The sequence below is a fragment of the Triticum urartu genome, chromosome 6 (assembly GCF_003073215.2).
Source record: "Triticum urartu cultivar G1812 chromosome 6, Tu2.1, whole genome shotgun sequence".
Lineage (NCBI taxonomy): Eukaryota > Viridiplantae > Streptophyta > Magnoliopsida > Poales > Poaceae > Triticum > Triticum urartu.
In genome coordinates this window covers 419,564,035-419,636,123 of record NC_053027.1, presented here as the reverse complement: position 1 = coordinate 419,636,123, position 72,089 = coordinate 419,564,035, and the positions used below count along the sequence as shown (strand labels likewise).

At 42.2% G+C, this 72,089-nt stretch overlaps 1 long non-coding RNA gene across 1 annotated transcript; it reads right to left on the bottom strand.

The window, feature by feature from the left end:
• Positions 1-47,620: 47,620 nt before the first annotated feature.
• LOC125513905 lies at positions 47,621-50,742 on the bottom strand. Its single transcript, XR_007286220.1, has 2 exons — positions 48,466-50,742; positions 47,621-48,094 (listed from the first exon to the last, which is right to left on the bottom strand). It is a non-coding gene; the product is annotated as an uncharacterized LOC125513905 (long non-coding RNA).
• Between the last annotated feature and the right edge of the window lie 21,347 nt (positions 50,743-72,089).

Here is a 72,089-nt window from a genome sequence, read left to right as displayed (position 1 = left end):
TTTTAAAACACATCAAACCGGCAATTAGTTTCAAATATCTTTTTTCCTCATTTCAAGATTTTAAATTACATTAATTTTTATGCGTGGAGAATTTTTTGGATTTTATATTGATATACATTTATTTTTAAAATCAGTTTGAATGTGAGTCGAAAGTTCGGGATTAAAAACAGTTCGGACCGCACCGAAATATGCAAAATTTCGTATATTTTTTTAACCGTGGCCACAATATGGGCTGTAATGCTAACAAAAAGAATATGGGCTCCAAAAAACCTTAAGAATTAGAAAATGGGTTGTAAATTATTATAAATAATGGTAGATGGGCTGTATGCTGTTTTCCACTGATTTGAGGCTTTCCTAAAAAAAAGGTTGACGCACAAGCACTGACTGTTGGATGTCCATCCAACGGCCGTCGTGCTTCTTCAATCTCTGATCTTCCTGCTCCAGCCGCTCAAACAAGCACCGGCGGGACTGCCTGCTCCCTCCTCCCCGCGGCCGGCTGTGCTGCCGCGCAGGCCTCACCGCCCCACCGTACTCCCATCGCTGGCCTAGCCATCCCTCTACTCACCCACACCTACCGTTATTCTCCGACGACGGCAGACAAACCAGTAAACCCTCGTACAGTCATACTCCCCTCCACGTGGGAAACAACTGCCGAGTCTTCCCTGCCTCCGTGTCGTCCCCTTCCTAGGCCTCGCCGTCGTCCACCGCCATGGTGCTCTCGGCGCGGCATGGTTAATGTGGTCAACGACCGACTTCCATCGGAAGAGTATTGTGCATGGAGACGCTGACAGCTGGGTCCACGGCCGCAGCAAGGAAGTGCCTCCTTATTACGCGCAAAATAATTATTCCTCCACCTGACAGCGGGGACCCACCAGACGGGCCACCATATTTCGCGAAAAAACATTTCCCCCCTGACTGATGGGACCCACCAGCTACACCTTCGCACGCAAGGAAGTGCGTCCGGGTAAAAAAACAAAACGATTCGCCCCCCTGATTGCTGGGACCCACCAGCTACATCTTCGCATGCAAGGAAGTGCGTGACAGTCGGGTCCCACCTAGTCGAAGCATATGTAGCATTGTCATTCTGGTCGCGAACGTGTACATACATATATACGGGTGGATGTAGAGGCGCGCACGTGTCATAGTAGAGGCGCGCACGTAGCATGTACACGTACGTACAGCGGCCAGGGTGCAAGAAAGAAAATACGGCCACGTATGTGTACATACGGGCGGGGTCTCGAACGCCTACTCGCGCATACGTACGGTGAGGGCTCGTTGACATGGCTGGGTCGGAACGGAGAAACAGCGTCGTCGTCGTGTTCATGGGGAGGCAACGGAATGCGTCGTGTTCATGGGGAGGCAACGGAATGCGTCGTGTTCATCGGGAGGCAACAGAACGCGTGGGAGCCAACCGGCTGGGTCAGAACGGAATGCGTGGTCGTGTTCATCAGGAGGGCTTGGACGGAACATGCAATGGAAACGAGGCCTGGCATACCACAGAACGGAGGAAACAGCCTTGTGTTCGACCGGCCACGTTCGAAACGTGATCCTGTTCATCGGGAGGGGGTTGCGTACCACAAAACGGACGAAACGGACCTCCTGTGGTCGAAACGGGGGTCCTGTTGATCGGGAGGGGTGTGGCGTACCGCAAAACGGACGAAACAGACCTCCTACGGTCGAAACGGGGGTCATGTTCATCGGGAGGGGTGTGGCGTACCACAAAACGGGACTCCACGGGATATTGTTCATCTCCACCATCGACCTCCTCCAGCCTCCACGGGCTACCGTCGACCTCCTCCGGCCTCCACGGGCTACCGTCGACCTCCTCCAGCCTCCACGGGCTCCTGTTCATGCAGCCTCCACCACGCGCTACTCCACCGGCTACTGTTCAACCACCCCTCCACCGTCTACTGTTCATCCAGCCCTCCACACCACGGAGTCCTGTTCAACCACCCCTCCACCGCCTACTGTTCATCCAGCGCTCCACACCACAGGGTCATGTTCATCCAGAGGCAACGCCACCGCTCACTATTCATCCAACCTCCCCCCCCCCCGCAACGCTCACTGTTCATCCCAGAGGCAGCATCGATCGGCTTCAGTTAGCAGCAGTAGCGAAGGAATCGCTCGATCGGGTTCAGTTAACAGCCATCGATCGATCGCTCGGGTTCAGTAACGCTTAGCCTGCAGTGCAATCGCTCGGGTTCAGTTAGAGCCCAACGCCTCGCTCGGGTTCAGTTAGAGCCCAACGCCTCGCTCGGGTTCAGTTAGAGCCAACGCCTCGCACACACGCACGTACGTGTACGAGAGAAACGTGCATCGCTCGGTCCCCGACCTCCCACCGTAATCGGGAACTCCCCAAAATTTTCCTCGCCCTCGCTTCTACCACGGTTTTTTCCGTCATGGATGGCCCAAAGAATGTCATGCAGCTGCGTCTCCAGCCCACCCAGGACGAAAAGCCCATTTTCTGTCATGATTTTTTGTCATAGAAGTAGGAGCCCACCACATCTATGATGATACCGGGTTTTGTCACAATTATCTTCATAGAAGTGTCATATGTATGACAGAATTTTTTTTCGTTCAGCCCAAAATGTCACGGATGTGTCTTTTTTTTGTAGTGCCACCACCTCTCCACGAGGGTGGGGGGCGCCCCCCTACCTCGTGGGCCCCTGGTGCCTCTCCGACTCCAACTCCAACTCCATATATTGTGTTTCGGGGAGAAAAAAATCAGGGAGAAGAAATCATCGCGTTTTACGATACGGAGCCGCCGCCAAGCCCTAAAACCTCTCGGGAGGGCTGATCTGGAGTCCGTTCGGGGCTCCGGAGAGGGGAATCCGTCGCCATCGTCATCATCAACAATCCCCCATCACCAATTTCATGATGCTCACCGTCATGCGTGAGTAATTCCATCGTAGGCTTGCTGGATGGTGATGGGTTGGATGGGATCTATCATGTAATCGAGTTAGTTTTGTTACGGTTTGATCCCTAGTATCCATTATGTTCTGAGATTGATGTTGCTATGACTTTGCTATGCTTAATGCTTGTCACTAGGGCCCGGGTGCCATGATTTCAGATCTGAACCTATTATGTTTTCATCAATATATGAGTGTTCTTGATCCTATCTTGCAAGTCTATAGTCACCTATTATGTGTTATGACCCGTTAACCCCGAAGTGACAATAATCGGGATACTTACCGGTGATGACCGTAGTTTGAGGAGTTCATGTATTCACTATGTGTTAATGCTTTGTTTCGGTTCTCTATTAAAAGGAGGCCTTAATATCCCTTAGTTTCCGTAAGGACCCCGCTGCCACGGGAGGGTAGGACAAAAGATGTCATGCAAGTTCTTTTCCATAAGCATGTATGACTATGTTCGGAATACATGCCTACATTATATCAATGAACTGGAGCTAGTTCTGTGTCACCCTAGGTTATGACTCTTACATGATGAACCGCATCCGACATAATTCTCCATCACTGATCCATTGCCTACGAGCTTTCCATATATTGTTCTCCGCTTATTTACTTTTCCGTTGCTATTGCTATCATCACTACAAAATACCAAAAACATTACTTTTACTATTGTTACCTTTTGTTACCATTATCACTACTATCATATTGCTTTGCTACTAAACACTTTGCTGCAGATATTAAGTTTCCAGGTGTGGTTGAATTGACAACTCAGCTGCTAATACTTGAGAATATTCTTTGGCTCCCATTGTGTCGAATCAATAAATTTGCGTTGAACACTCTACCCTCGAAAACTGTTGCGATCCCCTATACTTGTGGGTTATCAAGACTATTTTCTGGCGACATTGCCGGGGAGCATAGCTCTATTCTTTTGAGTCACTTGGGATATATATCTGCTTATCATTATGAAGAACTTGAGAGATCTAAAAACCAAGATCTATCCCTCAACTACGAGGGGAGGTAAGGAACTGCCATCTAGCTCTGCACTTGATTCACCTTCTGTTATGAGTAAGTTTGCGACACCTACATCTGCTTCTGCTATTCGTTCTGATATGTCGCATGTTATTGATGATGCCACTTCTGCTATGCATGATACTTATGATGAAACTACCTCTATGACTGATACTACTATGCCACTTAGTGATTTCCTTGATGAACAACTTGCTAGGGCTAGAGAGATTGAAAATATTGAATCTGATGATACTGATGAAAGTGATGATGAAGAATCACTTGTTATTCCTAAAGGTTATGTTTTTGATCAAGAAGCTTCTTTCGCTATTTTAGCTTGCAAAAATAGAAATGAACTAAAAAGGTTATTAGCTAAATGGAGTAAGCAATCTCTAAGTGCTAGAATGAAACCTGACCCTGCTTTTGCTACTTCACCTATCTGTGTTACTGATGAGGATTATGAATTCTCTGTTGATCCTGATATAATTACTTTGGTTGAATCTGATCATTTTCATGGTTATGAATCTGAAACTGTTGTGGCACATCTTACTAAATTGAATGATAGAGCTACCCTATTTACTAAAGATGAGAGAACTCTCTACTTTTATATCCTTAAAATATTTCCATTCTCATTAAAGGGTGATGCTAAGATATGATTTAATTCTCTTGATCCTGGTTGTGTGCGTAGTCCCCAGGATATGATTTATTACTTCTCTGCTAAATATTTCCCTGCTCATAAGAAACAAGCTGCTTTAAGGGATATATATAATTTTGTGCAAATGGAAGAAGAGAGTCTCCCACAAGCTTGGGGGAGGCTTCTCCAATTACTTAATGCTTTGCCTGATCATCCTCTTAAGAAAAATGAAATACTTGATATCTTTTATAATGACTAACCGATGCCTCGAGAGATTACCTGGATAGTTGTGCTGGTTCTGTTTTCAGGGAAAGAACACCGGATGAAGCTGAAATTCTATTGAACAATATGTTCACAAATGAAAATAATTGGACACCTCCGGAGCCAATTCCTGAGCCTATTCCTAAACCAACTTCGAAGAATAGGGGTATTCTATTTCTCAGTCCTGAAGATATGAAAGAGGCAAAGAAATCTATGAAAGAAAAAGGTATTAAAGCTGAAGATGTTAAGTATTTACCTCCTATTAAAGAAATATATGGTCTTAATTTACCGCATGTTGAAGAAACATATAATCCAAATCCTTCTCCTATTGAAGAAACTCATGGTCTTGATAACCTGACACAGGTAGTAAAGGTAAATTCTCTCTATAGATATGATAAATTTGAAATCCCATTTACTAAATTTGCTAGCCCATGCTTAGATGAGTTTGATAAATTTATGGCTAAGCAAGAAGATTTTAATGCTTATTTTGGTAGACAATTGAAATACAATTCAAGTATGCTTGAACACTTGGGTGACTATATGGCTAATGTTAAAGGTGAACTTAAACTTATTAGTAAACATGCTTCTATGGTTACCACTCAAGTAGAACAAGTACTTAAAGCTCAAAATGATTTGCTCAATGAGTTGAATAGTAAAGATGATGATAATGTTGTTAGAGTGGCTACTAGAACTGGTAGAATGACTCAGGAACCTTTGTATCCTGAAGGCCATCCTAAGAGAATTGAGCAAGATTCTTAGAGAAATAATATAGATGCACCTAGTTCTTCTAAAAGGAAGAAAAAGAAAAATGATAGGACTTTGCATGCTTCTAGTGATCCTATTGTTGAACCACCTGAGAATCCAAATGATATTTCTATTTCTGATGCTGAAACACAATTTGGTAATGAACCTGAAACTAGTGGTAATGTTAATGATAATGTTCATAATGATGCTCAACCTAGTAATGATAATGATGTAGAAATTGAACCTGCTGTTGATCTTGATAACCCACAATCAAATAATCAACGTTATGATAAGAAAGACTTTGTTGCTAGGAAACTTGGTAAAGAAAGAGAGCCTTGGGTTCAGAAACCCATGCCTTTTCCTCCCAAGCCATTCAAGAAAAAGGATGATGAGGATTTTGAGCGCTTTGCTAAAATGATTAGACCTATCTTTTTGCGTATGCGATTAACTGATATGCTCAAAACCAATCCTTATGCTAAGTACATAAAAGATATCATTACAAATAAAAGAAAGATACCGGAATCTGAAATTTCCACCATGCTTGCTAATTATACTTTAAAGGGTGGAATACCAAAGAAACTTGGAGATCCCGGTGTACCAACTATACCATGCTCCATTAAAAGAAATTATGTTAAAACTGATTTATGTGATCTTGGAGCCGGTGTTAGTGTTATGCCTCTCTCTTTATATCGTAGACTTGATTTGAATAAGTTGACACCTACTGAAATATCTTTGCAAATGGCTGATAAATCAACCGCTATACCTGTCGGTATTTGTGACGATGTGCCTGTTGTAGTTGCAAACGTTACTATTTTAATGGACTTTGTTATTCTTGATATTCCCGAGGACGATAATATGTCTATTATTGTTGGAAGACCCTTTTTGAATACTGTAGGGGCTGTTATTGATTGCACTAAAGGCAATCTCACTTTTCATGTTAATGGTAATGAGCATGCTGTACACTTTTCGAGGAAACAACCTCAAGTTCATAGTATCAACTCTATTGGAAAAATTCCATCGATTATATTTTTAGGTTTTGAATTTCCTCTTCCTACTGTCAAGAAGAAATATGAAATTCTTATTATTGGGGATGTGCATATCCCCATTGAGGTAACATAGTGTTATTCAAAATTTCTCCGGTTCCATGTTATTCGGAATGAGTTCGTTAACAAGACTTGATCAACCTTGTTAGTGGATTCCTTTTGATGACCATGAGATGGATGAAACTAGAAGGCACAACCTTCTGTACCCCACTTTTACTTTCTGTTATTTATATTAAATAAAATAAAAATAAATATTTTTCTGTCTGTCATCTAATTATCCGTGCAATATAAAAATACCTCGAAAATAAAAGTTCTCCAAATGCCCTGAAATTTAAATATGATTTTTTCTAGAATATTTGAGAATATTTGGCACTGAGAACACAACAGGGGGGCCAACCACCTGCCCACGAGGGTGGAGGGTGCGCCCCCTACCTCGTGGGCCCATGGTGTCCCTCCTCCACTTATTCCTGCACCCACACACTTCTTCTTCCTCCCACAAACACGAATATCCAGCTCAAGCACGAGTTCTAGCTCGTTTTGCTGCCATTTTCGATCTCCTTGCTCAAAGCACCTCTCACAAAACTGCTTGGGGACATTGTTCCTTGGTATGTGACTCCTCCATTGGTCCAATTAGTTTTTGTTCTAGTGCTTTATTCGTTGCAATTTTTTGCTGCTTAGGAGACCCTGTTCTTGAGCTTGCATGTCAAATTTATATGGTCAAAAGTACTTTTGATGCACGATATAGGCCCTAGGCACTTGTAGGAGTAGTTGCTATCAATATTATTGAGTTTGGTTTACTTTTATTTTGAAGTTACTAAAAAAATTCAGAATTTTTTAGAGGAAGAAATATGCTTAGGAAGATGTTCCAAGGTTGTTCTTCAAGGAAGCAAGGACCTAGGATTGCAATGCGTGATGCTGATGATGAGCCACCAAGAAACGCTCCAGTGCATCCTTGTGAATGGCCTTCTGAGAACTTTGTGGATCGAGCAGGAATTAAGGAAGAATTCAACGCATATTTGCGTAACGCTGATCTCATGAGCTTCGAGGAAGAGAAGTGCAGCCAGTATCACAACCTCACCAGTACCTTTGTGAGGAGGTTTGAATTTTGAACTTCACGTAATTCTCCAACTGTCCTGTTTGATCTTTATGATAATTCTTACACTATGGACTTAGATGATTTTACCACTGCATGCAAACTTCCACAATGGGGTAGTATAAGGGATCCTCGCAAATCTGAATTTAGAGATTTTCTTGCTAGCATAACTGTGGGAGAATCTAGAGATATTACACAAGCTACCATAGGGAGCATTCACTTTCCTGCTATACATTACTTTGCTCTCTTCATAGGTAGATGCATCAATGGTAAAGATGAGGCATGTCACATGTGTGTCCCCGATCTCAGTATTCTTAGGAGTGCTGTGTTAGGAGACCAATCTTATAATTTGGGAGCCATTGTTGCACGTAGGTTGCACCTTAATAGATTTTAATGGAGATTTCTTTGGAGGAATTTATGCAACCCGCATAGCTAATTTTCTTGGCATAGCTATACGCGAACATGATATTGAATTACCACCTGCTTACCTAGACTTTAATGCTATGGTTCACCACTAGTTTGTTGAGAGGAATGAATCACCTCTCCAGTATCGACTAATCTTTGACAGACGTTGTGCTGTCCATATTACTCCCCCTGCTCCTGCCTTCTTTGATCATCAGGCAAAAGGAAGATATACTATTACCAGAGAGAAGGCATATGAGTACGAGAGGAGAGCGGAGGCCACTCGTCGCCACGCTGCAGCTCAGCAGGCGATAGCCGCTGCATCTCAGTACGACCCCAACTACTATTATGGATATCCGCCAGGCCAGCCGTGGCCATAGACCAACTTAGGCCAAAAGCCTAAGCTTTGGGGAGTACGTATTTCCCACCGACATTACATTTACGTTCACACACTCATTGCTAGATGTCGGTGCTCATACTTTTTCATTGTATCATCTATGCTAGTTTATTTTCCTTTTTATGCTTTCTTCTTGTGTGTTTAATAAACCTTAAGAAAAACCAAAAAATTAGTTGTAGCTTTTAGCTAGTTTTAATTTCCATGCTTGTAGTAGTAATTAAAAAGAAAACCCAAAAATATTTCCTGTTCTTCTTTTGCTTGTTGGGAGCTGAGGGAGTCCTGGATTAGGGGGTGTTCGGGTAGCCGGACTATACCTTCAGCCGGACTCCAGGACTATGAAGATACAAGACTGAAGACTTCGTCCCGTGTCCGGATGGGACTTTCCTTGGCGTGGAAGGCAAGCTTGGCGATGCGGATATTCAAGATCTCCTACCATTGTAACCGACTTTGTGTAACCCTAACCCTCTTCGGTGTCTATATAAACCGGAGGGTTTTAGTCCGTAGGACAACTTCATCATACAACAATCATACCATAGGCTAGCTTTTAGGGTTTAGCCTCCTTGATCTTGTGGTAGATCTACTCTTGTACTACCCATATCATCAATATTAATCAAGCAGGACGTAGGGTTTTACCTCCATCAAGAGGGCCTGAACCTGGGTAAAACATCGTGTTCCTTGCCTCCTGTTACCATCCGGCCTAGACGCACAGTTCGGGACCCCCTACCCGAGATCCGCCGGTTTTGACACCGACATTGGTGCTTTCATTGAGAGTTCCTTTGTGTCGTCGCCTTTAGGCCCGATGGCTCCTTCGATCATCAACAATGATGCAGTCCAGGGTGAGACTTTTCTCCCCGGACAGATCTTCATCTTCGGCGGCTTCGCACTGCGGGCCAAGTCGCTTGGCCACCTTGAGCAGATCGAAAGCTACGCCCCCGGCCATCAGGTCAGGTTTGGAAGCCTAAACTACATGGCTGACATCCGCGGGGACTTGATCTTCGATGGATTCGAGCCACAACCAAGCGTGCCGCACTGTCTCGATGGGCATGATATAGCTCTGCCGCCGAACAGCGCCTTAGAGGCCGCACACACATCGGTTCCGACCATTGATTCGGAGCCTACTGCGCCGATCGAGGATCGGCGGTTGAACGCTGCCTCAGGGGCTGCGATCTCAGAGGCGATCGAGCCGAACTCCAGCCCCGCACTCCGCATGGCCCGTGACTCCGAGGAGCCGGATTCCTTTCCGAACTCCGAGCCCCCTGCGCCCCTGCCGATCGAATCCGATTGGGCGCCGATAATGGAGTTCACCGCCGCAGACATCTTTCAGCACTCGCCCTTCGGCGACATCCTGAATTCGCTAAAGTCTCTCTCTTTATCAGGAGAGCCCTGGCCGGACTACGGTCAGCAAGGATGGGATTCGAATGATGAAGAAATTCAAAACCCAACCACCACCCACTTCATAGCCACTGTCGACGACTTAACCGACATGCTCGACTTCGACTCCGAAGACATCGACGGTATGGACGACGATGCAGGAGACAACCAAGAACCAACGCCTATAGGGCATTGGACAGCCACCTCATCTCACAATGTGTACGTGGTGGATACCCCTAAAGGAAGCAACAACGAGGAAAACGGGGATGGAAAGAGGGATCGATCTCTCGAAAAACAATCAAAGCGTTGGCGTAAACGCCGACCCAAGCCCCGCCTCGATAAAGACCTAGCCATAGACCAGGATGAGCCGGTAGACGATGAGCATGCCTTAGAGCAACCGTCCCAACAGGACAACCCGGATAGAGAAACCGAACGTCCCTCCCCGGTGAAAATGGCATTCCGGACGACCCTACGCCGGACAAGCCCACGAAGCAGAAGAACCTCCACAAAAGGCTCGTTGCAACCGCACGCAGCCTGAAAAGGCAGAAGCGGAAGCTAAAAACTGTGGAAGATGCACTCAGGATCAGATGGAGTAAAGTAATCAATACCGCAGACAAATACGGCGACAGTCGCCGCACTAAAAGCTATCCGAAGAGAAAGCTACTGCCTGAATTCGACGAGGAGGCCTTAGAGCCCTCGCATTCCAAAAGTGAGAAAGCCACACGGTCGGATAGACGACCCCATGGCCAGCATAAAGCGGCAAGCAGCGCCGCACTTAAGCCGGCATGCGACCCACTTAAGGATTCACATCATGGCCCAGCCAGGTCCATTTACGGGCCAAGAAAGCAAGCTCTCGTAAGCAATGCAATAAAGCCATTATCAGAATCCGGCACACCCAAATACAGGGGTGCCGCACACCCCCTATGTTTCACCGATGAGGTCTTGGATTATGAATTTCCAGCGGGATTCAAACCCGTAAACATAGAGGCATATGATGGAACAACAGACCCTGGAGTCTGGATCGAGGATTATATCCTCCACATACATATGGCTAGAGGAGATGACCTCCACGCCATAAAATACTTACCCCTCAAGCTTAAAGGGCCAGCCCGGCATTGGCTCAAAAGCCTTCCTGAAAACACAATCGGAAGTTGGGAAGAGCTCGAGGACACTTTCCGAGCAAATTTTCAAGGGACCTATGTCCGCCCTCCGGACGCAGACGATCTTAGTCACATAACTAAACAGCCCGGAGAGTCAGCTCGGCAATTCTGGAATAGATTTCTTACTAAAAAGAATCAGATAGTCGACTGTCCGGACGCTGAAGCCTTAGCGGCTTTCAGGCATAATGTCCGAGACGAATGGCTCGCTAGACACCTCGGCCAAGAAAAGCCAAGAACAATGGCCGCACTAACAAGCCTCATGACCCGCTTTTGCGTAGGAGAGGACAGCTGGTTGGCAAGATGCAGCACCAGTGACCCAAGTACATCCGAAACTAGGGATGGAAACGGAAAACCGCGACGCAATAAGGACCGTCGCCGGACTAAGGAAAAAGTACGAAGAGCACGACAGTCAACGCCGGATTCAAAAGCTCACGACAGAATCAGAAAAAGCCGCCCCTCCAAGATAACAGGGACGACCTATCCAACCTAAACAAAATCTTGGATAGGATATGTCAAATACACAGCACTCCCGGAAAGCCTGCTAACCATACCCACAGAGATTGTTGGGTTTTCAAACAATCCGACAGACTCAACGCCGAACACAAGGGGCTCGACACACCAAGCGAAGACGGGGACGAACCCCAAAAGCAGAGTACCAGGAAACAAAAGAATTTCCCACAAGAAGTAAAAACAGTAAACTTACTCCACATAACAAAACATGCGGCGCCCATAAAGGTACATGCCCCATGGCCTATCCCAAAGGAATCCCGCCACTGGTTGTCAAAACCAGTCATCTTCGATCATCTGGATTATTCTAGAGGTGTCAGGACCCAGGCTGGACTGCCCTAGTACTCGATCCAATAATTGGCGGACTCCAGTTTTCAAATGTCCTTATGGACGGTGGCAGTGGACTCAACCTAATATATCAGGATTCAATCCGCCACATGGGGATCGACCCAAAAAGAATTCGCCACAGCAAAACCTCCTTTCAAGGACTAACGCCAGGTACAGACACCCATTGCATGGGTTTTCTCCGGCTCAAGGTTATTTTCAGCTCTGCCGATAACTTCCGTTGCGAAAAGCTGACTTTCCACATCGTCCCATTCTCAAGTCGCTATCAAGCACTACTGGGACACGAAGCTTTCGCCTGCTTTAACGCAATACCACATTATGCATCTCTTACGCTTAAGATGCCCGGTCCACGCGGCATCATCTCCTTAAAGGGGAAGCAGTGAGAACACCTCCCCCAAGCGGAGGATTGTGCGGCCGCTTTAACAGCCCCACAATACAATGGCTTCACCAGCCAGAACATCGGAACAGGTCATTAAGACCACGGACACGGATAGACGAGTCTGGCACAAAAGTATCGTTGATAAAGGCTTAGTGGCCATATACCCCTGCACTAGGGGCTTCACACGTATAAAATAAGAGACAACAAAGCTCATTTTTTCATATTTTACTTTACACTTTGTTTATTTCATATAACTTTTGTTCGGCACGCCCCTTTTTCAACTTAGTTGCTCTCTTTTTACAGATGAGCGTCGTGCTGCGCCCGTCCAGGATATGGCACAACGGAGACACAGGCGCAGACGTGCAGTAGGGACCCGTTCCAAGGATTCTTTTCAGATTAAGACCCTGCGTAAACCTTTTTTACTGTCTCTTGTTGATACACATCCCCTGGTTCTATGACCAAGGAGGAGGCTGGCGTCTTGGCATGTGGCCACGTCAGAATTCTTGCGCGTACCTGGACACTAGGGGCTTATACCTCAGAGCGTTACCTCGCCCGCTCTCATAAAGACCAAATACCTTAGGGAGTGTTCGGCGTCGCAAGTTTGGCCTTATATGCATCATCTCTGAGTCATGATTTTGGTCAAATGTTGGGTTGCCCGGCTCCTGTGTTCGGCCGCCTTACGTTCCGCTCTATCGGCTAAGGCGGCACCAGGAGAACTACTGCGATTGTGCCCTGGTTCAGCCAGGCGAGCACCTCAGTAGAGAAAGCCGAAAACCGACTGTCATGATATGGCGTGAGACTGGTCAACCACTCGATGACTCTCCAGAATCTGTAGGATTCCTCCGCATTAACGAAGGGCCGTTTCCCGGCCAGGCACATACGCGCCCCGAATTCGGGCGAGCGCAGTCACCACCAGGGGCTACCTAAATAGTCCCATTGTCAAGCTCCTATGGCTAAGTGAAAGTGTTAAAGCATTATAGTCCGGTTGCCTAGCTCGCTGCACTATCACCTCCTTTGTAGGACCAAGACGTTGGATTAAGTGTGAAAATGCGCCTTCTGCGAGCACCCCCACACTATGTGCGTGGGGGCTGAAGCCAATGACTGCAATCTTTCAGATTTTGTATATATATCTTAAAACAGCTGCACAGGAGGTGTTCCAAATACTTGAAGGCACAAGTATAAAAGGCTACTACAATTCATCAAAATATTGCTTTATAATTACATATGCTATAAGAACATAGCATCCTTCGAGCACTGCGTCTCTATTACACGAGCGCCTTCAAGGACTTCCTGAAAATAGTGCTTGGAGGGTACTCGGCTTTTGTCTGAATCTTGGGATGCAACAACGGTGGTCTCCATCTCTGCCCAGTATGTCTTGACACGGGCAAGAGCCATCCGTGTGCCCTCTATGCATGCTGACCTCTTCATCGCATTGATACGTGGCACCGCGTCAAGGAATAGCTGCACCAAGCTGAAATAGCTCTTCGGCTCCGATCTCCCCGGCCACAGATGACCCATGACGTACTTCATGGCGAGTCCGGACAATCTATTCAGTTCGGCCCATTGAGCCAGACGATCGTCCACTGCCAGTGGACGCTCTGGATTCTGGAACTGCGACCAGAAAAGCCTTTCCACTTCACGATCTTCTTGATCTCGAAAGTATTCGGTCGCATCAGCAGCACTCGCTGCCAAATCCAGATAGGTGTCCTCCGCACTCCACATCCAGTCCAACGGAGCAAACTTCGGATCGCAAAACTTCCTCCGCAGCATAAAGGGCTTTCCAGCCGCAATCTGTCCGGCCTGATGCAGCTCCTCCTTCGCAGCTCTCATCGCAGCGCGAGCGTCCTTGGCATCAGCAACGGCCTTCTCTAAGTCCGTCTGTCTCGCCCAGTCTTCTTTCTCAAGAAACTTGCAACGGTCAGCAGCACTTTTTAACTTCACGGCCATCACGGCCATCTCCTTCTTGCTTCGGCAGTGAGCAGCCCGTTCGGCTCTCAGCTCTTCAAGGGCCTTCTCGGCAGCCGCATCACTTTTCCTGGCTTGTTCCTTAGCTCGGGCAAGTTTCGCCCGAAGACTCTCCACGGCGGCCGCACCATCTGCGTCAAGCACACACATTGTAAGATACTGGCATAAAGCTCCTCTTACCAGATACCGCCCGAGGAATTGCATACCTTGAGCCTCATCAAGCCGCTCGTTGACGAGCGCGAGGTCAGCATCTGCCACGTCAAGTTGCCGCTTTAGTTCGGCAAAATCATCAGTTCGGCTCGATTCCGGACACTTCGCCACCTGTATACAAAGGCGACATTTTAGACCTGGGATTATGATCCTCTGCGCGCCGTCAATTTTGACAACGCACAGAGTCTCAGGGGCTACTATCTACACAGGGCGCATCTTGTTTATGCACAACTGACAAAAGAGTACATTATCAAACGTACCTCAAAACCCGCCAGCAAACTTCTGACGGCCTCATGCAATCGGCTTTCCACGGACGAAATCCTTCCAATCACCGTACCCATCAATGCACGGTGCTCCTCTGAGATAGAAGCTCGCCCCAGCAGAATCATCATCTCCTTCGACCGCGCATCGGACGGTGCCGGACTCGTCCTATGACCTCCATCGAAGGCCGGACGCGGAGAACCTTGGGGGGACATATGGCTACCTTCCACCCCTGCCGGATTCGGAGAAACCCTCCGCGACGACACCTCAGGGTCGCCTGCCTCGCCAGGCGGTACGGCAGGGGGAGGCGTCCCACTCTCCATCATCTCCGGAAGAAGATCCCCCAAAGACGAGCTCTGCTGAGAAGGGCTGAGGTCCGAGCTACAAAGTAAAATTTCGGTTAATATTCTCATATAAAAAGCAAGGATTTCTCTCATCCCTCTAAAGGAAAATCTTTCTCTACTTACGGCTCGCTGGAGGGCTGATCCCTTTGAGGGCGTAGTTCGGCCGAGGATCTCCCAGGCGTCGGACCCTCTGACGAGGACTTTTTCCCCCGCTTTGAGGCCATGGTCTCCGGGTCGTCAGAGGCGGCCCTCTTCTTCCCCTTAGGAGAGGAATTGTCAGTTCTTCCCTTCGGAGCAGCCTCCTTCGAGGAGGCCATAGTTTCCTTGTCCTCCCCCTCACTTCCCTCCAAAGGCACGATCTTCAACATCCTAACTAGCACGGGATCCGGCCTGGTCTCAGGAAGGGGAGTCGGACACCTGATCAGCTTTGCCTTCGCTATCCACTCCTGTTTAAAAGGACAGCTCTTTTAGGGGCGAATTTATGACAATTTTACGGATAGCGAGTCCGGGCACAAGGTTACTTACTTGAGTATCCGGGCGATTGCAGCTTAAACCTGCGTCCTCGGTCAAATCCGGACACATTGCTTGTGATCTGAAGAACATTTCATACATCTCCATGGGCGTTGCGCCCATAAAATGCTGGAGAGCTCGTGGTCCCTCCGGATTAAACTCCCACAGATGAAGGGAGCGACGTTTGCCAGGCAGTGTTCGGCGAATCAGCATGACCTGCGTCACCTTGACCAGGTTGAGGTCTCTTTCTAAGAGATCCCTAATGCGGCCCTGCAACAAGGGCACGTCTTTGGATAACCCCCAATCTAATCCTTTGTTGACCCATGACGGTAGCCGTGGTGGGGGACCCGAGCGAAAGGCAGGAGGCGCCACCCACTTGGTGCTCCTGGGAGCGGTGATATAGAACCACTCTCGTTGCCACAAGCCGAGATCCTCTTGAAAGGAGCCCTCGGGCCATGGAGCATCAGCATTCTTACTTATGACAGCGCCTCCGCACTCTGCGTGCCGTCCCTCGATCATCTTCGGCTCCACTCCAAAAGTCTTGAGCCATAATCTGAAGTGAGTAACACGGAGGAACGCTTCGCACACAATGATGAATGAGGAAATATGGAGGATGGACTCCGGAGCTAAGTCATGAAATTCCAGCCCATAATAGAACATCAGCCCCCTCACGAAGGGATCCATCGGGAAGCCTAACCCCCGAAGGAAGTGAGACATGAACACTACGCTCTCACCGGGCTGGGGACTGGGAATAGCCTACCTTTGAGCAGGCAACCTATGCAAAATTTCGGCGGTCAAGAACTTATCCTCTCTCAACTTTAGCACGTCCTCCTCCGTGACGGAGGAGGGCATCCATCGGCCTTGAAGGTCGGTACCGGACATCGTCGAAGGTCCGAAGCGCCTGGAATCTGGAGCCTAGGGTGTTGGAACTCGAGGCGACTGGTGAACTTGTTTTGAGATTGGAGAAAAGGAGTAAGGCCTTGGTCTCTTTATAAGAGGTTGAATACCAGGAGCCCTCCCCGTAACCGTTTGGGACTCGCCTTTAATCGAGAAGACATGCTAACGGGCACGATTGGGTTACCCACATCCGTATTGATGAGAATCCCGTAAATAAAGGGGACACGATCTCTGCTTTGACAAGACGTGCCAAGAAACCGCCTCGCAAAACACGCTAAGGTGGAAAAGTGAAAACGATTCGAATAAAGGCTTGGCCGTAGTGTGATGTCATGCTGCGGAATACGTCAGCGGATTAGATTTGTGTTAATATTATTCTCTCTGTGGCAATACGTGGAAACTTATTTTGCAGAGCCGGACACTACTCTTGGTGTTTACAAACTTTTATGAAGAATTTAGAGGAGGAACCCGCCTTGCAATGCCGAAGACAATCTACGCGCCGGACTCGTTGTCATTGAAGCCTGGTTCAGGGGCTACTAAGGGAGTCCTGGATTAGGGGATGTTCGGGTAGCCGGACTATACCTTCAGCCGGACTCCAGGACTATGAAGATACAAGATTGAAGACTTCGTCCCGTGTCCGGATGGGACTTTCCTTGGCGTGGAAGGCAAGCTTGGCGATGCGGATATTCAAGATCTCCTACCATTGTAACCGACTTTGTGTAACCCTAACCCTCTCTGGTGTCTATATAAACCGGAGGGTTTTAGTCCGTAGGACAACTTCATCATACAACAATCATACCATAGGCTAGCTTTTAGGGTTTAGCCTCCTTGATCTCGTGGTAGATCTACTCTTGTACTACCCATATCATCAATATTAATCAAGCAGGATGTAGGGTTTTACCTCCATCAAGAGGGCCCGAACCTGGGTAAAACATCATGTTCCTTGCCTCCTGTTACCATCCGGCCTAGACGCACAGTTCGGGACCCCCTACCCGAGATCCGCCGGTTTTGACACCGACAGGAGCTTTCCCCTGTAAATAGTTTTATTTCTTTTCTTTTATTTGGGGGCCAATAGGAGAAGACCATGATTAAATGTTGAAGTTGCTCTTATATGCATTATTATTTATCTGACAGAAGAGCCCATATTGCCTTGTCTTCTCCTGTTTATTGAATGCTTGCAGATTCCAGCTTAGTCCAATTCACGCACACTATTATTATTATTATTCACACTATTCGGTCATGCAAGTGAAAGGCAATTATGATGATATATGATGGACTGGCTGAGATGAGAAAAGCTGGTATGAACTCGACCTCTTTTGTTTTTGTAGATATGATTAGTTCATCATTCCTGATTCAGCCTATTATGAATGAACATGTTTGCAATGACAACTAGAGATCATAGTTTCTTGTGCCATGCTTGATTAGCTATGAGTTATAATGGTTTACCTTGCGTGCCAACATGCTATTGAGATAGTTATGATGTGGTATGATAGGGTGGTATCCTCCTCTGAATGATTTAAGTGACTTGACTTGGCGCATGTTCACGCATGTAGTTGAAAAAAAATCAACATAGCCTTCACGATATTTATGTTCATGGTGGATTATATCCTACTCATGCTTGCATTCGGTGTTGATTAATTTTAATGCATGTTCATGACTGTTGTCGCTCTCTAGCTGGTTGCTTCCCAGTCTTTTGCTAGCCTTCACCTGTACTAAGCGGGAATACTGCTTGTGCATCCAATCCCTTAAACCCCAAAGTTATTCCACATGAGTCCACTATACCTACCTATATACGATATCTACCTGCCGTTCCAAGTAAATTTGTATGTGCCAAACACTAAACCTTCAAATAAATATCCTGTTTTGTATGCTCGAATAGCTCATGTATCAACTGGGGTTGTCTGTATCTTCCATGTTAGGCGGGTTATTCTCAAGAGGAGTGGACTCCGCTCCTCACTCACGAGATAAATGGCTGGTCACCGGGATGCCCAGTCCCATGCTTTATGCAAACAAAATCAAAATAATTGCAAACAAAACTCCCCCTGGGACTCTTGTTAGTTGGAGTCGCTCGTTGTTTCGAGCAAGTCATGGTTTGATGAGTGTTGGTGGAAGGGGGAGTATAAACTTTACCATTCTGTTTGGGAACCGCCTCTAATGTGTATAGCATGGAAGATATCGCCATCTCTTGGTTGTTATGTTGACAATGAAAGTATACCGCTCAAAATATTATTCACCTCTATTTCAAAAGCGAGCTCTGGCACCTCTACAAATCCCTGCTTCCCTCTGCGATGGGCCTATCTATTTACTTTTATGCTGGGTCATCATCCTCTTATTAAAAAGCGCCAGTTGGAGAGCACTGCTGTCATTTGCATTCATTATTGTTAGTTTACATTGAGTATGACTTGACTGGATCTCTTTTACCATGAATTACAATGTCTAGTCAGTCCTTGGTCTTTAAAGGTGCTCTGCATTTATGTTTTGCGGTCTCAGAAAGGGCTAGTGAGATACCATCTTGTTATATCACATTATGATTGTTTTGAGAAAGTGTTGTCATCCGAGATTTATTATTATTACTCGCTAGTTGATTATGCTATTGATATGAGTAAACTTGAGACCTATGCGTTATTGAAAATGTGGTTAGTTATAATCTTTACTGAAAACTTGAACACTGGCTTTACATATTTACAACAACAAGAGCAAACCGAGTTTGTAAAAGTTTTTCTTTATCACTTTCAGTTTGTCAACTCAATTTCTTGAGGACAAGCAAAGGTTTAAGCTTGGGGGAGTTGATACGTCTCCAACGTATCTACTTTTCCAAACACTTTTGCCCTCGTTTTGGACTCTAACTTGCATGATTTGAATGGAACTAACCCGGACTGACGCTGTTTTCAGCAGAATTACCATGGTGTTATTTATGTGCAGGAACAAACGTTCTCGGAATGATCTGAAACTTCACGGAGCAACTTTTCAGAAAATATGAATAATACCTGCAAAAGATGAAGGCCAGGGGGCCCACCACCTCTCCACGAGGGTGGGGCACGCATGCCCCCCTAGGGCGCGCCCCCTACCTCGTGGGCCCCCTGTTGCCTCTCCGACTCCAACTCCAACTCCATATATTGTGTTTCGGGGAGAAAAAAATCAGGGAGAAGAAATCATCGCGTTTTACGATACGAAGCCGCCACCAAGCCCTAAAACCTCTCGGGAGGGCTGATCTGGAGTCCGTTTGGGGCTCCGGAGAGGGGAATCTGTCATCATCAACAATCCTCCATCACCAATTTCATGATGCTCACCGCCGTGCGTGAGTAATTCCATCGTAGGCTTGCTGGACGGTGATGGGTTGGATGGGATCTATCATGTAATTGAGTTAGTTTTGTTAGGGTTTGATCCCTAGTATCCATTATGTTCTGAGATTGATGTTGCTATGACTTTGCTATGCTTAATGCTTGTCACTAGGGCCCGAGTGCCATGATTTCAGATCTGAACCTATTATGTTTTCATCAATATATGAGTGTTCTTGATCCTATCTTGCAAGTCTATAGTCACCTATTATGTGTTATGATCTGTTAACCCCGAAGTGATAATAATCGGGATACTTACCGGTGATGACCGTAGTTTGAGGAGTTCATGTATTCACTATGTGTTAATGCTTTGTTCCGTTCTCTATTAAAAGGAGGCCTTAATATCCCTTAGTTTCCGTAAGGACCCCGCTGCCACGGGAGGGTAGGACAAAAGATGTCATGCAAGTTCTTTTCCATAAGCATGTATGACTATGTTCGGAATACATGCCTACATTATATCAATGAACTGGAGCTAGTTCTGTGTCACCCTAGGTTATGACTCTTACATGATGAACCGCATCCGACATAATTCTCCATCACTGATCCATTGCCTACGAGCTTTCCATATATTGTTCTCCGCTTATTTACTTTTCCGTTGCTATTTCTATCATCACTACAAAATACCAAAAACATTACTTTTACTACTGATACCTTTTGTTATCATTATCACTACTATCATATTACTTTGATACTAAACACTTTGCTGCAGATATTAAGTTTTCAGGTGTGGTTGAATTGAGAACTCAGCTGCTAATACTTGAGAATATTCTTTGGCTTCCCTTGTGTCGAATCAATAAATTTGGGTTGAATACTCTACCCTCGAAAACTGTTGCGATCCCCTATACTTGTGGGTTATCAACGTCTGCATCTGCTCCTGCAATAGATCTGTCACCTAGCGGTGCATCAAGGACATAATTCTTCTGTGCAGCAATGAGGATAATCCTCAGATCACGGACCCAGTCCGCATCATTTCTACTATCATCTTTCAACTTAGTTTTCTCTAGGAACATATCAAAATTAAAACATGGAGCTATAACATGAACTATTGATCTGCAAATACTATCAGGACTAAGTTCATGATAAATTAAAATTCAATTAATCATATTACTTAAGAACTCCCACTTAGATAGACATCCCTCTAGTCATCTAAATGATCACATGATCCATATAAACTAAACCATGTCTGATCATCACGTGGGATGGAGTACTTTTCAATGGTGAACATCTCTATGTTGATCATATCTACAATATGATTCACGTTCGACCTTTTGGTCTCAGTGTTCCGAGGCCATATCTCCATATGCTAGGCTCGTCAAGTTTAACCCGAGTATTCCACGTGTGCAAAACTGGCTTGCACCCATTTGAAAGAAATATGCCCTAGAGGCAATAATAAAGTTATTATTTATTTCCTCATATCATGCTAAATGTTTATTATTCATGCTAGAATTGTATTAACCGGAAACTTAGTACATGTGTGAATACATAAACAAACAGAGTGTCACTAGTATGCCTCTACTTGACTAGCTCATTAATCAAAGATGGTTAAGTTTCCTAACCATAGACATGAATTGTCATTTGATTAACGGGATCATGTCATTAGGAGAATGATGTGAATGACTTGACCCATTCCGTTAGCTTAGCACTTGATCGTTTAGTTTACTGCTATTGCTTTCTTCATGACTCATACATGTTCCTATGACTATGAGGTTATGCAACTCCCGATTACCAGAGCAACACTTTGTGTGCTACCAAACGTCACAACGTAAATGGGTGATTATAAAGGTTCTCTACAGGTGTCTCCAATGGTACTTGTTGAGTTGGCATAGATCAAGATTAGGATTTGTCACTCCGATTGTCGGAGAGGTATCTCTAGGCCCACTCGGTAATGCACATCACTATAAGCCTTGCAAGCATTGTAACTAATGAGTTAGTTGTGACATGATGTATTATGGAATGAGTAAAGAGACTTGCCGGTAACGAGATTGAACTAGGTATTGAGATACCGACGATTGAATCTCGGGCAAGTAACATACCGATGACAAAGGGAACAACGTATGTTGTTATGCGGTTTGACCGATAAAGATCTCTGTAGAATGTGTGGGAGCCAATATGAGTATCCAGGTTCCGCTATTAGTTATTGACCGGAGACGTGTCTTGGTCATGTCTACATAGTTCTCGAACCCGTGGGGTCCGCACGCTTAAAGTTCGGTGACGATCGGTATTATGAGTTTTTGTGTTTTCATGTACCGAAGGTAGTTTGGAGTCCCGGATATGATCACGGACATGACGAGGAGTCTCGAAATGGTCGAGACGTAAAGATCTATATATTGGACGACTATATTCGGACACCGGAAGTGTTCCGGGTGGTTTCGGAGAAAACCGGAGTGCCGGAGGGTTACCGGACCCCCCCCCCCCGGGAGAAATAGTGGGCCTTATGGGCCTTAGTGGACAGAGAGAGAGGGCAGGCCTAGGGCAGGCCGCGCGCCCCTCCCCCTCTGGTCCGAATTGGACTAGGAGAGGGGGGCGGCGCCCCCCTTTCCTTCTCCCTCTCCCCCTTCCTTTCCCCCTCCTAGTAGGAGTAGGAAAGAGGGGAGTCCTACTCCTACTAGGAGGAGGACTTCTCCTCCTGGCGCGCCTACAGGGGCCGGCCGGCCTCCCCCTTGCTCCTTTATATACGGGGGCAGGGGGCACCTCTAGACACACAAGTTGATAGGTTGATCTCTCCCAGCCGTGTGCGGTGCCCCCCTCCACCATAATCCACCTCGATCATATCGTAGCGGTGCTTAGGCGAAGCCCTGCGTCAGTAGCATCATCATCACCGTCATCATGCTGTCGTGCTGATGAAACTCTCCCGTGAAGCTCTGCTGGATCGGAGTTCGTGGGACGTCATCGAGCTGAACGTGTGCTGAACTCGGAGGTGCCGTGCGTTCGGTACTTGGATTGGTCGGATCGTGAAGACGTTCACTACATCAACCGTGTTGTGCTAACGCTTCCGCTTTCGGTCTACGAGGGTACGTGGACACACTCTCCCCTCTCATTGCTATGCATCACCATGATCCTGTGTGTGCAGAGGAAATTTTTTGAAATTACTACGTTCCCCAACAATGGTATCAGAGCCTGGTTTATGCGTAGATGTTATATGCACGAGTAGAACACAAGTGAGTAGTGGACAATACAAGTCATACTGCTTACCAGCATGTCACACTTTGGTTCGGCGGTATTGTTGGATGAAGCGGCCCGGACCTACATTACACGTACGCTTACGCGAGACTGGTTCTACCGACGTGCTTTGCACACAGGTGGCTGGCGGGTGTCAGTTTCTCCAACTTTAGTTGAATCGAGTGTGGCTACGCCCGGTCCTTGAGAAGGTTAAAACAACACTAACTTGACAAACTATCATTGTGGTTTTGATGCGTAGGTAAGAACGGTTCTTGCTCAGCCCGTAGCAGCCACGTAAAACTTGCAACAACAAAGTAGAGGACGTCTAACTTGTTTTTGCAGGGCATGTTGTGATGTGATATGGTTAAGACATGATGCTATATTTTATTGTATGAGATGACCATGTTTTGTAACCGAGTTATCGGCAACTGGCAGGAGCCATATGGTTGTCGCTTTATTGTATGCAATGCAATCGCCCTGTAATGGCTTCACTTTATCACTAAGCGGTAGTGATAGTCGTGGAAGCAATATTTGGCGAGACGACAACGATGCTATGAAGGAGATCAAGGTGTCACGCCGGTGACGATGGTGATCATGACGGTGCTTCGGAGATGGAGATCACAAGCACAAGATGATGATGGCCATATCATATCACTTATATTGATTGCATGTGATGTTTATCTTTTATGCATCTTATTTTGCTTAGATCGATGGTAGCATTATAAGATGACCTCTCACTAAATTTCAAGGTACAAGTGTTCTCCCTGAGTATGCACCGTTGCGAAAGTTCGTCGTGCCGAGACACCCCGTGATGATCAGGTTCGATAAGCTCTACGTTCACATACAACGGGTGCAAGCCAGTTTTGCACATGCAGAATACTTAGGTTAAACTTGACGAGCCTAGCATATGCAGATATGGCCTCGGAACACTAGAGACCGAAAGGTCGAGCGTGAATCATATAGAAGATATGATCAACATAGTGATGTTCACCATTCAAAACTACTCCATCTCACGTGATGATGGACATGGTTTAGTTGATATGTATCACGTGATCACTTCGATGATTAGAGGGATGTTTATCTAAGTGGGAGTTCTTTAATAATTTGATTAACTGGACTTTAATTTATCATGAACTTAGTACCTGATAGTATTTTGCATGTCTATGTTGTTGTAGATAGATGGCCCCTCCTGTTGTTCCGTTGAATTTTAATGTGTCCCTTGAGAAAGCAAAGTTGAAAGATGATGGTAGCAATTACACGACTGGGTCCGTAACTTGTGGATTATCCTCATTGCTGCACAAAAGAATTACGTCCTAGAAGCACCGCTAGGTGCCAAACCTGCTGCAGGAGCAACACCAGATGTTATGAACGTCTGGCAGAGCAAAGCTGATGACTACTCGATAGTTTAGTGTGCCATGCTTTACAGCTTAGAACCGGGACTTCAACAACATTTTGAACGTCATGGAGCATATGAGATGTTCTAGGAGTTGAAGTTAATATTTCATGCAAATGCCCGGATTGAGAGATATGAAGTCTCCAATAAGTTCTACAGCTACAAGATGGAGGAGAATAGTTCTGTCAGTGAGCATATACTCAGAATGTCTGGGTATAACAATCACTTGATTCAACTGGGAGTTGATCTTCCGGATGATAGTGTTATTGACAGAATTCTTCAATCACTGCCACCAAGCTACAAGAGCTTCGTGATGAACTATAACATGCAAGGGATGGATAAGACGATTCCCGAGCTCTTCGCAATGCTAAAGGCTGCGGAGGTAGAAATCAAGAAGGAGCATCAAGTGTTGATGGTCAACAAGACCACCAGTTTCAAGAAAAAGGGCAAAGGGAAGAAGAAGGGGAACTTCAAGAAGAACGGCAAACAAGTTGTTGTTTTCAGGAGAAGAAACCCAAGTCTGGACCTAAGCCTGAGACTGAGTGCTTCTACTACAAATAGACTGGTCAGTGGAAGCGGAACTGCCCTAAGTATTTGGCAGATAAGAAGGATGGCAAGGTGAACAGAGGTATATGTGATATACATGTTATTGATGTGTACCTTACTAATTCTCGCAGTAGTGCCTGGGTATTTGATATTGGTTTTGTTGCTAATGTTTGCAACTTGAAACAGGGACTACGGATTAAGCGAAGATTAGCAAAGGACAAGGTGACGATGCGCGTGGGAAATGGTTCCAAAGTCAATGTGATCACGGTCGGCACGCTACCTCTACATCTACCTTTGGGATTAGTTTTAGACCTAAACAATTGTTATTTGGTGCCAGCATTGAGCATGCATATTATATCTAGATCTTGTTTAATGCGAGATGGTTATTCATTTAAATCAGAGAATAATGGTTGTTCTATTTATATGAGTAATATCTTTTATGGTCATGCACCCTTAAAGAGTGGTCTATTCTTTTTGAATCTCAATAGTGAAGATACACATATTCATAGTATTGAAGCTAAAATATGCAGAGTTGATAATGATAGTGCAACTTATTTGTGGCACTGCCGTTTGGGTCATATTGGTGTAAAGCGCATGAAGAAAATCCATTCTGATGGACTTTTGGAATCAATTGATTATGAATCACTTGGTACTTGCGAACCATGCCTCATGGGCAAGATGACTAAAACACCGTTCTCCGGAAGAATGGAGCGAGCAACAGATTTGTTGGAAATCATACATACTAATGTATGTTGTCCGATGAATGTTGAGGCTCGTGGCGGATATCGTTATTTTCTCACCTTCACAGATGATTTGAGCAGATATGGGTATATCTACTTGATGAAACATAAGTCTGAAACATTTGAAAAGTTCAAAGAATTTCAGAGTGAAGTGGAAAATCATCATAACAAGAAAATAAAGTTTCTATGACCTCATCGTGGAGGAGAATATTTGAGTTATGAGTTTAGTCTTCATTTGAAACAATGCGGAATAGTTTCGCAACTCACGCCACCCGGAACACCACAGCGTAATGGTGTGTCCGAATGTCGTAATCGTACTTTACTAGATATGGTGCGATCTATGATGTCTCTTACTGATTTACCACTATCATTTTGGGGTTATGCTTTAGAGACGGCTGCATTCACGTTAAATAGGGCACCATCTAAATATGTTGAGACGACTTCGTACGAACTATGGTTTGGCAAGAAACCAAAGTTGTTGTTTCTTAAAGTTTGGGGCTGCGACGCTTATGTGAAAAAGCTTCAACCCGATAAGCTCGAACCCAAATTGGAGAAATGTGTCATCATAGGATACCCAAAAGAAACAGTTGGGTACACCTTCTATCACAGATCCAAAGGCAAGACTTTTGTTGCTAAGAATAGATCCTTTCTAGAGAATGAGTTTCTCTCGAAATAAGTTAGTGGGAGGAAAGTAGAACTTGATGAGGTAACTGTACCTACTCCCTTATTGGAAAGTAGTTCATCACAGAAACCGGTTCCTGTGACACCTACACCAATTAGTGAGGAAGCTAATGATGATGATCATGGAACTTTAGATCAAATTACTACCAAACCTCGTAGGTCAATCAGAGTAAGATCCGCACCAGAGTGGTACGGTAATCCTGTTTTGGAGGTCATGTTACTAGACCATGACGAACCTACAAACTATGAGGAAGCGATGATGAGCCCAGATTCCGCAAAATGGCTAGAAGCCATGAAATCTGAGATGGGATCCATGTATGAGAACAAAGTGTGGACTTTGGTTGACTTGCCCGATGATCGGCAAGCCATCGAGAATAAATGGATCTTCAAGAAGAAGACATACGCTGATGGTAATGTTACTGTCTACAAAGCTTGACTTATTGCAACAGGTTTTTGACAAGTTCAAGGAGTTGACTATGATGAGACCTTCTCACCCGTAGTGATGCCTAAGTCCGTCCGAATCATGTTAGCTATTGCCACATTTTACGATTATGAAATTTGGCAAGTGGATGTAAAGATTGCATTCCTGAATGGATTTCTGGAAGAAGAGTTGTATATGATGCAACCTAAAGGTTTTATTGATCCAAAGGGTGCTAACAAAGTATGCAAGGTCCAGCGATCCATTTATGGACTGGTGCAAGCCTCTCGGAGTTGGAATAAACATTTTGATAGTGTGTCAAAGCATATGGTTTTATACAGACTTTTGGAGAAGCCTGTATTTACAAGAAAGTGAGTGGGAGCTCTGTAGCATTTCTAATATTATATGTGGATGACATATTGTTGATTGGAAATGATATAGAATTTCTGGATAGCATAAAAGGATATTTGAATAAGAGTTTTTCAATGAAAGACCTCGGTGAAGCTGCTTACATATTGGGCATCAAGATCTATAGAGATAGATCAAGACGCTTAATTGGACTTTCACAAAGCACATACATTGACAAAGTTGTGAGGAAGTTCAAAATGGATCAGGCAAAGAAAGGGTTCTTGCATGTGTTACAAGGTGTGAAGTTGAGTAAGACTCAATACCCGACCACTGCATAAGATAGAGAGAAAATGAAAGATGTTCCCTATGCTTCAGCCATAGGATCTATCATGTATGCAATGCTATGTACCAGACCTGATGTGTGCCTTTCTATTAGTTTTGCAGGGAGGTACCAAAGTAATCCTGGAGTGGATCACTGGACAACGGTCAAGAACATCCTGAAATACCTGAAAAGGACTAAGGATATGTTTCTCGTTTATGGAGGTGACAAAGAGCTCATCGTAAGTGGTTACATTGATGCAAGCTTTGACACTGATCCGGACGATTCTAAATCGCAAACCGGATACGTGTTTATATTGAACGGTGGAGCTGTCAGTTGGAGCAGTTCTAAACAAAGCGTCGTGGCAGGATCTACGTGTGAAGCGGAGTACATTTGCTACTTTGGAAGCAGAAAATGAAGGAGTCTGGATGAAGGAGTTCATATCCGATCTAGGTGTCATACCTAGTGCATCGGGTCTAATGAAAATCTTTTGTGACAATACTGGTGCAATTGCCTTGGCAAAGGAATCCAGATTTCACAAGAGAACCAAGCACATCAAGAGATGCTTCAATTCCATCCGCGATCAAGTCCAGGTGGGAGACATAGAGATTTGCAAGATACATATGGATCTGAATGTTGCAGAACCGTTGACTAAGCCTCTCTCACAAGCAAAACATGATCATCAGCAAGGCTCCATGGGTGTTAGAATCATGACTGTGTAATGTAGATTATTGACTCTAGTGCAAGTGGGAGACTGAACGAAATATGCCCTAGATGAAATAATAAAGTTATTATTTATTTCCTCATATCATGATAAATGTTTATCATTCATGCTAGAATTGTATTAACCAGAAACTTAGTACATGTGTGAATACATAGACAAACAGAGTGTCACTAGTATGCCTCTACTTGACTAGCTCATTAATCAAAGATGGTTAAGTTTCCTAACCATAGACATGAGTTGTCATTTGATTAACGAGATCACATCATTAGGAGAATGATGTGATTGACTTGACCCATTCCGTTAGCTTAGCACTTGATTGTTTAGTTTACTGCTATTGCTTTCTTCATGACTCATACATGTTCCTATGACTATGAGGTTATGCAACTCCCGATTACTGGAGGAACACTTTGTGTGCTACCAAACATCACAACGTAACTGGGTGATTATAAAGGTGCTCTATAGGTGTCTCCGATGGTACTTGTTGAGTTGGCATAGATCAAGATTAGGATTTGTCACTCTGATTGTCGGAGAGGTATCTCTGGGCCCACTCGGTAATGCACATCACTATAAGCCTTCCAAGCATTGTAACTAATGAGTTAGTTGCGAGATGATGTATTACATAACGAGTAAAGAGACTTGCCGGTAATGAGATTGAACTAGGTATTGAGATACCGACGATCGAATCTCGGGAAAGTAACATACAGATGACAAAGGGAACAACGTATGTTGTTATGCGGTTTGACCGATAAAGATCTTCATAGAATATGTGGGAGCCAATATGAGCATCCAGGTTCCGCTATTGGTTATTGACCGGAGACGTGTCTCGGTCATGTCTACATAGTTCTCAAACCCGTAGGGTCCGCACGCTTAAAGTTCAGTGACGATTGGTATTATGTGTTTTGGTGTTTTGATGTATCGAATGTAGTTCGTAGTCCCGGATATGATCACGAACATGACGAGGAGTTTCGAAATGGTCGAGACGTAAATATCAATATATTGGACGACTATATTCGGACACCAGAAGTGTTCTGGGTGGTTTCGGAGAAAACCGAAGTGCCGGAGGGTTACCGGAACCCCCCGGGAGAAATAGTGGGCCTTATGGGACTTAGTGGAGAGAGAGAGGGCTGGCCTAGGGCAGGCCGCGCGCCCCTCCCCCTCTAGTCCGAATTGGAGTAGGAGAGGGGGGGCGCCCCCCTTTCCTTCTCCCTCTCCCCCTTCCTTTCCCCCTCCTAGTAGGAGTAGGAGGACTCCTCCTCCTGGCGTGCCTATAGGGGCCGGCCAGCCTCCCCCCTTGCTCCTTTACATATGGGGGCAGGGGGCACCTCTAGACACACAAGTTGATCTATTGATCTCTCCCAGCCATGTGCGGTGCCCCCCTTCACCATAATCCACCTCGATCATATCGTAGCGGTGCTTAGGCGAAGCCCTGCATCGGAAGCATCATCATCACCGTCATCACGCCATCGTGCTGACGAAACTCTCCCGTGAAGCTCTGCTGGATCGGAGTTCGTGGGACGTCATCAAGCTGAACGTGTGCTGAACTCGGAGGTGCCGTGCGTTCGGTACTTGGATCGGTCGGATCGTGAAGACGTACGACGACATCAACCGCGTTGTGCTAACGCTTCCGCTTTCGGTCTACGAGGGTACGTGGACACACTCTCCCCTCTCGTTGCTATGCATCACCATGATCCTGTGTGTGCATAAGATTTTTTTGAAATTACTATGTTCCCCAACACCGTTGTATGTGAACGTAGAGCTTATCACACCCGATCATCACGTGGTGTCTCGGCACGACGAACTGTAGCAACGGTGCATACTCAGAGAGAACACTTATACCTTGAAATTTAGTGAGGGATCATCTTATAATGGTACCGCCGTACTAAGCAAAATAAGATGCATAAAGGATAAACATCACATGCAATCAAAATATGTGACATGATACGGCCATCATCATCTTGTGCCTTTGATCTCCATCTCCAAAGCACCGTCATGATCTGCATCATCACCGGCATGACACCATGATCTCCATCATATTGATATCTATCAACGTGTCATCACATGGTCGTCTCGCCAACTATTGCTTTTGCAACTATTGCTATCGCATAGCGATAAAGTAAAGCAATTATATGGTGCTTGCATCTTATGCAATAAAGAGACAACCATAAGGCTCCTGCCAATTGCCGATAACTTTAACAAAACATGATCATCTCATACAACAATTTATATCTCCTCATGTCTTGACAATATCACATCACAACATGCCCTGCAAAAACAAGTTAGACGTGCTCTACTTTGTTGTTCCAAGTTTTACATGGCTGCTACGGGCTTCTAGCAAGAACCGTTCTTACGTACGCATCAAAACCACAACAATTTTTCGTCAAGTGTGCTGTTTTAACCTTCAACAAGGACCGGCCATAGTAAAACTTGATTCAACTAAAGTTGGAGAAACAGACACCCACCAGCCACCTGTGTGCGAAGCACGTCGGTAGAACCAGTCTCATGAACGCAGTCATGTAATGTCGGTCTGGGCCGCTTCATCCAACAATACATCCGAATCAAAGTAAGACGTTGGTGGTAAGAAGTATGACTATTATCGCCCACAACTCATTGTGTTCTATTTGTGCATATATCATCTACGCATAGACCTGGCTCGGATGCCACTGTTAGGGAACATAGTAATTCAAAAAAATTCCTATGATCACGCAAGATCAAACTAGGAGATGCATAGAAACGGGAGGGGAGAGTGTGTCCACGTACCCTCGTAGGCCGAAAGTGGAAGTGTTTAGTAACGCGGTTGATGTAGTCGAACATCTTCACGATCCAACGGATCCAAGTACCGAACGTAAGGCACCTCCGTGTTCAGCACACGTTCAGCATGATGACGCCCCTCGAGCTCTAGATCCAGTTGAGGACGATGGAGAGTTCCGTCAGCATGACGGCGTCGCGACGGTGATGATGAAGTTACCGACGCAGGGCTTCACCTAAGCACTACGATGATATGACCGAAGTGTTGAACTATGGAGGGGGGCATCGCACACGGCTAAGAGATTGTTTGTTGTGCCTTTGGGGTGCCCCCGGCCTTCGTATATAAAGGGGGGAGGAGGAGGTGGCCGACTGATAACCCACAAGTATAGGGGATCGCAATAGTTTTCGAGGGTAGAGTATTCAACCCAAATTTATTGATTCGACACAAGGGGAGCCAAAGAATATTTTCAAGTATTAGCAGCTGAGTTGTCAATTCAACCACACCTGGAAACTTAATATCTGCAGCAAGGTATTTAGTAGAAAAGTAATATGATAGTGGTGGTAACGGTAGCAAAAGTAATATTTTCGGTTTTATAGTGATTGTAACGGTAGCAACGGAAAAGTAAATAAGCGAAGAACAATATAAGAAAAGCTCGTAGGCAATGGATCATTGATGGATAATTACGTCGGATGCGATTCCTCATGCAATAGTTATAACTTAGGGTGACACAGAACTAGCTCCAGTTCATCAATGTAATGTAGGCATGTATTCCGAATATAGTCATATGTGCTTATGGAAAAGAACTTGCATGACATCTTTTGTCCTACCCTCCCGTGGCAGCGGGGTCCTATTGGAGACTAAGGGATATTAAGGCCTCCTTTTAATAGAGTACCGGACCAAAGCATTAACACATAGTGAATACATGAACTCCTCAAACTACGGTCATCACCGGTAAGTATCCCGATTATTGTCACTTCGGGGTTAACGGATCATAACACATAATAGGTGACTATAGACTTGCAAGATAGGATGAAGAACTCACATATATTCATGAAAACATAATAGGTTCATATCTGAAATCATGGCACTTGGGCCCTAGTGACAAGCATTAAGCATAACAAAGTCATAGCAACATCAATCTCAGAACATAGTGGATACTAGGGATCAAACCCTAACAAAACTAACTTGATTACATGATAAATCTCATCCAACCCATCACCGTCCAGCAGGCCTACGATGGAATTACTCACGCACGGTGCTGAGAATGATGAAATTGGTGATGGAGGAAGGTTGATGATGACGATGGCGATGGATTCCCCTCTCTGGAGCCCCGAACGGACTCCAAATCAGCCCTCCCAAGAGAGTTTAGGGCTTGGCGGCGGCTCCGTATCGTAAAACACGATGAATCCTTCTGTCTGATTTTTTTCTCCCCGAACGTGAATATATGGAATCAGGATGGACCTCAGTGGAGCATCAGGGGGCCCACGAGGCAGGGGGCGCGCCCCCCACCCTCGTGGACAGGGTGTGGGCCCCCTGACGTGGATCTTTTCGCCAGTATTTTTTATATATTCCAAAAATAATCTCCGTTGATTTTCAGGTCATTCCGAGAACTTTTATGTCTGCACAAAAATAACACCATGGCAATTGTGCTGAAAACAGCGTCAGTCCGGGTTATTTCCATTCAAATCATGCAAGTTAGAGTCCAAAATAAGGGCAAAAGTGTTTGGAAAAGTAGATATGACGGAGATGTATCAACTCCCCCAAGCTTAAACCTTTGCTTGTCCTCAAGCAATTCAGTTGATAATCTGAAAGTGATAAAGAAAAACTTTTACAAACTCTGTTTGCTCTTGTTGTTGTAAATATGTAAAGCCAACATTCAAGTTTTCAGCAAAGATTATGAACTAACCATATTCACAATAACATTTAGGTCTCATGTTTACTCATATCAATGGCATAATCAACTAGCGAGCAATAATAATAAATCTCGGATGACAATACTTCCTCAAAACAATCATAATATGACATAACAAGATGGTATCTCGCTAGCCCTTTCTGAGACCGCAAAACATAAATGCAGAGCACCTTTAAAGATCAAGGACTGACTAGACAATGTAATTCATGGTAAAAGAGATCCAGTCAAGTCATACTCAATGTAAACTAACAATAATACATGTAAATGACAGCGGTGCTCTCCAACTGGTGCTTTTTAATAAGAGGATGATGACTCAACATAAAAGTAAATATATAGGCCCTTCACAGAGGGAAGCAAGGATTTGTAGACGTGCCAGAGCTCGATTTTGAAATAGAGATGGATAATATTTTGAGCGGTATACTTTCATTGTCAACTTAACAACCGAGAGATCTCGATATCTTCCATGCTACACACATTATAGGCGGTTCCCAAGCAGAATGGTAAAGTTTATACCCCCCACTACCAACAAGCATCAATCCATGGCTTTCTTGAAACAACGGGTGCCTCCAACTAACAACAATCCTGGGGGAGTTTTGTTTGCAATTATTTTGATTTGATTTGAGCATGGGACTGGGACTGGGCATCCCGGTGACCAGCCATTTTCTCATGAGTGAGGAGCGGAGTCCACTCCTCTTGAGAATAACCCGCCTAGCATGGAGGATACAGAAAGCCCTAGTTGATACATGAGCTATTCGAGCATACAAAACATAATGTTTATTTGAAGGTTTAGAGTTTGGCACATACAAATTTACTTGGAACGGCAGGTAGATACCGTATATAGGAAGGTATGGTGGACTAATGTGGAATAACTTTGGGGTTTATGGAATTGGATGCACAAGCAGTATTCTCGCTTAGTACAAGCGAAGGCTAGAAAGAGACTGGGAAGCGACCAGCTAGAGAGTGAAAACAGTCATGAACATGCATTAAAATGCAAGCATGGGTAGGATATAATTCACCATGAACATAAATATCGTAGAGGCTATGTTGATTTGTTTCAACTACATGCGTGAACATGTGCCAAGTCAAGCCACTCGAATCGTTCAAAATAGGATACCACCCCATCATACCACATCACAACCATTTTAATAGCATTTTGGCATGCAAGGTAAACGATTATAGACTCCTAGCTAATTAAGCATGGAATAAGCAACTATAATCTCTAATTGTCATTGCAAACATGTTTCATTCATAATAGGCTGAATCGGGAACGATGGAGTAATCATATTTACAGAAACAAGAGAGGTCGAGTTCATACCATCTTTTCTCATCTCAATCAGTTCATCATATATCGTCATTATTGCCTTTCACTTGCATGACCGAATAGTGTGGATAATAATAATAGTGCACGTGCATTGGACTAAGCTGGAATCTGCAAGCATTCAATTCAAGGGAGAAGACAAGGTAATATGGGCTCTTTGTTAGATCAACAATAATGCATATAAGAGCCGCTCAACATTTTCATCGTGGTCTTCTCCTCTCGACCCCCAAAGAAAAGAAAAGAAACAAAACTATTTACACGGGAAAGCTCCCAACAAGCCAAAGAAGAACAAGAAATCTTTTTTGGGTTTTCTTTTTAATTACTACTACTACAAGCATGGAAAGTAAACTAACTAAAAGCTACAACTAATTTTTTTGGTTTTTATTAAGGTTTTTCAAACACACAAGAAGAATGCTTAAAATAAATTAAACTAGCATGGATGATATAATGAAAAAGTATGAGCACTGACAATTGGCATGAGTGTGTGAACATGAATGTAATGTCGGTGAGAAATACGTACTCCCCCAAGCTTAGGCTTTTGGCCTAAGTTGGTCTATGCCCATGGATCAAAACTGTAGCTGGGGTCATACTGAGAAGGGTACTCAGGTTGCCACTGGTTGGCGATCTCCTCCGGATTCCACTGATAAACATACTGGCGATGAGGATCAGATGGTGGCTCCAGCTCTGCAGCTGACATCTGGCCCCGGTACGCATGAATGGCCTGAGGCAAAATGAGGAGCGTGCCTGAAAATATATTAAACAAAGAGGGCGCAGGCAAGGTAATAATCTCACAATAATTTTTACCAAATATTAATTTGTACTTAAGTATCTTATTCTTATCATTAACAATAAACTCATGTGTGATACGTCCATTTTGCATCATGCTTTTATATCAATATTTATTGCATTATGGACTGTTATTTCACTTTATGTCACAATACTTATGGCTATTCTCTCTTATTTTACAAGGTTTACATAAGGAGGGAGAATGCCGGCAGCTGGAATTCTGGGCTGGAAAAGGAGCAAATATTAGAGACCTATTCTGCGCAACTCCAAAAGTCCTGAAACTCCACGGAACATCTTAAAATAAATAAAGAAAAATCCTCGCCAAAGATGAAGGCCAGGGGGCCCACACCCTGCTCACGAGGGTGGGGGGCGCCCCCCCCCTAGGGTGCGCCCCCCTACCACGTGGGCCCCCTGGTGGTTCTCCGACGTCCATCTTCTTCTATATGAAGTCTTTCGATGAGAAAAATATCAGAAGGAACTTTCCGGGACAAGACTCCGCCGCCACGAGGCAGAACCTTCGCGGAACCAATCTAGAGCTCCGGCAGAGCTGTTTTGCCGGGGATACTTCCCTCCGGGAGGGGGAAATCATCACCATCGTCATCAACAATGCTCCTCTCACCGAGAGAGGGCAATCTCCATCAACATCTTCACCAGCACCATCTCATCTCCAAACCCTAGTTCATCTCTTGTATCCAATTCTTGTCTCGAAGTCCGGGATTGGTGCTAGTAGGTTGCTAGTAGTGTTGATTACTCCTTGTAGTTGATGCTAATTGGTTTATTTGGTGGAAGATCATATGTTCAGATCCTATATGCATGTTATTACCCCTCTGATTATGAACATGAATATGCTTTGTGAGTAATTACGTTTGTTCCTGAGGACAAGGGAGAAGTCTTGCTATTGTAGTCATGTGAATTTGGTATTCGTTTGATATTTTGATAAGATGTATGTTGTCTAGCCTCTAGTGGTGTTATGTGAACATCGACTACATAACACTTCACCATTATTTGGGCCTAGAGGAAGGCATTGGGAAGTAATAAGTAGATGATGGGTTGCTAGAGTGACAGAAGCTTAAACCCTAGTTTATGCGTTGCTTCGTAAGGGGCTGATTTGGATCCACATGTTTCATGCTATGGTTAGGTTTACCTTAATACTTTTGTTGTAGTTGCGGATGCTTGCAATAGAGGTTCATCATAAGTGGGATGCTTGTTCAAGTAAGAACAGCACCCAAGCACCGGTCCACCCACATATCAAGTTATCAAAGTATCAAACGCGAATCATATGAACGTGGTGAAAACTAGCTTGACGATATTCCCATGTGTCCTCGGGAGCGCTTTTCCTATTATAAGAGTTTGTTCCGGCTTGTCCTTTGCTACAAAAAGGATTGGGCCACCTTGCTGCACTTTATTTACTTTTGTTATTTTTTGCTCGTTACAATTTATCTTATCACAAATCTATCTGTTACCACTTATTTCAGTACTTGCAGAGAATACCTTGCTGAAAACCGCTTATCATTTCCTTCTGCTCCTCGTTGGGTTCGACACTCTTACTTATTGAAAGGACTATGATAGATCCCCTATACTTGTGGGTCATCAAGACTCTTTTCTGGCGCCGTTGCCGGGGAGTGTAGCGCCTTTGTAGGTGGAATTTGATAAGGAAAAATTTATATGGTGTGCTGAAATTTACTGTCACTTGCTACTATGGAAAGTAATTCTCTGAGGGGCTTGTTCGGGGTATCTTCACCCCGTCCAGTAGAGCAAAGAGTTGCTCCTCAACCTACTGAACCTATTGAAAATGAAACTCCTTTTGAATTTCCTTTGGGTATGATGGAAAAACTGCTAGCTAACCCTTTTACAGGAGATGGAACAAAGCATCCTGATGAGCACTTAATATATGTGGATGAAGTTTGTGGATTATTTAAGCTTGCAGGTATACCCGATGATGTTGCTAAGAAGAAGGTCTTCCCTTTATCTTTGAAGGGAGACGCATTGATATGGTATAGGCTATGTGATGATATGAGATCATGGAACTATAAAAGATTGAAATTGGAATTTCATCAAAAGTATTACCCGATGCATCTTGTTCATCGTGATCGCAATTATATATATAATTTCTAGCCTCGCGAAGGAGAAAGCATCGCTCAAGCTTGGGGGAGGCTTAAATCAATGTTATATTCATGCCCCAATCATGAGCTCTCGAGATAAATCATTATGCAAAGTTTTTATGCTCAGCTTTCTCATAATAATCAAACCATGGTCGATACTTCTCGTGCTGGCTCTTTTATGATGAAGACTGTTGAATTCAGATGGAATTTATTGGATAGAATTAAACGCAACTCTGAAGATTGGGACCTCGTCAAAGGTAAAGAGTCAGGTATGACACCTAAGTTTGATTGTGTTAAATCTTTTATGGACACCGATATTTTCCGTAAGTTTAGCACTAAATATGGACTTGACTCTGAGATAGTAGCTTCTTTCTGTGAATCTTTTGCTACTTATGTTGATCTCCCTAAGGAGAAGTGGTTTAAATATCATCCTCCCATAGAAGTAAAAGAAGCTGCACCTACTAAAGTTGAAGAAAAGACTGTCACTTATAATGATCCTATTGTTCCTACTTCTTATGTTGAGAAACCACCTTTCCCTGTTAGAATAAAGGATCATGCTAAAGCTTCAACTGTTGTTTGTAAAAGCAATATTAGAACTTATACACCTCCTGAGCAAGTTAAAGTAGAACCTAATATTGCTATTGTTAAAGATCTCTTGTCTGATAATATTGATGGGCATGTTATTCAGTTCGAAGGTGAAACTGCTAGAATTGCTAAACCTTGTGATAAAGATAAGCATAGACCTGTGGTAGGTGTGCCTGTTATTTCTGTTAAAATAGGAGATCATTGTTATCATGGCTTATGTGATATGGGTGCTAGTGCTAGTTTTATACCTTATGACTTATATAAAGAAATCAAGCATGAAATTGCACCTGCTGAGTTAGAAGATATTGATGTCACAATTAAACTTGCCAATAGAGATACTATTTCAGCGATGGGAATTGTTAGAGATGCTAAAGTCTTGTGTGGGAAAACTGAATATCCTTCTGATTTTCTTGTTCTTACTTCTCCGCAAGATAGCTTTTGTCCCATTATATTTGGTAGACCCTTCTTGAACACTGTTAATGCTAGGATACATTGCAAAAAGAATGTTGTTACTATTGGCTTGAATGATATGGTTCATGAGTTTAATTTCTCTAAATTTAGTAAACAACATCATGAGGAAGAATTACCTAGTAAGGATGAAATTATTGGTCTTGCTTCTATTGCCATACCTCCTAGTGATCCTTTAGAACACTATTTGCTAGACCATGAAAATGATATGTTCATGAATGAAAGAAGGGAAATAGATGAAGTATTCTTTAAACAGGAACCTATTCTGCAACACAATTTGCCTATTGAAATTTTAGGGGATCCTCCTCCACCCAAGGGTGATCCCGTGTTTGAGCTTAAACCTTTGCCTGATAATCTTAAATATGCTTATGTTGATGAAAAGAAGATATATCCTGTTATTATTAGTGCTAACCTTTCAGAGCATGAAGAAGAAAGATTATTGAAAACTCTGAAGAAGCATCGTGATGCTATTGGATATACCCTTGATGATCTTAAGGGCATTAGTCCCACTCTATGTCAACATAAAATAAATTTGGAAGCAGATGCCAAACCAGTTCGTGATCCTCAACGATGTCTGAATCCTAAAATGAAAGAAGTGGTAAGAAAAGAAATACTCAAGCTTCTGGAGGCAGGTATAATCTATCTCGTTGCTGATAGTCAGTGGGTAAGTCCTGTCCATTGTGTCCCTAAGAAGGGAGGTATTACTGTTGTTCCTAATGATAAAGATGAATTGATTCCACAAAGAATTATCACAGGTTATAGGATGGTAATTGATTTCCACAAATTAAATAAAGCTACTAAGAAAGATCATTACCCCTCACCTTTTATTGATCAAATGCTAGAAAGATTATGCAAACATACACACTATTGCTTTCTAGATGGTTATTCTGGTTTCTCTCAAATACCTGTGTCGGCTAGAGATCAATCAAAGACTACTTTTACATGCCCTTTTGGTACTTTTGCTTATAGACGTATGCCTTTTGGTCTATGTAATGCACCTGCTACCTTTAAAAGATGCATGATGGCTATATTCTCTGACTTTTGTGAAAAGATTTGTGAGGTTTTCATGGACGATTTTTCCGTCTATGGCTCCTCTTTTGATGATTGCTTGAGCAATCTAGATCGAATTTTGCAGAGATGTGAAGAAACTAATCTTGTCTTGAATTGGGAAAAGTGACACTTTATGGTTAATGAAGGTATTGTCTTGGGGCACAAAGTTTCTGAAAGAGGTATTGAAGTTGATAAAGCCAAGGTCGATGCTATTGAAAAGATGCCATGTCCCAAGGACATCAAAGGTATAAGAAGTTTCCTTGGTCACGCCGGATTTTACAGGAGGTTCATTAAGGACTTCTCAAAAATTTCTCAGTCTCTGACTAATTTATTGCAAAAAGATATACCATTTGTCTTTGATGATGATTGTGTAGAAGTATTTGAAATACTTAAGAAAGCATTAGTCTCTGCACCTGTTGTTCAGCCACCTGATTGGAATTTACCCTTTGAAATTATGTGTGATGCTAGTGATTATGCTGTAGGTGCTATTCTAGGGAAAAGAGTTGATAAGAAATTAAATGTTATTTATTATGCTAGTAAGACTCTAGACAATGCTCAAAGAAATTATGCTACTACTGAAAAAGAGCTTTTAGCAGTTGTATTTGCTTGTGATATGTTCAGACCTTATATTGTTGATTCTAAAGTAACTATTCATACTGATCATGCTGCTATTAAATATCTTATGGAAAAGAAAGATGCTAAACCTAGACTTATTAGATGGGTTCTCTTGCTACAAGAATTTGATTTGCATATTGTTGATAGGAAAGGAGCTCAGAACCCCGTTGCAGACAACTTGTCTAGGTTAGAGAATGTTCTTGAGGACCCACTACCTATTAATGATAGCTTTCCTGATGAACAATTAAATGTTATAAGTACTTCTCGTAGTACTCCATGGTATGCTGATTATGCTAATTATATTGTTGCTAAGTTTATACCACCTAGCTTCACATACCAGCAAAAGAAAAAGTTTTTCTATGATTTAAGACATTACTTTTGGGATGACCCACATCTTTATAAAGAAGGAGTAGATGGTGTTATTAGACGTTGTGTACCTGAGCATGAACAGGAACAGATCCTACGCAAGTGTCATTCCGAAGCTTATGGAGGACACCACGCTGGAGATAGAACTGCACATAAGGTATTGCAATCTGGTTTTTATTGGCCTACTCTCTTCAAGGATGCCCGTAAGTTTGTCTTGTCTTGTGATGAATGTCAAAGAATTGGTAATATTAGTAGACGTCAAGAAATGCCTATGAATTATTTTCTTGTTATTGAACCGTTTGATGTTTGGGGCTTTGTTTATATGGGACCTTTTCCTGCCTCTAATGGATATACACATATTTTAGTTGTTGTTGATTACGTTACTAAGTGGGTAGAAGCTATTCCAACTAGTAGTGCTGATCATAACACTTCTATTAAAATGCTTAAAGAAGTTATTTTTCTGAGGTTTGGAGTCCCTAGATATTTAATGACTGATGGTGGTTCACACTTTATTCATGGTGCTTTCCGTAAAATGCTTGCTAAATATGATGTTAATCATAGAATTGCATCTCCTTATCACACACAGTCTAGTGGTCAAGTAGAGTTGAGCAATAGAGAGCTCAAATTAATTTTGCAAAAGACTGTTAATAGGTCTAGAAAGAATTGGTCCAAGAAACTTGATGATGCATTATGGGCTTATAGAACTGCATATAAAAATCCTATGGGTATGTCTCCGTATAAAATGGTTTATGGAAAAGCATGTCACTTACATCTCGAACTAGAACATAAGGCATATTGGGCTATTAAAGAGCTCAACTATGATTTCAAACTTGCCGGTGAAAAGAGGTTATTTGATATTAGCTCACTTGATGAATGGAGAACCCAAGCTTATGAAAATGCCAAGTTGTTTAAAGAAAAAGTTAAAAGATGGCATGACAAAAGGATACAAAAGCGTGAGTTTAATGTAGCTGATTATGTATTGCTATACAACTCTCGTTTAAGATTTTTTGCAGGCAAACTTCTCTCTAAATGGGAAGGGACCTATGTTATCGAAGAGGTCTATCGTTCCGGTGCCATAAAGATCAACAACTTCGAAGGCACAAATCCGAAGGTGGTAAACGGTCAAAGAATCAAACATTATATCTCAGGTAATCCCATAAATGTTGAAACCAATATTATCGAAACCGTAACCCCGGAGGAATACATAAGGGACACTTTCCAGAACGTTTCAGACTCCGAAAAGGAATATGTATGTGGTACGGTAAGTAAAGTGACTCCAAGACAATTTTAAGGCAATATTTCTCCATTTTGGAATATTTAGAAAAATAGAAAAATAAGTAGCAGTCCGGGAAGGACACGAGGGCCCCACGAGGGTGGTGGGCGCGCCCTACCCCTCTGGGCGCGCCCCCCTACCTCGTGAGCACCTCGTGTGCCTTCCGGACTCCGTTTTCTTGCACGATACATATTTTGGTCGGTAAAAATTCATTATATAACCTCCCGAAGGTTTTGACTCCCGTATCACGCAAATATCCTCTGTTTTAGTTTCGAGCTGTTGCTGCTGTAGATTAGAGCAAGATGTCTTCTCAAGAGTCAATCGGGGAGAGACAGGTATCTAATCCAGCACCGGAACCAAGGGCAAACAGCGACGCTGACCACTTGGGGCCAGCAACAGAGGAGGAGATGGAGGCTGACTTGATGAGGGTAGATGCCATGGAGGATCAAGAAGTCACCTCTCGCTTCCGAGATGGATTCATGATGGGGGAACTACAGAGCTCAGCCATTCCAAACTCGGTTATCCCTTCCAATGTTAGATTTCTTTCTTATGAAAATATGAAGAGGAGTGTCACTTGTTCTCCCGCAGCTATGCAACACCCTTGGGTGCAAGGAGCTTTAGCTGTCACGGGAAAGCTTCGTAAGGAAATAATGGACCTCAAGCAGCAAGTCAATAAGCTCGAGGAGGAGAACCGCATCCTGAGGGGAATAATCGCCAAGAATATTACACCAACAACAAAGAAGGAGACATAATCACATGGGTATGGGCACTCCCCTTGGCAACTGCCAAGCTTGGGGGAGGTGCCCCGGTATCGTATCACAATCACAACTCCTATCTTTACCGTTTTTCTTAGTTCGATCCTATTAGTAGTATCTTGATCTAGTAGAATAAAGTTTATGGCATGATCTAGTTTTGAGTTTGCTTTATGATCTCTCTTTGTAATCGAGTCCGTGAGCTATATATAATAAAGATTAGTGTTGAGTCAAGGGCTTGATTATTTTGCCATGTTCTTGGGTGAATAAAAGAAAAGAGAAAAGAATAAAAAGAAACAAAGAGTTCATATTGATCTTATTGAGAGTAATGACTTCACATAGAAAGAGTGTGATGATTAAAAGTTGTTGGGAGTTGGCAGACATAGCTTTGGTCATTGTTGCAACTAATAGGAAGTAATAAGGAAAGAGAGGTTTTCACATATAGATATATTATCATTGACATCTTTTATGATTGGGAGCACTCATTAAAATATGACATGCTAAAGGGTTGATGTTGGACAAGGAAGACAACGTAATGAGTTATGTCTTTCTTATATCTGAGATAAAGTATGTTGTCATGGATCCTCTAACTTGTTGAGCTTGCCTTTCCCCCTCATGCTAGCCAAATTCTCAGCACCAAGTAGAAATACTACTTGTGCTTCCAAATACCCTTAAACCAGTTTTGCCATGAGAGTCCACCATATCTACCTATGGATTGAGCAAGATCCTTCAAGTAAGTTGTCATCGATGCAAAGCAATAAAAATTGCTCTAAATATGTATGATTGATTGGTGTGGGAGAAATAAGCTTTATACGATCTTGTGATGTGGAAGTAATAAAAGCGACGGACTGCATAATAAAGGTCCATATCACAAGGGGCAATATAAAGTGACGTTCTTCCGCATTGAGATTTTGTGCATCCAACCATAAAAGCGCATGGCAACCTCTGCTTCCCTCTGGGAAGGGCCTATCCTTTATTATTATCTTATACCTTATGCAAGAGTCACGGTGATCTTCACCATTTCTTTTTCATTTTATCCTTTGGCAAGCTCAGCATGTTGGAAAGAACATGATATATATATATATATATATATCTAATTGGATGTAGGGGAGCATGAACCATTATTGTTGACATTACCCTTGAGGTAAAAGGTTGTGGGGCAAAACTATAAGCCCCTATCTTTCTCTGTGTCCGATTAAAACTTCATAACCACAAGTATTGTGTGAGTGTTAGCAATTATGAAGGATTAAATGATAGTTGAGTATGTGGACTTGCTTTTTAGCTCTGACATAGACTCTTTCCGATGTTATGATAAATTGCAATTGCTTCAATGACTGAGATTATAGTTTGTCGGAGCCCAATAAGGTTTATGATTTATACTTTTGCATTGTGAATAGATCATCACTTGAACATAAGTAATCATATGACAAAATCTATATATGTCGCTGTTATGAGAATAATCATGATGCCTTCATGTCCATATTTTATTTTTATCAATGCCTCTACCTCTAAACATGAGGACATATTTATTGTTATCGGCTTTTCGCTTGAGGACAAGCGAGGTCTAAGCTTGGGGGAGTTGATATGTCCATTTTGCATCATGCTTTTATATCGATATTTATTGCATTATGGACTGTTATTTCACTTTATGTCACAATACTTATGGATATTCTCTCTTATTTTACAAGGTTTACATAAGGAGGGAGAATGCCGGGAGTTGGAATTCTGGGCTGGAAAAGGAGCAAATATTAGAGACCTATTCTGCGCAACTCCAAAAGTCCTGAAACTCCACGAAACATCTTAAAATAAATAAAGAAAAATCCTCGCCAAAGATGAAGGCCAGGGGGCCCACACCCTGCTCACGAGGGTGGGGGCGCCCCCCCCCTAGGGCGCGCCCCCCTACCTCGTGGTCCCCCTGGTGGTTCTCCGATGTCCATCTTCTTCTATATGAAGTCTTTCGATGAGAAAAATATCAGAAGGAAATTTTCGGGACGAGACTCCGCCGCCATGAGGCGGAACCAATCTAGAGCTCCGGCAGAGCTGTTCTGCCGGGGATACTTCCCTCCGGGAGGGGGAAATCATCACCATCGTCATCAACAATGCTCCTCTCACCGAGAGAGGGCAATCTCCATCAACATCTTCACCAGCACCATCTCATCTCCAAACCCTAGTTCATCTCTTGTATCCAATTCTTGTCTCGAAGTCCGGGATTGGTGCTAGTAGGTTGCTAGTAGTGTTGATTACTCCTTATAGTTGATGCTAATTGGTTTATTTGGTGGAAGATCATATGTTCAGATCCTATATGCATGTTATTACCCCTCTGATTATGAACATGAATATGCTTTGTGAGTAATTACGTTTGTTCCTGAGGACAAGGGAGAAGTCTTGCTATTAGTAGTCATGTGAATTTGGTATTCGTTTGATATTTTGATAAGATGTATGTTGTCTAGCCTCTAGTGGTGTTATGTGAACGTCGACTACATAACACTTCACCATTATTTGGGCCTAGAGGAAGGCATTGGGAAGTAATAAGTAGATGATGAGTTGCTAGAGTGACAGAAGCTTAAACCCTAGTTTATGCGTTGCTTCGTAAGGGGCTGATTTGGATCCACATGTTTCATGCTATGGTTAGGTTTACCTTAATACTTTTGTTGTAGTTGCGGATGCTTGCAATAGAGGTTCATCATAAGTGGGATGCTTTTTCAAGTAAGAACAGCACCCAAGCACCGGTCCACCCACATATCAAGTTATCAAAGTATCAAACGCGAATCATATGAACGTGGTGAAAACTAGCTTGACGATATTCCCATGTGTCCTCGGGAGCGCTTTTCCTATTATAAGAGTTTGTTCCGGCTTGTCCTTTGCTACAAAAAGGATTGGGCCACCTTGCTGCACTTTATTTACTTTTGTTACTTGTTGCTTGTTACAATTTATCTTATCACAAAACTATCTGTTACCACTTATTTTAGTACTTGCAGAGAATACCATGCTGAAAACCGCTTATCATTTCCTTCTGCTCCTCGTTGGGTTCAACACTCTTACTTATCGGAAGGACTACGATAGATCCCCTATACTTGTGGGTCATCAATATGCTACCATACTCTTATAACCTAGAACAATAGGAGGCAGCAACTTTTCCTCTTTCTCATAATGCCTGATAGGTATGTTAAAGTGTGCAGCAAGGCGCGAGGCAAAGATGCCTCCGAGGACGGGGCCCTTAGTATGGTTCAGATTTAACCGTTTAGCAACAATAGCACCTAAGCTGAAAGTAGTATCATGAAACAAGGCATGGCGCAAAATAAGAATATCAGGAACACTAAGGTTTCCACAGTTCCTGCGACCAATTAAGCATCTACTAGCAAATATTGCAAAGTAACGTAGAACAGGAAAATGTATGCTAGTGATTCTCGCATCAGAAACTTTCCTCGTTTCCCCTACAGCAATCATATCAATAAATCCCTCCACATCATTACGATGTGGTTCCTCTATGCTGCCCTCAAAGGGTATCTTACAAACCCGGTAGAAATCAAATAGTGACATCTCCTTAAACTCATCATATAAATAAAAATCCACTGAAGGTGGCGATCTTCTAGCATGGAAATGAAAGTTTTGCAAAAAAAAATTGGTGAGTAAGTGATATTGTTCACGCTGGTCGTGGAGGAAGGCGGTGAGGCCTGCATTCTCAGCCAAATAATAAAAATCTTCATAAATCCCGGCTTCTCTCAAGAACTCATCACAAGGCCATTCACACAGCCAAACCTCCGCAGTACGAGGGAGATTATACTCGGGCTTCTTATTCTCTTCACTTTGCTTATCCTTCGAGCTTCGGCTCGATGAGCCCCTCAAAAATCTCTTCATCTTTTTCTGAAAATTTCTGAAATTTTTAATAACTCAAAAATAAAAGTGAACCAAACTCAACAAGATTGATAGCAACTACTCCTATAAGTGCCTAGAAGCCATATCATGCATTAAAACTACTTTTGACCACATAAATTTGACATGCAAGCTCAAGAATAGGGTCACCTAAGAAACAAAAATTTGCAATAAATAAAGCACTAGAATAAAAACTAAATGGACCATTGGAGGAGTCACATATCAAAGAACAATCCCCCAAAGCAGTTTTGTGAATGGAGCTTTGAGCAAGGAGATCAAAAATGGCAGTAAGATGAGCAAGAACTCGGGTTTGAACTGGTGGATGATTTTTTCTGGAGCAAGATGAAGTGTGTGGGTGCAAGGATAAGTGGAGGGGACCCACGTGGGGTCCACGAGGCAGGGGGGCATGCCCAGGGGTGGGCGCACCCTCCACCCTCGTGGGCACGTGGCTGCTCCCCCTGCTTTGTTCTCAGTGCCTAAAATCCTTAAATATTCTGGAAAAAATCATATTTCATTTTTAGGGCATTTGGAGAACTTTTATTTTCAGGGTATTTTTTATTACAAGGATAATTCAGAAAACAGGCAAAACATATTATTTTTGCTTTATTTAATATAACTAGCAAAAGGGCCCGTGCGTTGCAACGGGAAGAAAAAAATCATAATATTCAACGGCCGTGACCACATTTTGCGACATCACCGTGATATACTATCACTCTCAATTTCATGAAATTATGAACAATTTTCAAAATCATGAACCTTTTTTAAAACTTGTGCATATATTTGAAATCGTGGACATTTTTTAAATTCATGATTTTTTTTCAAATTTTTGAACATTTTTTTGAATTCATGAACAGTTTATACTATTTGCAAACATTTTTAAAAAATGGTGAACATCTTTTTATAGATTTTACTTGAATCGGCGCACATTTCTAGAACCGACGAACATTTTTGGCCCAATTGGTGGACGATTTTTTTAAATTTACGAACATTTTTTTGATTTAATGAACATTTTTTTAAATGCATGATTATTTTTTGAATCCGCGAACATTTTATGAATGAATAAACTATTTTGTAAGTCATGAACAGTTTTTTCATTTGTAGGATATTTTTACATTCATGAACATTTTTTTAGTTGGCAAATTTTTGTTCAATTTCATGAACATTTTTGAATACACAAACTTTTTAAAGAATCATGAACATTTTTTGATTTCCCAAACATTTGGTTTCAAAAATGTGAACATTTTTTGAGTAAGAAAATATTTTGTACAAAATCGCGAACATTTTTTGAAGGAAAAATTGCACAAAAATAATGAGAAGCTAAAAAGTTTATGCGACATGAAATATCAGTACTAAATGGGGTTGATTGCCTTTTATTAGCTTATTAACTCCAGCGGAATGCATTGCAGAATTCCTTTATTAGAGAACACAAGTGATATAGATTAGAGGGAGTAGCATAATTTGGACTCAGGCTTTGATCTGTTGACCTTTTACCCTTATTTCCAAGCATAGATCACACCGTATATATGAAGTATATACCAAAATTATAATAGACATCTTGGCGAGGAAGAACAACAAAGTTTCATAGATATCGACATAATTCAGGGAGGCTCACATAGGTATATTGGCACATATGTACAACTAAATCCTCTGCGAAACCTGAGGAGATCAAAGAAATGAACATGGAGGCTGAACATACAGTCTGCTATATATAATTCATGGATAGAACATTACTACAACATAGCATAAGTATGCAATGCGGGAGCTAAATCTTCAATTTTACTACACCGCGTGTCTGCATAAACAACCAATTTCTGCTAAAAGTGTTGCTGAGTTAGCATAATGGAATATGTAAGCATCAACACCAAGAAGACGAAGTTTTACAGTAATGTAAAGTTCTCTACAATCCTAATTTTAAAGATTATCCAACAAACAACTACAAGAAAATTATGGAAGTCACCGGCCACCCTTCAATCACCAATTGTGAACAGGCAAACAATTCTTCAGCTCACATGCATAGGCTTGATCTAGAGGACACATGAACTTTGATGGTGAGGAGATCCTAGTACACATGAGTATGTCTGATGATGAGGAGGCAGGTCATGGTGAGCAGAGCATGAACTGCAGGGTGTAGTGCTGCTGCATGGTGTCCTACATCAGGGCAAGGAGTGAGGAGATTAGCACAGCTCCAATGAATTAGAAAACTGAAAATAGTCATGTACTCAGGTTTAGTCAGTAAGGAAATGGCAAGTTAAAAGCATATTGTGTCTGATTGTCTTTCAACAATGTTAAGGCACTGATCCTTGTATCTTTCTTTAGCAACATTGAAATACTCTTGAACCTTTAGGAATTCAGACTTGTGTAAACAAGTAGGCCAATTATAGGAGAAAAACATATAATGAATATGGAACCGGAGAAACAATATATCTAAATCTCATACTAAAACATGGAAATATGACGTAACTTGCAAAACTTATTTTTTTTCTGATTCTCCCAAAATTAGGAGCGTTAACAACACATACCTGAATAATACATCGAATAAGGACAACAGACCATAGAGAAGCAGATGAGAAACAAATTGAATTTACTGGCCTTAATACGTGCATGGAGCTTCTTAAAAATCAGAGTGCCCCAATGCTCCGCTTTCTGGATCTCCTACAACAATCAATAGAGACTTTTGCTTCTGTTAGATTGTACTCACTACAACTATGAAGACCACCGTGACACCAATATTATCACATTAGCCAAAGTTTCAAGATTAGAACAAAAAAATTACATTCGTTATTCAAGGCACAAATTATTAGTTTTCGGACTCTCCTTGGATTGAGAACTATATCTGTGGTCCATAGATCATGTGGATGGAATAAGATAGGCATGACACACAATGAAGTAATTCTCAGTTAAATATTCAAGTAAATTTGAGGTAAAAAAGGACACTTAATCTTCATATATAAATTAGGAGGAAATAGCATGATGATGTATGCAGAATTACAGTCATACATTCTCACTTACCAAAATAAGCAATGCAACTTGGAGTCCAGTAATCAATCAACGGACGAACTGGGTCAATTTGCATGAAAGCATGATTAAGAATATTAAATCCTCCTAGCCCAGGATCAGAACTAATGGCACCACAAAAGATGATTAATTAATTAATCAAACATGGCATCTCCAAAACATCCGGCTTTTGACCACAGCTGTTGCAACTCCATCCGGTAGCCCACACATAGATACTGCATTGCAACTACATTACCCCTAACGATTCTAATTAAGGTGGCCACCAACCATCCAGAGATCGAAGTAACACTGTGGCATGTTGTCCAAATCCAAATGACATAAGTAACATTGCGGCATAAAGAAATCATTACGTCTATGTAAAAAGAATGAGAAAAACACATAAAAAGTTATTGTGGAGTAAATATGACATACAAATATCACACTTCAATTTGACAGTGTCTATGTATTCTCAATTATTACTCAGAGCATTTAAGGAGTCATCACCAAGCATCCCCTGCCAAGACGAGAACACATAGAGAGCATGCAAAATAACACAAAGTATGTACTGTACTTTCAGTAATACAAATGCCAGTACCATTACTTCACCCTGCCACTAAAAGTTACCCCATATGTGACCACTTCCAGCAAGTAGATGGCTCATATTCAGCTATACATTGGCAAACTGGAGCAAAGCTACAATGACTATGGTTCGCAGGCCAAAAGAAGACTCACCGACAGGATGCCAGAAGTGGTAGATTATTAAAAATAATAAACATAAGAATAATTAGAGATGCGTATTGAACCCTGCATGTTTAATTCAATCGTGCATCATGTTTTCTGCTAACCCTGCTACATCTGTCGTCAAAGTTTCAACTTCATTCAGTCATCAGGAAAATAGTTTAAACTCTGAAAGAGGTCAGAAACTACCACCGTTTCCACCAAAACATTATGATATGTAAGACATTATATCCCATAACAAAGTGACAAACTAAATAATTTCCCATAAAATGTGAGCCTGAAAACTATCAGAGTAGCAGGGTTGTGGTTTTTGACATTCAACTCCCCTTAAACATTCTGCGGCTTCTATATTGCTAACTGTACATGCTTTGTTTCTACTATATCAGTACTCTTACGTATTCCAAGTATCTCATAAAAAACATGAATCTGTAGCATATGACATCAACAGCAAATTAAGAGTACAACAAAAATATACCCCACACACAGCAAGCAAGCGGCATCATGCAGAGCAAGCCGTTCAGATTGGAGGGGCGCATATGGCTGGCTATGTTGTCCTGCTCGTCCAGATTGGACCTGGCACATGCCAGGCAGTGAAGCGAGAGGGAGCATACGGCGCGAAAAGGGAAGGTCGGGGAGTGGTGCGCAGGTGGAGGAGATGAGCCCCTGGGGTGGGAAGCGACACTGGGGTAGCAGCGATGTTAGCCATGGGAGGCGGGCGAACTGGTCTGTCGGTTGGTGGAGTGCGCCGGGAAGTTGTGGCCGGTGGCGAAACCGGCGGGTTTGGGGGAACCAACGCCGAGGTCGAAGCAACGGGGAGGAGTCCCGGCAGCACCGTGGTAGCAGGGGAGGGGGAGCCGGCAACAGCGCGCGTCGTGTGTCGTCGGCGGTGGAAGGCCGCGGGGTGGGGCACTTGGGGTAGGGGTAGCGCCCCGGCGGAGTTGGCCGCAAGGAGGGGGTCGGCGGCGCGCGGTAGGGGCCGGCGGTGGCGGCGGCGGGGGTGGAGGAGCGCTGGAGGTGGAGATGGGATTGGGAGGTTGGGTTGTGGGTTGTGCGGGTACGTTTTTTTCTCTCTCGCTCGTACCGGTTCGGGACTTCTTGTCAGGACTGCGGCTTGAATATCTAAAAACACAAGGGCTTTTTTGCAAAACTGCCATAACGTACGACCAGAAGCAATCCGTGCTTTATTATTATTAGGGAAAAGAATAATAGAAAGTAAAAAGAGGGTACAAAAAGTTGTGTTTTCTAAATTCATCCATCTCATGCTCATCAAAAGGAATCCACTAACAAGGTTAATCAAGTCTTGTTAACAAACTCTTTTCGAATAACATGAAACCGGAGAATTTTCGAATAACACTAGGTTACCTCAACGGGGATATGCATGTCCCCAACAATAAGAATATCATATTTCTTCTTGACAGTAGGAAGAGGAAATTCAAAACCTCCAATAGTAATTGTTGAAATTTTTCCAATAGAATTGATACTGTGGACTTGAGGTTATTTCCTCGGAAAGTGTACCGTATACTCATTATCATTAACATGAAAAGTGACATTGCCTTTGTTGCAATCAATAACAGCCCCTGCAGTATTCAAAAAGGGTCTACCAAGAATAATTGACATATTGTCGTCCTCAGGAATATCAAGAATAACAAAGTCCGTTAAAATAGTAACGTTTGCAACCACAACAGGCACATGCTCACAAATACCGACAGGTATAGCAGTTGATTTATCAGCCATTTGCAAAGATATTTCAGTAGGTGTCAACTTATTCAAATCAAGTCTACGATATAAAGAGAGGCATAACACTAATACTGGCTCCAAGATCACATAAAGCAGTTTTAACATAGTTTCTTTTAATGAAGCATGGTATAGTTGGTACTCCTGGATCTCCAAGTTTCATTGGTATTCCACCTTTAAAAGTGTAATTAGCAAGCATGGTGGAAATTTCAGCTTCTGGTATCTTTCTTTTATTAGTAACAATATCCTTCATGTACTTAGCATAAGGATTTATTTTAATCATATCAGTTAAACGCATACGCAAAAGGATAGGTCTAATCATTTCAGCAAAACGCTCAAAATCCTCATCATCCTTTTTCTTGGATGGTTTAGGAGGAAAAGGCATGGGTTCTCTTTCCTTACCGTGCTTCCTAGCAACAAAGTCTCTCTTATCATAACGTTGGTTCTTTGATTATGGGTTATCAAGATCAACAACAAGTTCAATCTCTACATCATTATCATTGCTAGGTTGAGCATCAACATGAACATAATCATTAACATTATCACTAGGTTCATGTTCATTACCAGATTGTGTTTCAGCATCAGAAATAGAAATATCATTGGGATTCTTAGGTGTGTCAACAACGGGTTCACTAGAAGCATGCAAAGTCCTATCATTTTTCTTTTTCTTCTTTTTAGAAGAACTAGGTGCATCGACATTAGTTCTCTGAGAATCATGCTCAATTCTCTTGGGGTGGCCCTCAGGATACAAAGGTTCCTGAGTCATTTTACCTCCTCTAGTCATAACTCTAACAACATTATCATTCTTCTTATTATTTAATTCATTGAGCAAATCATTCTGAGCCTTAAGAACTTGTTCTACTTGAGTGGTAACCATAGAAGCATGTTTACTAATAAGTTTAAGTTCACCTAACTCTAGACATATAATCACTCAAGTGTTCAAGCATACCAGCATTGTGTTTCAATTTTCTACCAACATAAGCATTGAAGTTTTCTTGCTTAACAATAAAATTATCAAACTCATCTAAGCATTGGCTAGCAGACTTATAACGAGGAATATCACCTTCATCAAATCTATAGAGAGAATTTACTTTTACTACCTGTGTCAGGTTATCAAGACCATGTGTCTCTTCAATAGGCGGTAAATTATTAACATCTTCAGCTTTAATACCTTTTTTTTTCATAGATTTCTTTGCCTCTTGCATATCTTCAGGACTGAGAAATAGAATACCCCTTTCTTCGGAGTTGGCTTAGGAGTTGGTTCAGGAACTGTCCAATTATTTTCATTAGTCAACATATTATTCAATAGCAAATCAGCTTGATCAACAGTTCTTTCCCTGAAAACACAACCTGCACAACTATCCAGGTAGTCTCTGGAAGCATCGGTTAGTCCATTATAAAAGATATCAAGTATTTCATTTTTCTTGAGAGGATGATCAGACAAAGCATTAAGCAATCAGAGAAGCCTCCCCCAAGCTTGTGGGAGACTCTCTTCTTCAATTTGCACAAAATTATATATTTCCCTTAAGGTAGGTTGTTTCTTATGAGCGGGGAAATATTTAGCAGAGAAGTAATAAATCATATCCTGGGGACTACACACACAACCAGGATCAATAGAATTAAACCATGTTTTAGCATCACCCTTTAATGAGAACGGAAATAACTTAAGGATAAAGTAATAGCGAGTTTTCTCATCACGAGTAAACATGGTGGCTATATCATTTAATTTAGTAAGATGTGCCACAACGATTTCAGATTCATAGCCATAAAAAGGATCAGATTCAAACAAAGTAATTAACTTAGGATCGACAGAGAAATCATAATCCTTATCAGTAATAAAAATAGGTGAAGTAGCAAAAGCAGGGTCATATTTCATTCTAGCATTCAAAGACTTTTCTTTAAGCTTAGCTAGTAATTTCTTAAGATCAGATCTATCATTGCAAGCTAAGAAATCTCTAGAAGTTTCTTCATCCATAACATAACCCTCAGGCACAACAGGCAATTCATATCTAGGGGGAGAATCTTCATCATCACTTTCATCAATATTATCAGTTTCAATAATTTCATTCTCTCTTACCCTAGCAAGTTGTTCATCAAGAAATTCACCTAATGGCACAGTATTATCAAGCATAGAAGTAGTTTCATCATAAGTATCATGCAAAGCAAAAGTGGCATCATCAATAACATGTGACATATCAGAATGAATAGCAGGTGTAGGTGTCGCAAGTTTACTCAAAACAGAAGGTGAATCAAGTGCAGAGCTAGATGGCAGTTCCTTACCTCCCCTCGTAGTTGAGGAAAAAATCTTGGTTCTTTGATCTTTCAAGTTCTTCATACTTCATAGTGATAAGCAGATATAAATCCCAAGTGACTCAAAGAATAGAGCTAATCTCCCTAACAATGGTGCCAGAAAATAGTCTTGATAACCCACAAGTATAGGGGATCGCAATAGTTTTCGAGGGTAGAGTATTCAACCCAAATTAATTGATTCGACACAAGGGGTGCCAAAGAATATTCTTAAGTATTAGCAATTGAGTTGTCAATTCAACCACACCTGGAAACTTAATATCTGCAGCAAGGTATTTAGTAGAAAAGTAATATGATAGTGGTGGTAACGGTAGCAAAAGTAATATTTTTGGTTTTATAGTGATTGTAACGGTAGCCACGAAGAAGTAAATAAGCAAAGAACAATATAGGAAAAGCTCGTAGGCAATGGATCATTGATGGATAATTACGTCGGATGTGATTCCTCATGCAATAGTTATAACATAGGGTGACACAGAACTAGCTCCAGTTCATCAATGTAATGTAGGCATGTATTCCGAATATAGTCATACGTGCTTATGGAAAAGAACTTGCATGACATCTTTTGTCCTACCCTCCCGTGGCAGCGGGGTCCTATTGGAGACTAAGGGATATTAAGGCCTCCTTTTAATAGAGTACCGGACCAAAGCATTAACACATAGTGAATACATGAACTCCTCAAACTACGGTCATCACCGGTAAGTATCCCGATTATTGTCACTTCGGGGTTAACGGATCATAACACATAATAGGTGACTATAGACTTGCAAGATAGGATGAAGAACTCAGATATATTCATGAAAACATAATAGGTTCATATCTGAAATCATGGCACTCGGGCCCTAGTGACAAGCATTAAGCATAACAAAGTCATAGCAACATCAATCTCAGAACATAGTGGATACTAGGGATCAAACCCTAACAAAACTAACTCGATTACATGATAAATCTCATCCAACCCATCACCGTCCAGCAAGCCTACGATGGAATTACTCATGCACGGTGCTGAGAATAATGAAATTGGTGATGGAGGAAGGTTGATGATGACGATGGCGACGGATTCCCCTCTCCGGAGCCCCGAACGGACTCCAGATCAGCCCTCCCGAGAGAGTTTAGGGCTTGGCGGCGGCTCCGTATCGTAAATCGCAATGAATTATTCTCTCTGATTTTTTTTCTCCCCAAACGTGAATATATGGAATCAGGATGGACGTCGGTGGAGCATTAGGGGGCCCACGAGGCAGGGGCGCGCCCAGGGGGTAGGCGCACCCCACCCTCGTGGATAGGGTGTGGCCCCCCTGACATGGATCTTTTCGCTAGTATTTTTTATATATTCCAAAAACAATCTCCATTGATTTTCAGGTCATTCCGAGAACTTTTATTTCCGCACAAAAATAACACCATGGCAATTCTACTGAAAACAGCGTCAGTCTGGGTTAGTTCCATTCAAATCATGCAAGTTAGAGTCCAAAACAAGGGCAAAAGTGTTTGGAAAATTAGATACGACGAAGACGTATCACCGACCAAGGGGGGTGCGCCATGGGGAGGAGTCCTACTTGGACTCCTAGTCTAAGTAGGATTCGGCCCCCCTCCTTCCTTCCGCCGGAGAGGATAAGGGGAAGGGAGAGAGAGGGAGAAGGAAAGAGGGGGGCCGCCCCCCTCCCCTAGTACAATTAGGTTTGGGCAAGGGGGGCACGCGCCTCCTCATGTGGACTTTCTCCTCTCCTCCAATATGGCCCAATAGGCCCAATACTTCCCCCGGGGGGTTCCGGTAACACCTCGATACTCTGGTAAAATATCCGAACCACTCGAAACCATTCCGATGTCCGAATATAACCTTCCAATATATGAATCTTTACCTCTTGACCATTTAGAGACTCCTCATCATGTTCGTGATCTCATCCGGGACTCTGAACAAACTTCGGTCATCAAATCACATAACTCATAATACAAATCGTCATCGAACGTTAAGCGTGCGGACCCTACTGGTTCGAGAACTATGTAGACATGACCGAGACACATCTCTGGTCAATAACCAATAGCGGAACCTGGATGCTCATATTGGCTCCTACATATTCTACGAAGATATCTATCTGTCAAACCGCATAACAATATACGTCATTCCCTTTGTCATCGATATGTTACTTGCCCGAGATTCGATCATCGGTATCATCATACCTAGTTCAATCTCGTTACCGGCAAGTCTCTTTACTCGTTCCTTAATGCATCATCCCATAACTAACTCATTAGTCACATTGCTTGCAAGGCTTATAGTGATGGGCATTACCGAGAGGGCCCAGAGATACCTCTCCGATACTCGGAGTGACAAATCCTAATCTTGATCTATGCCAACTCAAAAAACACCATCGGAGACACCTATAGAGCATCTTTATAATCACCCAGTTACGTTGTGATGTTTGATAGCACACAAAGTGTTCCTCTGGTATTTGGGAGTTGCATAAACTCATAATTAGAGGAATATGTATAAGTCATGAAGAAAGCAATAGCAATAAAACTTCACGATAATTATGCTAAGCTAATGGATGGGTCTTGTCCATCACATCATTCTCCTAATGATGTGATCCCGTTCATCAAATGACAACACATGTCTATGGTCAGGAAACTTAACCATCTTTGATTAACAAGCTAGTCAAATAGAGGCATACTAGGGACACTTTGTTTTGTCTATGTATCCACACATGTATCAAGTTTCCGGTTAATACAATTCTAGCATGAATAATAAACATTTATCATGATATAAGGAAATATAAATAACAAATTTATTATTTCCTCTAGGGCATATTTCCTTTAAAAACGGCTAGGAGCATCATACTAGGCTGGGCCATTACCGATAGCGGTGCACATTTTGTACAAATCACACTCTATCAAACCCATTAACTGTCGCACAAAGGGCACTAGCTGGGCTATGCCACGTCATATTCCACGTTGCGAGCAGAAAAAAAAAGATAACACAGCAGATAAACACACCATCGATTCCTTCCCTAGGAAGGCAACTCCTCTATCGAGCCGCCGCCTCCTCTCCCCTTCCCTCACAACACCTTCTCTCTCTCTCTATCTCTCTCTCTCTCTCCTTCCTCGCCTTCGACAGCTACGCCCGGAGGAGGACTTCACCGGCGCCTGCATCCTCGGCTCCACGCCGCCGATTTGCCCCGCAGCCCCACCCTTCTCCTCTTGTTTGTGCTCTCTTAGGCGCTGATCGGGGTGTGATTCAGGACCTCCCCTTCTTCCTCTACTGCTACTAGTAGCGACCCCAAGTACGATCGTCGATTGGCGGACGAGGAAGAGGACCACGCCCAAATCGCTTCCATCGTGATTCGCGTCCACCTCCAACGACCGACAGGACCCATGATATGGCGACATCTAGGGCACTTCCACATAGACCGACAAGGAAATCAACTCAAGGTAAGCCCCCAAACCGTCTCTTCTCCATCTATGTCAAGGTTGGATTTTCTATCCACCTCACAAGGCAGCCTTGCATTAACTGAGAGCTCCATATTTGAAATCAATAAAAATCTTTAGAGGTCCAGTGCTCCAACAACTGTATCATCCAATTTTCTGACTGGTACCGAGGTAAAGATGGCTAGTGGAGCAGCTGGAGAGGACAGAGTCCAAGCTGTGTGCTCTAAGAAAGTTGGATGGTTGATATGTGGAATTTATGATAGGTTTAATGAATGAGATGTAGCTGATATTCTGGCAGTAACTCTATATGATAACATAGTATATTACCTGTACTTGTTAGAGAGTCGTATCAAGCAACAAGATGGCCTATATAGCTCATCAAAGGACTCCCTTAATGGGGTTAAAAGTTAATTCACATTAGCCATGGAAATTGCACAGAATGAAGATGTAAAACTTTCTAAAAGTTTTCGAGCTCGTGTGCTGAATTGCCTCACTTCTGCTGTTGAGCAAGCTGAGAATGATTTCTTATGCATGGTTGAACAAGATATGGATGATAGACCAGATTTAGTTTCAGTTGGATCTTGTGTCCTGGTTGTGCTTCTTCAGGGAATAGATTTGTGCATTCTAAATCTTGGGGATATATAGTAGGGATAATTACATTTGAGCCCCTAGTTGTGTCACACCCGTGTGTTTTGCCCCTAAATTCAAAAAACCCTCATTTCTGTCCAAGCTCGTTTACTCCTCTTATGTTTTTTCCCTTTGACCGCAACTTTGAAAACTTCATAATGAATTCATACTAACTCAGAAAAATGCAAATAAGATATCAAAATGATCGGAAAAACATCACCTATATGTGCATGTCATTTGCATTCATGACAAAAGTACTGAAAAGTCCCTATCTCAGTTTGAGCTCATATGATGTCAGCATGAATAGTAAATGATGAAAAAATTGAAAACAAATTCAAAAAATTCTGAATTTTTCTGTGGCAAACATTGACAAATGTTTTGAGAGATTGCAAAGTTTCATGAGGAAATGACATTCCTGGAAGCCGTGGAAACAAGGGAAAATTGATGCTCCAAAAAAAAGCATTTTGGAGTGCTAATTTTGTTATTTTTGCCATGACTTCCATGAATGTCATTCCCTGGTGAAACTTTATAAGCGATCAAAATATTAGTCAATGTTTTCCACAAAAATAATTCAGAATTTTTTTTGAATTGTTTTCTATTTTTTGGATTTTACTATTAATGCAGATGTCATATGAGCTCAAACTGAGATGAGGACCTTTTGGCACTTTTGTCATGAATGCAAATGACATGCACATACAGGTGAAGGTTTTCGAAACATTTTGATATCTTATATGCATTTTTCCGAGTTAGTATGAATTCGTTATGAAGTTTTCAAAGTTACGGTCAAACGGTCAAAGGGCAAAAGCATAAGATGAGCAAACGAGCTCGGGCAGAAACGAGGGTTTTTTGAATTTAGGGGCAAAACACACATGTGTTTGTGCTTGTTTCCATGCCATGAATACTCTGTTGTTGCTGTTACACATTGATGTGCTAATTGCATATTCCTGCAGGTGAATCTCTTATGGTTATTGTTTGTTTTTCATGCCCATTGGTATTCCAAGAGTATATGTTATTATATTCAAATTCATGCTCAAATCAAAAATATAACGGCAATGGAATTCTCCTCCTGGGTGTTTTGTATGCGCCTGCATTGTAGGATGACTTCTACCTCAACTACGTGTATTGGTCTTCGCACAATGTCCTCTCGGTCAGATTGGAGAATTGCGTCTACCCGTGGAATGCAGCAGCAAGGTGTGTGCAACCAATGTTATCCGATTTCTATTTTGAAACTCTAAGAGGGATCCTAAAAAAAATTTTAACTCCACAAGGTCACCAAGCTCTGCGATTTGGGGGCGAACCACACTGTTTGTTCACTGAGTTGGGCGTAGCATGGCACCCACCTATTTGTAGGGACTAACCAAGACACCGTTCAGGTTTTCATCTTTCTTCCATCTGAAATTGATCAAATGGCATGTTCAAGGTCCATCAAAGTTTTGGATGATACTTCAGTTTATTTTTACCCAAACTTTCAACTCAAACAACAAATAGTACAGAGTACGCTTGGTTGTGAGAATGTCACCCAGTTGATGCGACATGAAGTATCTCTACTATTAAAGCAGAATCAAACGTCGTGATGGTTCAACCTCCCCCTGAAGCTATCGATATGTCTTCCACCCACGCCATGTGCTCCCGTCCCCGCTCGAAACAGAAAAAAATGCCACGTCCTCCTGTCCCTGCTTGGAGAAGAAAAAAAACATCGTCACAGACGCACACACATCCCACGTCCCACTCTCCCCACCCCCTTGCCCCCGATCACCGATCACGTCTCTCTCACTGACTTCCGAATCCCCCAATCCCATATCTCTCCCACCGCCGGTTGTGCTCGACGTCCCGCCCCCACGCACGACACCTTGCGATCTTCCCGCACAGAGAGAGAGAGAGAGAGAGAGAGGGAGAGCAGCAGCAGTGCTGGGGCCCTTTCGCCCGCAGAGAGAGAGGGGGAGGGAGGGAGGAGGAGCAGGAGCGCAGTGGCGGTGTTGGGGACTTTCGCCCGTAGAGAGAGAGAGGGGGAGGAGGCGGAGTACAGCGGCGGTGCTGGCCGATCCCGTTCAACTGGATCCGAATCCTTAGGAAAAGCGGACGCGGCCACCGTCGATGTATGCAGTTTAGCGCCCCTGTCCTCCGCTCTCCTCAATTTCCCCAACAAAACGAAGGTCGGTAGGGATGACATGGTGAGGGACTTCTCTGGCAGGATCCGCCTCGCACCCTCTACCTACCCAGCAGCCTAGCATCCCAACCATCATGGGTAGAGCCTCCTCCGATGGACATCGACTAGGGATGAGGCGAGGCCAAGGAAGAACACATCAGGATGGATGAAGAGGTAAATGGTTTACTAGTGCCTGTGATTTTCGTGTGGAAATCAGTGTCTATAGTTTCTTTAGTCCATGGGATTGGTGAGTGTGTTGTGCTTAGTTCGTTATCTTGAGGAGTTAGTTACTTTGGGCAAATAGGGAAAGCATCGGACTTAAATCTTTTACTGCTGCGTCAATGAAAATTAGAGAAATAGAGAAGCGAGGTCGTGTTTGTGCTCCATGCGATTTGTGACTGAGTTTTGTTTAGAACCTTGACTTGATGAAACCGTGTACCTTTAGTTGCATTGGGGCCATAAGGACAGCATCTCTGCCGTGACAAAACTCCTTTGTCCGTCGAAGGAAATTTCAATAAATATGGTCATAGGTGGTATTGTAATAGATGATTCCAGTGATTAGTGCCTTGTTCTTGATTAGAAGGTATTATCTTAATATCCAACATCTCCCGTTTAGTATTATGGTTCAGTACATGATTACTTAAAATAGCTTTACAGGGGACTACCAGTCCCTAGAACTTTGTTTCTTAAAGGTTATGTGCAATTCTTTTCTACCAATATTTTGTCCAGATAATTTCCTATAAATCAGTAAATTGTTTCATTTTGATTCAAATTGTTTCATATTGACCTGTTACCATATTAAGAAATCATCCATACTGGCCATACATTTTCTACATGAGTAGCTCATGATTATCAGTGCTCCATGGTAATGCTAATTGTGTAGACATGAAGGATTGTTTGGCTGTTCGTGGCAGCCGTCGCCAGCTGGTTGATCGTCCTCACAACTGGTGTCCATCGAGGTCGTTGACTCCTCCATCTTACTTTGTTGCTCCCGCCAGTCCGATCAGCCTCACAACATGTATCATATTGCAGTTTAGAAACATAACTCATAAGGTACTCCGTGAACATTGGTCCACCTTTATTTTTCTGCTAAATTGTTCTGGATCACATAATGCACACCATGAGCACTCAGGCGAAGTTACTGTGTGCCATCTTCACCTATTTGTTATTGTTTCCATACTGACCATGCATTCCAGAGTCTCCATCCGCAAAGTTTTAGTTTGATTGTGCAATTAATTATGTTTGATATTGGATGGCATTTCTATATACTCCATAATGTTTAGTAAGTTTGAATAATATAGAACCCGATCACATCTAATTTGTCTTAGCAGTTTGCTTTACTCATAAGATCATCTCTCCTTCCTAATGAGCTAATGGTGAAAAGGGAGAATCTTTTTTTTTTGAAATAAAGCATTATTCAGGGTAGAGAATGTACGGAGGTGCATCCTTTTGAGTTGGAGAATATTTACAATTCACCCACTTGTAGGTATGGCCTTGGCCTAGAAGTGAAAAGGGTTTGATTCCATCGCCAGCAGAGGTGGTTGCGACGGTGTGCCTGAGTGTACGCATCACCATCCTAGTGGATGAGAAGCAAGCGTACACGGCAGTAGCGCTGCTCATGAATTTTTGTGAAGGGGGGCAAAAAATTTGGTGCTTGGGTGAAATTTCTATATCATTCATAATGTTTAGTAAGTTCCAATAATATGGAATCTGTTCACATCTAATTTGTCGTAGCATGTTGATTTACTCATAAGATTATCTCTCCTTCTGACAGAGCAAATGGTGAATAGGGAGACTCTTATGTGAAATTAAGCATTATTCAAGGTAGATAATGTATAGAGGTGCATCCTTTGAGTTGGAGAATATTTACAATTCACCCTCTTACAACTATGGAAATTACCTAGCAATGAAAAGCGCTTGATGCCCTCGCTAGCAAAGCTGGTTGAGATGGCGAGCCCGATTGTACGCATCACCATCCTGGTGGGTGAGAAGCAGGCGTACAACAGCAGGAGGATAATGTACTCAGAACAAGCATCGGTTATGTAAATTGTTCATCAACATGGTTTTGCAAGTCGTTCAATCATGTTCCGTCACCTCTGCTTATTGTCACTCTTAAGGCAAGAGGACCTTTTCTAAATGTATTCCAGTATTGTTGAGCCTCTTCTATTTTTTTACTTTTGGCATGAACAAGGATTCATTTTGAATACTATTACGTAAGTACATGTTTGTAGTTAGCGTGGAGCCATAGACTCATTTGCCATTCGCGCTTGCTGTTTCATATATCAATGGTAACGCTTTTGGAATTACAATTATAGTGGTTTACTTGGAATAAGTATGGATTATGACCTGATCTTGTCACTACTACTCACGTTCTCCTGTCCCTGCTTGGAGAAGAAAAGAAAACATCGTCATAGACGCACACACATCCCACGTCCCACTCTCCCCACCCCATCGCCCCCGATCACCGATCCTGTCTCTCTCCCTAACTCCCGAGTCCCCTGATCCCATATCTCTCCCGCCGCCAGTTGTGCTCGACGTCCCGCCCCCACGCACGACACCTTGCGATCCGCCCGCGGAGAGAGAGAGAGAGAGAGAGAGAGAGAGAGAGAGAGGGAGAGCAGCAGTGGTGTTGGGGCCCTTTCGCCCGCAGAGAGAGGGGGAGGGAGGAGGAGCAGGAGCACAGTGGCGGTGTTGGGGGCCTTTCGCCCGTAGTGAGAGAGGGGGGAGGGAGGAGGTGGAGTACAGCGGCGGTGCTGACCGATCCCGTTCCACTGGATCCGAATCCTTAGGAAAAGCGGACGCGACCACCGTCGATGTATGCAGTTCAGCGCCCCTGTCCTCCGCTCTCCTCAATTTCCCCGACAAAACGGAGGTCGGTAGGGATGACATGAAGAGGGACTTCTCTAGTAGGCTCCGCCTCGCACCCTCTACCTACCCAGCAGCCTAGCATCCCCACCATCATGGGTAGAGCCTCCTCCGATGGACACCGACTAGGGATGAGGTGAGGCCAAGGAAGAACACATCGGGATGGACGGAGAGGTAAATGGTTTACTACTGCCTATGATTTTCGTGTGGAAATCAGTGTCTATAGTTTCTTTAGTCCATGGGATTGGTGAGTGTGTTTTGCTCAGTGCATTATCTTGAGGAGTTAGTTACTTTGGGCAAATAGGGAAAGCATCGGACTTAAATCTTTTATTGATGCGTCAATGAAAATCGGAGAAATAGAGTAGCTAGGTCATGTTTGTGCTCCATGCGATTTTTGACTGAGTTTTGTTTAGAACCTTGACTTGATGAAACCGTGTATGCTTTAGTTGCATTGGGCCATAATGTCAGCATCTCTGCCATGACAAAACTCATTTGTCTGTCGAAGGAAATTTCAATAAATATGGTCATAGGTGGTATTGTAATAGATGATTCCAGTGATTAGTGCCTTGTTCTTGATTAGAAGGTATTATCTTAATATTCAACATCTCCCGTTTAGTATTATGGTTCAGTACATGATTACTTACAATAGCTTTACAGGGGACTACCAGTCCCTAGAACTTTGTTTCTTAAAAGTTATGTGCAATTCTTTTGTACCAATATTTTGTACAGATAATTTCCTATAAATCAGTAAATTGTTTCATTTTGATTCAAATTGTTTCATATTGACCTGTTACCATATTAAGCAATCATCCATACTGGTCGTGCATTTTCTACATGAGTAGATCGTGATTATGAGTGATCCATGGTAATGCTAATTGTGTAGACATGAAGGATTGTTTGGCTGTTCGTGGCAGTCGTCGCCAGCTGGTTGATCGTCCTCACAGCTGGTGTCCATCGAGGTTGTTGACTCCTCCATCTTCCTTTGTTGCTCCCGCCGGTCCGATCGGCCTCACAACATGTATTATATTGCAGTTTAGAAACATAACTCATAAGGTACTCTGTGAACATTGGTCCACCTTTATTTTTCTGCTAAATTGTTCTGGATCACATAATGCACACCAAGAGCACTCAGGCGAGTTATTGTTGTGTGCCATCTTCACCTACTTGTTATTGTTTCCATACTGACCATGCATGCCAGAGTCTCGATCCACAAAGTTTTAGTTTGATTGTGCAATTAAATGTGTTTGATCTTGGATGTCATTTCTATATACTTCATAATGTTTAGTAAGTTTGAATAATATAGAACCCGATCACATCTAATTTGTCTTAGCATGTTGCTTTACTCATAAGACCATCTCTCCTTCCTAATGAGCTAATGGTGAAAAGGGAGAATCTTTTTTTGAAATAAAGCATTATTCAGGGTAGAGAATGTATGGAGGTGCATCCTTTTGAGTTGGAGAATATTTACAATTCACCCACTTGTAGGTATGGCCTTGACCTAGAAGTGGAAAGGGTTTGATGCCCTCGCCAGCAGAGGTGGTTGCGACGGTGTGCCTGAGTGTACGCATCGCCATCCTGGTGGATGAGAAGCAAGCGTACACGGCAGTAGCGTTGGTCGTGAATTTTTATGAAGGGGGACAAGAAGTTTGATGCTTGGATGAAATTTCTATATCATTCATAATGTTTAGTAAGTTCCAATAATATGGAATTTGTTCACATCTAATTTGTTGTAGCATGTTGATTTACTCATAAGATTATCTCTCCTTCTGAAAGAGCAAATGGTGAATAGGGAGACTCTTGTGTGAAATTAAGCATTATTCAAGGTAGATAATGTACAGAGGTGCATCCTTTGAGTTGGAGAATATTCACAATTCACCCTCTTGCAGCTATGGAAATGACCTAGCAATGAAAAGCACTTGATGCCCTTGCTAGCAAAGGTGGTTGAGATGGCGAGCCCGAGTGTACGCATCACCATCCTGATGGGTGAGAAGCAGGCGTACAACAGCACGAGGATAATGCACTCAGAACAAGCATCGGTTATGTAAATTGTTCATCAACATGGTTTTGCAAGTCATTGAATCATGTTCCGTCACCTCTGCCTACTGTCACTCTTAAGGAAAGAGTACCTTTTCTAAATGTATTACAGTATTGTTGAGCCTCTTCTATTTTTTTACTTTTGGCATGAACAAGGATTCATTTTGAATACTATTACGTAAGTACATGTTTGTAGTTAGCTTGGAGCCATAGACTCATTTGCCATTCGCACTTGCCGTTTCATATATCAATGGTAAAGCTTTTGGAATTACAATTATAGTGGTTTACTTGGAATAAGTATGGATTATGACTTGATCTTGTCACTAATACTATTAATTAGTTATACATGTTTTTCTCATTCTAGAGTGTAATGCCATGGACGTCTCATGTGATTTCAGTCTTTCAAGTGTGCAAATGGTTAGAGCATTTGTCTTATATATACATGCCATATATCAAAATGAGCATGAAGGATATAGGTGCTACTCAGAAAATGCCGAGAAATATGAGTTTGTCTTCTTTTTTGCACGAAGAAATATGAGTTTGTCAAAGCAACTATTTAGTTGGAAGAAAACATAGATTGAAGATGGACATATTAGATGTGCTTGCTTGATAGGTCGCTTATTTAGTTATGCAGATGCAGTGTTGCTTCCTTTGATGGGGATAATGTGTTCTCTTTTTTGATGTTTGCTTACTTGCTTCTTGCTTGTCTGTCAGGCTATGTTGGTAGATTTTAGAGAGAAATTTTTCTTCGAACAAGACTAGCGATGAAGCATCAGGGTAATGATATCTATTGCATCACGACATTTGAGATAATTTGATTTAATTATAATATGTCAAGCTTCCGAAAGTTCACTATGTATGCTTGTTTGGTTATTTGATATTTGTGGCAATGGAGTAATAAGCAACGCATGACACATAAATTCTTGATTTATTCTGCGTGAGACATCCTTGTGGAGTACAAGACATTCTATAACTATGTGGACAACCGAAGATCTCTATGCCTATATTTATTGTTTTGTGGCATTGTCCGCCCATTTTTCTCTTGGTGTCCAGTATCCCTCAAGTTGTACGAGATTTGATTAATACATGGGGATACTTTTTTCACTCATGGTGATAAGTATTTATATTTGGAACTCAAGTTTGAGCAACATGTATTTGGTTTGGCAGTACATTGTAGGAAAGAAGGTATCATACTATTTTGTGGAATAAGCGCTTTAAGCAGGAGGGTTTACTAGGGCCACAAGAAGGCTTATCATGGGTTCGTCGATAACAACGAAACAACTAGCAAGGTTGGATCAACATTGGCGGTGGATAACGATGGTGAAAGACGTGTAAATTTATGTTCCGTGGCAACGCATGGGCACTCAGCTAGTATATTGTAGAAGTAGAACAAGCAAAAATTTGATTCATCAACTTGTATATGCAATATGAAGTATATATTGTAGAAGTAGAACAATTAGAAATTTGATTCATCAACATATATATGCAATATGAAGTATATATTGTAGAAGTAGAACAAATGTTGCCATGTTGAATTTGTTATGAAATACAGGCTGAAATATATATCCGTCGCTATCCTTTGAAATAATACCGACTTAGGAACTACATACTGAAATATATATTTGTTGCTATCTAGCTGAAGGTTATATAATGTTTTGAGTTCTAGCGCTTTAGATTCCATGGTTCCAGCTTCTTTGTCTAAGATCTCCACTTCCTCGCTGTCATCTGTTTTAGTTGCAGCAATCAATTCTGCTCTAGTAGCACAGGAGTCCAGACGGATCCTTTTGTAACTTGCCATGGTTGACTCTTATTCTCTGAGCACAATAAGCCCTTCGCAATCCTTTATCTTGTTAGTGGTTGCTACGATATCCTTTTCTATAACCTCCAGATCACTACAAACTTTCTCCAACGTCTTATATTAAGTTACGGACGGACTAATTGCCAACATAGTTCAGGTTTTCCCTTACAATATCTTTTCTATCAGAATTTTTGGTTTTAGTTCACATGTCATCTGTTAGAGCAAAAAACATGAGGTTATTCAGGTTGAGTCCCACACAAGTTGCTTGATTTAGGTTCTAATTATGGGCCTGGACAAATTCAAAACATATAGCTTGCTTAGAGGAATCCCACATGGATGATGTAACACAGGTATGCGCATTTTATAGAGTTTTACATCTGCATGTGGTTTTACAGTGGAAATTAGTGTTATCACATACATTTCTTTTGTTAACTTTTTTGCTGGCATTACTGTATAAAATATTTATACTTTTGTATTGACTTCATTTTAGCGAGATGATATTTATTCAGTACAGGTTCTAGATTGGGTGGTTACCAGTTATTGTTGTGCTGATTTATCACTCTTTGTTGGACACGTTCGATTTGCACCAAACCAGCAGAGTAAACTCATTTCTACGGCAGTGGAAGGATTAATGTGTGTCTTCGACACATATGGTGATAGCCACCACAATGGCGGGCAGCACGCCGATCAACACTGAGTCACTGACCATAACCAAGGTGGGCGAGAAGAAGAGCTACACCGTGAGGGAAGCCGTCGGCATGGACGGATTCGGATAAGGCCGGCTCGTCTGATCTAGTCACACCACGTGGTAGCCAGCCCGACCCTGGCGATGTGGACCAGACTGTTGTTTTGAACCAGTATCATGTATGCTATTGCTCATGTAACTTCTAAGACTGCTCCCTGCCGGTTGATACACACTTGTTAATATCTATGATGTCAGAGCTCTTGTTTATTGTTCCAATTAGAAACTTGTAGTGTTGTACTTTTAGTCTCATGCAAAGTAGAAATAGGAAAGTGAAAGGGGCTTGTCCTACTTGGCACCGCCGAGATTCCTTTCAGGTGGCGCGTCATGGGCGTGCCCCAACCACTAGTTATATGCAATGAGCGTAGAATAGTATATTCAAGGACCTCCTATATGACGTTCATTGCGTCATAGTATGTCGCCGCACAAGGTGCCATTATGGGCCTTTGGCTCAGTTAGCCTGTTGTCGTTGTTTATGTGCCGAGAATTGTTTTCTTTTGGGTCTAAATTTTCCCTTGATTTTCTTGGTTTACTTCATTTTTTGTTTTTTTACATAGAACAGGAAGAATTTTTAGGAAAAGTGTGTGAACATTCTTTAATTAGATGCAAATTTTACACACAGTTGTGTACAAATTATTTAAAATATGTGGGAACATTTCATTTTCTAATACTATGCTAGATTTTTTCAAAATTTTGAAAACCAAATAAATTTCATGAACATTTTTTTGGAAAAGTCTGAATATTGTTTGAAACATGTGAACATTTTTGCAGCAAAACTAAGAATTACTTAAAATTGGTGAATATATTTTTTTCCTGGAAAACCTTCTGATCTATTCACCATCTGTTAAGGCATTACAAAGAACAATACAAGTAAAAGTTACATCCAAATCCAGTAGAAGTCAAAATTACATTAAAATCCGTAGACCACCCAACGACAACTACAAGCAATGGAGTGAGCCGAAGGCGTGCCACCTTCATTGCCCCTCCTTCACATGTTTCTAATAAAATAGGAAAATCGGGATATTCCTCTTCCTTAATGGCAATTCCCTTAATAGCCTATTTGGTAACCATTGGGCATATGAATGAAATTTGTATCAAAGAGTTTGTATAGGGATTTGGCATGGGAAGTAAATTTGTATTCCCATTCTCTTGTTTTTAATAAGATGAGAATTAGACTGGAATGGAGTTTGCAACGAATTAACATGGTACTCCATGGAAAAAATCGGTGGGAATTCGCTCTCCCAACTTCCATTCCCCTTCCCAGTTAAATTTTCATTCCCTCTAATCAATCAGAGGGGTTTTAATCTCCTCACCCATCAACTTTCATTCCCCATCTCTAAGTCCCACAGACCAAACACGCTCTAAAAATATATATTCTTAATCACAAAACTACTAAACTCGTGTTGGTCGCCGGAGCTATATCTCGCTTATAGCGAGATGGTAGCTGCCCTCGTCTGAAGCGCGGCACAACCAGGCAAGCCATCACCGTAGCAAACAGTTCATTTTCTCTCTGTGTATTTTTGGTTCGATTTTTCACCATTTTGGGCAGTTTTGTCTATGTTGTTTTGTTTGTTCGGTTTTTCACTGTTTGGGTCATGTTTCTTCTTGATTTTTTGCTTGTTTTCTTCTTTGTTTCTTATGGTTTTATTTTTCTTTTTTTATTTATTACCTGTTTTCTTCCTTTTTTTCTTCTTCGTCATACCTTGTTTTTGTTGTTTTCACCGGTTTTCTTTGGTTTTTATTTATATGTCTTGGTTTTCCTTGTTTGTTTCTTGTTTTTTTGTTTTTCTTCACCCTTCTTTCGGTTTATTTGTTGGTTTTCACTAGTTTATTCTTGTAAGCTTTTCTTTCTTTCTTGTTTCTCATCAATTTCCATCATTTTTCTTTATTTCTTTCTCGCTTTTCTTTGTTTCCAAACATAGGATGTACATTTTTTTCTTAAATATAAGTTTTGAACACTTTTTGAATATATGGTCAATATTTTTCAAATTCATGGTGGACATTTTTTTGATGGGTACAAACATTTGTTCACACATAATCTACATTTTTCCTATACATCAGGAACATTTTTATATACGTGTTTACATTTTTTAAATACATAATTGTTTTTACAAAATATTTTCTGGTGTCTACTTTAATACAATGTATGATGTACATTTTCCGTATACATTAAGAACACTCTTTTGTACATGTTATCAATATTTAAATACATGATCAACAATTTTTCATACACATTGTATATCTTCTGTATACATGTTTTGTACTCCGCAAAAAAGTATACATTTTTCATATACATGAGAAACAGGTTTTACATAGATTTAACAATTTTCAAATGATTGATTAATTTTTTTAAATACAGGATCAACATTTTTTCATATAAATTGTATATTTTTTGTATTCATTTTTCATATACATGAGAAATATTATTTTCTATATAGATTTAGAATTTTTCAAATACTTGATTAATATTTTTTAAATACTTGATTAACAGTTTCTGAATACACGATTACCCTTTTCATACACAATGTATACTTTTTCGTATACATGAGAAACATTTTTCCTATAGACATTAACATTTTTTAATTTCTTTTGTACAGTGTTTTTTGTATTATAATTATTTAGAATACCTGAAAATACAAACAAAGTAAAAATAGAAAGCAGAAAAGAAAATAAAAAAGAGAAAAAAATGAGGTTGTGGCCTGTGCCTCGCGCGCTGGGGCAACCCAGTTTTGCACTCGTCTTGAGGCGAGGCTGCCCTACATCTCGCAATAAGTGAGATATCAGTGTGCCCTGTGTTGGTGGCTAGTGGCACTTCCTTTCACTCGGGGGCCATGGCTCTGTTTCCTTGAAAATCTTGTCAGAAAAAACCCATATGCTTTCCATGAGCTCCATCAAATGACGGGGTTCCTATACGGCGCGTAGCGCGCCGGGGAGCGACCTAGCGCGTACCCCCCACCCCCCTGCTCGCTGTTGTTAACATTGGACGGCCCATTTCGGAGTTTCACCCCCAACCAGTTTTGGGGAGGTTCTAGAACCTTCCCTGAACCAGGGTTTTCGTTTTTTTTCATTTTTCATTTTTCTTTTTCTGTTTTCTTTTCGTTTTTTCTTTACTTATATGTTTTCATTTTTACTCTCTTTTTTCAAATTCCGAAAATCTATTGATTTGTGATTTATTTTTTAAGTCGTTAATATTTTTTTTGATTGGTGAACATTTTTTCAAAACCGTGGTTTTATTTTTACTAATTCGTGTACATTCTCCAAAATCATGAACATTTTTTTGTAACCGTGAACACTTTTTATAACTCACGAACATTTTTTTTGAAATTGTGAACATTTTCTTAAACTTTTGAACATTTTTTAGAAACTTGTGAACATTGTCTTAACTCATGAACATTTTTTTGAATTCATGATTTTTTTTCTAAATAATGAAAAATTTAAAATTATAGACTAAATTTCAAAATCATGTAAAAAATTTCCAAATTTGTGAACATTTTTTTGAATCATGAACAATTTTTTTCAAATTCGTGGACATTTTTCAAATTAGCAAACATATTTTTGAATTGTGAACATTTCTTTTCAAATTTGTGAACGTTTTTCGAATTAGAGGACATTTTCTTGAATCATGGACATTTTTTTTTCAAATTGATGAATATTTTTCGAATATTTTTTGAATCGTGAACATTTTTATCAAATTCGTGAATATTTTTTCAATTAGCAAACTTTTTTTGAATCGTGAACATTTTTTTCAAATTCATACATTTTTTGAATTAGTAAACATTTTTTTTTCAAATTCATGAACATTTTTCAAATTAGCGAGCATTTTTTTGAATCATGAACATTTTTTTCAAATCCACAAACCTTTTTTGAATTAACAAACATTTCTTCAAATCATGATTTTTTTTTAAAATCATGAACATTTTTTGCGTTTGTGGACATCTTTTACAAATTCATGAATAGTTTTTGAATTCCTCAGCATTTTTCTCTAATCATGAATACGTTTCGAAATCATGATTGTTTTATTTAAATTAGCAGCTTTTTCTGAAATTTTAGAACTTTTTGATATCCCGAATTACTGAAAAAAAGGAAAAAAACAAGGCGGCATCCCGACCCGCACATGGACCGGCCCAACAGTGCGCGAAGGGGGAGCGGGGGGTGCGCCCTCGCTTCTTCCGCAGCGCGTAGGTCGCCATATAGGCGCTCCCATCAAATGATTAGTCAACCAGTTCGGTGTATCAAACGAATTGCAAGTACATTTGGGGATGGACTAACTAACTAATTATTCGAGCGGTCGCGGGGCGCTGCGGAGCTGTAGCTGCCCACTTGGCCCGCCTTCTCCAGAAGAGGAGTTGCCGCCCCGGTCCAGCCACTACCGGTGGAGAGCAATGTGGAGCGCCAGCTCCTCCTTGTCGGGTGCCGACGAGCTATCGGACTCCACGACGAGCTTCTCCCGATCCATGATGTCGGAGTAGCTATCGGCCATGGCGGGCTGGGAACGATTTGTGGGCAGAGGGGAATTGGATGCGATGGAGGAGGCATGGAGAGGTCGAGTGACTGAGTTTGACTAGGATTTGCTCATCGTTTGTCGGATATTGGGGGGGGGGGGGGGGGGGGTGGGGTCAGCGCGGGCCATAGTGGGTCGGACTAACGTGGCGGACATGTCCGGGCTTCTTTATATCCGCCCTAAATTTGGGCTGAATATGAGTGATGTCGGACAACCCGAACGTTAGCGGCCTGTTTGAGAAGC